The sequence below is a fragment of the Camelina sativa genome, chromosome 10 (assembly GCF_030686135.1).
Source record: "Camelina sativa cultivar CO46 ecotype springtype chromosome 10, ASM3068613v1".
NCBI lineage: Eukaryota > Viridiplantae > Streptophyta > Magnoliopsida > Brassicales > Brassicaceae > Camelina > Camelina sativa.
Genome location: NC_141889.1, coordinates 25,558,778 through 25,623,111, shown reverse-complemented (window position 1 = coordinate 25,623,111; position 64,334 = coordinate 25,558,778). Strand labels below are relative to the sequence as shown.

At 34.3% G+C, this 64,334-nt stretch overlaps 9 protein-coding genes, 2 long non-coding RNA genes, 1 other non-coding gene and 3 pseudogenes across 22 annotated transcripts; 6 read left to right on the top strand and 9 right to left on the bottom strand.

Annotated features, from left to right (window-relative positions):
* Positions 1–9,125: 9,125 nt before the first annotated feature.
* On the top strand, positions 9,126–11,372 carry LOC104719640 (transcription factor MYB115-like). Of its 2 annotated transcripts, XM_087470313.1 has the most exons (4): positions 9,126–9,605; positions 9,702–9,973; positions 10,104–10,230; positions 10,611–11,372. In XM_087470313.1, exons 1-4 carry the CDS (start codon positions 9,309–9,311, stop codon positions 11,181–11,183), a joined length of 1,269 nt encoding a protein of 422 aa, XP_087326439.1. In that variant the 5' UTR covers positions 9,126–9,308; the 3' UTR covers positions 11,184–11,372. The 2 variants fall into 2 exon arrangements, with proteins under 2 accessions (XP_087326439.1, XP_010435898.3); XM_010437596.3 differs by having other exon boundaries at positions 9,175–9,973.
* A 2,893-nt stretch (positions 11,373–14,265) lies between these two features.
* LOC104719641 (oleosin 21.2 kDa) lies at positions 14,266–15,681 on the top strand. Its single transcript, XM_010437597.3, has 2 exons — positions 14,266–14,572; positions 14,978–15,681. The coding sequence occupies exons 1-2, from the start codon at positions 14,411–14,413 to the stop codon at positions 15,416–15,418; spliced, it is 603 nt and encodes a 200-aa protein (XP_010435899.2). The 5' UTR covers positions 14,266–14,410; the 3' UTR covers positions 15,419–15,681.
* A 234-nt stretch (positions 15,682–15,915) lies between these two features.
* Positions 15,916–16,944, bottom strand: LOC104719642 (uncharacterized). Its single transcript, XR_756647.3, has 3 exons — positions 16,530–16,944; positions 16,333–16,397; positions 15,916–16,226 (listed from the first exon to the last, which is right to left on the bottom strand). It is a non-coding gene; the product is annotated as an uncharacterized LOC104719642 (long non-coding RNA).
* Positions 16,945–21,315: 4,371 nt separating this feature from the next.
* Positions 21,316–23,473, bottom strand: LOC104719643 (pentatricopeptide repeat-containing protein At5g40410, mitochondrial). Its single transcript, XM_010437598.3, has one exon. The coding sequence runs from the start codon at positions 23,471–23,473 to the stop codon at positions 21,620–21,622; it is 1,854 nt and encodes a 617-aa protein (XP_010435900.2). The 3' UTR covers positions 21,316–21,619.
* On the bottom strand, positions 21,524–25,440 carry LOC104720630 (putative pentatricopeptide repeat-containing protein At5g40405 pseudogene; annotated as a pseudogene). The gene has a single exon (XR_015568720.1). The product of XR_015568720.1 is annotated as a putative pentatricopeptide repeat-containing protein At5g40405 pseudogene (transcript).
* Positions 25,441–26,152: 712 nt separating this feature from the next.
* Positions 26,153–27,543, bottom strand: LOC147937358 (uncharacterized). Its single transcript, XM_087469562.1, has one exon. The coding sequence runs from the start codon at positions 27,453–27,455 to the stop codon at positions 26,382–26,384; it is 1,074 nt and encodes a 357-aa protein (XP_087325688.1). The 5' UTR covers positions 27,456–27,543; the 3' UTR covers positions 26,153–26,381.
* A 96-nt stretch (positions 27,544–27,639) lies between these two features.
* On the bottom strand, positions 27,640–33,687 carry LOC147937357 (uncharacterized). Of its 6 annotated transcripts, none has more exons than XM_087469564.1 (4): positions 32,605–33,687; positions 29,171–29,259; positions 29,026–29,065; positions 27,640–28,352 (listed from the first exon to the last, which is right to left on the bottom strand). In XM_087469564.1, exons 3-4 carry the CDS (start codon positions 29,035–29,037, stop codon positions 27,804–27,806), a joined length of 561 nt encoding a protein of 186 aa, XP_087325690.1. In that variant the 5' UTR covers positions 29,038–29,065; positions 29,171–29,259; positions 32,605–33,687; the 3' UTR covers positions 27,640–27,803. The 6 variants fall into 6 exon arrangements, with proteins under 6 accessions (XP_087325690.1, XP_087325689.1, XP_087325693.1 ...); XM_087469563.1 differs by having other exon boundaries at positions 29,171–29,378; positions 32,596–33,646; XM_087469567.1 differs by having other exon boundaries at positions 29,171–29,225; positions 33,227–33,365.
* On the bottom strand, positions 31,015–33,430 carry LOC104720632 (pentatricopeptide repeat-containing protein At5g40400 pseudogene; annotated as a pseudogene). The gene has a single exon (XR_015568721.1). The product of XR_015568721.1 is annotated as a pentatricopeptide repeat-containing protein At5g40400 pseudogene (transcript).
* LOC147937356 (U6atac minor spliceosomal RNA) lies at positions 33,579–33,701 on the top strand. Its single transcript, XR_015569829.1, has one exon. It is a non-coding gene; the product is annotated as a U6atac minor spliceosomal RNA (small nuclear RNA).
* Positions 33,702–34,164: 463 nt separating this feature from the next.
* Positions 34,165–37,707, bottom strand: LOC104719645 (putative galactinol--sucrose galactosyltransferase 5). 2 transcript variants are annotated; one of them, XR_015568719.1, is made up of 5 exons: positions 36,568–37,690; positions 35,898–36,273; positions 35,632–35,805; positions 35,166–35,533; positions 34,165–34,943 (listed from the first exon to the last, which is right to left on the bottom strand). XR_015568719.1 is itself a non-coding variant. In XM_010437603.3 (5 exons), the coding sequence occupies exons 1-5, from the start codon at positions 37,443–37,445 to the stop codon at positions 34,386–34,388; spliced, it is 2,358 nt and encodes a 785-aa protein (XP_010435905.2). In that variant the 5' UTR covers positions 37,446–37,707; the 3' UTR covers positions 34,165–34,385. The 2 variants fall into 2 exon arrangements, 1 of the variants encoding a protein (XP_010435905.2); XM_010437603.3 differs by having other exon boundaries at positions 35,628–35,805; positions 36,568–37,707.
* A 3,923-nt stretch (positions 37,708–41,630) lies between these two features.
* Positions 41,631–42,803, top strand: LOC104720633 (F-box protein At3g49450 pseudogene; annotated as a pseudogene).
* Positions 42,804–42,888: 85 nt separating this feature from the next.
* Positions 42,889–45,685, bottom strand: LOC104719646 (uncharacterized). Of its 2 annotated transcripts, none has more exons than XR_015567996.1 (6): positions 45,367–45,685; positions 45,053–45,194; positions 44,630–44,859; positions 44,151–44,250; positions 43,745–43,789; positions 42,889–43,150 (listed from the first exon to the last, which is right to left on the bottom strand). It is a non-coding gene; the product is annotated as an uncharacterized LOC104719646 (long non-coding RNA). The 2 variants fall into 2 exon arrangements; XR_015567995.1 differs by having other exon boundaries at positions 44,151–44,219.
* A 2,227-nt stretch (positions 45,686–47,912) lies between these two features.
* LOC147937355 (transcription factor MYB115-like) lies at positions 47,913–50,151 on the bottom strand. Its single transcript, XM_087470551.1, has 4 exons — positions 49,581–50,151; positions 49,210–49,484; positions 48,944–49,070; positions 47,913–48,610 (listed from the first exon to the last, which is right to left on the bottom strand). The coding sequence occupies exons 2-4, from the start codon at positions 49,278–49,280 to the stop codon at positions 48,038–48,040; spliced, it is 771 nt and encodes a 256-aa protein (XP_087326677.1). The 5' UTR covers positions 49,281–49,484; positions 49,581–50,151; the 3' UTR covers positions 47,913–48,037.
* Positions 50,152–56,324: 6,173 nt separating this feature from the next.
* On the top strand, positions 56,325–57,623 carry LOC147937354 (uncharacterized). Its single transcript, XM_087468762.1, has one exon. It carries the CDS (start codon positions 56,325–56,327, stop codon positions 57,621–57,623), a length of 1,299 nt encoding a protein of 432 aa, XP_087324888.1.
* Positions 57,624–60,977: 3,354 nt separating this feature from the next.
* On the top strand, positions 60,978–61,484 carry LOC147937353 (uncharacterized). The gene has a single exon (XM_087468760.1). The coding sequence runs from the start codon at positions 60,978–60,980 to the stop codon at positions 61,482–61,484; it is 507 nt and encodes a 168-aa protein (XP_087324886.1).
* The last annotated feature ends 2,850 nt before the right edge of the window (positions 61,485–64,334 follow it).

Below are 64,334 nucleotides of genomic sequence, written 5' to 3'. Positions count from 1 at the left end.
CTAAAACCATGGGCTGTCCAGTCCAAATTAATTTGGACTGGTTTTGGTCATTACCAAATTTAAAATGGTCAAATGGGTCTAAAACCAATTTAGCCCATTGATATATGGTCTAAACTAATTTGGACGTGGGCTGTCCAATAACCCTAAAAAATTAGGGTTTTTACAATTTGGGGGAAACTTTTTTTTCTGCATTTCGTCGCTTCTCTCTTTCTCCTCTTTCTCTCTCAGCCTCTCAGGCGATAATCGATTCTAAGTTTCTCTCTCAGGTGATAATCGATTTCAAATCATCATTCATCTCGTCAATCGTCATCAAGCATCTCCTCTGCGGCTCTGCTTCTCGTGATCTGAAGCTTGGAGCTTCAATCAGATCTAAAACTCTACTTTGCGAACTTTTGAAAAGGTAAATTTTGTGGGTTTACTCTAATTCGTAATTACTGGGTTTGTGGGTTTGTGGGTTTTACTCTAATTACTCTAATTACTGGGTTTGTGATGTTGATTTTTATGTCCACATATGGACAAATCACTAAGCTTGTGTGATGATAACTACATCGTGAGTGATACTGAATGGGATCGACATATGCTGGAAGAAGAAAACAATCTGGTGGAAGATGAAAACAATCCGGTGGAAGATGAATCTCTCATGGGTGAATCATCTCATGCTCAAGTGAAAAGAGGTAAACGTAGACATTCAAGGTGTTGGAAAAATTTCACTATAATTGTAGAGAGAGATAAAGATGATAAATATCATATTATATGCAACCACTGCAAGTATAATTATCACTTGAATCTGGATAGGAATGGAACAACTACTTTGCTTAGGCATATGAAAACTTGTTCCAAAACTCCTGGTAGTACTCCTAGTACTCATAGTCGAAAGATTGATATGATGGTGTTCCGTGAGTTGATTGTTGTTGCCATTATAGAGCATGATCTTCCTTACTCATTTGTTGAATGTAGAAGGATTAGGGAAGCTTTTGCATATGTCAATCCGAGTATTGAGTTTTGGAGTAGGAATACTGCAGTTGCTGATGTTCTGAAAATTTTTGAGAAGGAGAAAAACAAACTTAAGCAGATTTTGAGTGAAATTCCGGGTCGAGTTTGTTTTACAACTGATTTATGGAGAGCAATAACCGTGGAAGGTTATATGTGTTTAACTGCACATTACATTGATGCAAATTGGAACTTACAAGCCAAAATAATATCGTTTTGTGCTTTTCCTCCACCTCATTCTGGTGTTGCATTGGGTATGAAGTTGATTGAGTTGTTGAAAGCATGGGGTTTAGATAAGAAAGTATCTACTATTACTGTAGACAATGCTTCATCGAATGATAATATGCAAGGAGTTCTAAAAAGGCAACTTAGAAAGGATTTGATCTGTGGTGGAGAGTTTTTTCATGTAAGGTGTGTAGCTCATATTTTGAATTTGATAGTTCAAGATGGATTAGATGTGATAGAGAAAGCTTTAGATAAAATTAGGGAAAGTGTCAAGTTTGTGAGGATTTCAGAGTCTCGAGAACAGATGTTCCAAGGGTGTGTTGAAACTGTTGGGATTCATACTAAAGCTGGTCTTGTTATGGATGTGAGAACACGTTGGAACTCAACCCATCTAATGTTGTCTAGAGCGATCCAATTTAAAGATGTGCTGCGTAAACTTGCTGAAATGGAGCCGAGTTATAAGTGGTTTCCGTCTGAATTGGAGTGGTCTAGAGCAGAGCTTATATGCGAGTTCTTGAGGCCATTTGATGAAATAACAAAAATTGTTTCAGGCTCTAAATATCCTACTGCGAATCTGTACTTTATGCAAGTTTGAAAAATTGAAAGTTGGCTTGAAGTTCATGCAATATCTGAGGATGAGACCATTTGTGAAATGGTGGACACCATGAAGCGGAAGTTTGACAAATATTGGAAAGACTACATTGATATACTTGCGATTGCTGCTGTTTTGGATCCAAGGTTGAAGTTCACTTGTTTAGAATACTGCTTTAGCACTTTATATCCATCAACTAGCAAGTCTAAGTTGGATCACATCCGCAAGAAGATAGAAAAGCTGTATGGAGTTTATAAGAAGAATCCTGTGAACACCGCTGCAACTTCACAAGTTATGGAGGATAACCTACCATCTGGATATGGTGTAAGTAACTTATTCTGTTATGTTCTTTGTCATATTATCAGTTCTCTCTATTCTTATTCTGTTCTTTGTCATATTATGTAGGGATTTTATGCATTTGTTTCTCAAAAAGCTGGAACAGGAAAATCGGCTTTAGATATGTACTTGGATGAACCAGCTTTGGATATGGTTGCGTTTCAGAGTTTGGATGTCTTGAAGTATTGGAAAGATAATGCAGCACGTTTTAAAGAGTTATCTCGCATGGCATGTGATGTACTTTGTATTCCTATAAAAACAGTGTCTTCCGAGTCATCATTTAGTGTGGGAAGTCGAGTTCTAAACAAGTACAGGAACCGTCTACTTCCATCTAATGTGCAAGCACTTATCTGTGCAAGAAACTGGTTAAGAGGTTTTGAGGAAATTAGTAAGTATACTAACTCTTATAACTTGATTTTGTTTTGTTTTCTATGAATGAAGTGATGGTTCATTAATAGTTTTCATTTTGGTAGGTGGATCCGAGTTTTTTGAGGAAGATAAAGAAGAAGAAGAAGGAGAAGCACGAGAAGAAGAAGGGGAGGAAGGAGAAGGTGTAAGAAAGAAGATTAGAGTATGAATGAGAGTATGAGACCATTAATTTAAGTATGAGTATGAGACCATTAAGTATGAGTATGTATTGGATTTATAACTTATTTATGGATTTAGTATGGATTTATAATTTATTTATGGATTTAGTATGAACTTTTGAGTGTTAATGATGAATTTATAAGTTTAATCTTAAGAATAAGTATTTGATGAGTTTATGTATAATCTGGACCCCATGGACAATCCAATTGGTCATGGTCCTATTTAGTTTGGACATATTTGGACATGGTTTTATTTGGGGGTGTCCAATTGGACAGATCCATTTGGACATGGTCAGCCCAATTGACATCCCTAGTTCTCTCCATAAGGGAGGATGGTAGAACCGAGATTCTCTATATGGTTAGTCATACACTACTGTGATGTAATTTTTTTTAATTCAAAACATTTTTTGAGCCAACAATTTTAGTGATTAAAGAACTATGCAAAAGTAAAACTAAAGAGACATATAATAGTTGGCTTAATTTGTTCATATAGATATTTTCTAGATGATGGTAAATAATATATATGTAACATACAATATACACCTAGGTGTAAAAAATACACTTTGAATGGTAACATACATAAAAGATCTATATATGGATATAAATCAGTGTATTACAGTATAAAAAATAAATAATGTACAATATATTTTAATATATTTTTATTAAATTTTCTTTTATTTACAAAACTTAAAATCCGCACATTGGGCGGGTCCTTTTCTAGTTAGTTATAAAATTTAAACTTTCTACCATAATTTATAAACCAAAATCGACATATAACGTTGTAAAATCAAATTTCAATTTTACGTGGATAATTCAAATTTTTATTTTAAATACTTTTATTAGGTGGAATATTCTTATTGGCTAAAACAAAATAAAAAGTGAAATATATAAAAAAAAAATCTAAACCCACAAACTTTCTCTTTGATCACTAAAATTTTATGATTATTGTTTATTATAAGATGAAATATGTTACATTATAACCTACTCAATATTTGCAAACACTTTAGATTAAATTGTGCTAAAGAAATTACTATGTAGTTTTTTTTTAAATTTACTTTTCACATTGTGACACTCTGGTTTTCGGAGAGTTTTAAAATAATTGATTTGGTCACCTATATCATCAAAGTGCACTTATTTATCAGTTAAAGACCCTGAGACAAGTCTAAAATTAAGCGTGCTTGTCCTAGAGTAGTTTTAGGATGAGTTACTTTCCTAGAAGTGATTCTTGAAACTGTGAGAGTAAGGACAAAACACAGAGAAATATCATTTGCTGATTTGTAGGATCGGTAAATAAGTCTTTCAAGCCTCCCGGACGTGGCAAACTAGTCGTCGAATATGGGTGAGCCCATAGTTTTATATTTGATTACATGATAATATCTATTAAAAGCCCAAAACATCTATTTACAAAAAAAAAAACAGTTATGGCTTAATAACTTGACCATATATTTGAGAGCCATAATCCCATCCTATAGACAGTCACTAATCAATAATTTTTTTGCCTTTAAATTATTTTTCTTTCATGAAAATGTTGATTTTACATTTTCCATTTTTATTAATCATATCTAAAGACTTAACTCTTTTTGACCACTCATGTGTAATCTTCTTCTCCGAGTTTTGATAAATTCTTTTAATGAGATTTTATACTTTTCTAGTGGTTTTAAGTATCTGTTTTCAACTTTTGATCATAATATCTCTTTATTTCATATTCATATTCAATTATTTTTCAGTTTGATTCTCTCAAAATTGGTGTAAACATCGTTTTCAATGGTGTTAAGATGAAATTTTCATAGAATATCACCAATTATGAAAGTTTCATCTTTAATGAAGTCCACCGAAGTCTTGTTACTACTGATGCATCTTATACCGTTTTACAATTTTAAAACTGTTTCTCGGGTTGAATACCCTTTCTATATTCAATCCAAAAGGATAAACTTATGGTGGGAAAAAGGAACAATACTTGGGTGGTATCGTGGTAAACCCTTGTATTCAACACCCTTGCACCATCTCAAATTACATTTAAACAAAAGTTAAAATTATTAAAATAAAACATATTAAAAAGTAAAATTATTGACAAAATTATTAGTTTTATTAAATCCAAACCAGCACATAATCTCGTTTAACTGTTAAATCTAAACTCTAATTATCTTATATTAAGTCAAACTGATATATAACTTTGTTTAATTATAAAATTTAACCATAATCCTACTTTATAAACTCAAACCGACATATAATCTCATTTAATTGTAAAGTCTAAACCCTCCTTCTCCTCTATAAATTCAAACAGACATATATAATTTCTTTTAATTGTAAAATATAACCCCTAATCCATCTATATAAACCCAGACTCACATGTAACCTCGTTAGTGTAAAATCTAAGCTCTAATCCTCCATTGTAAATCCAAACCCACATATAATCTCATTTAATTATATATTTAAACTCTAAATCCTCATTTATTAACATAAACTGACATATAACATCATTTAGTCATAAAATTTAAACTTTCTACCATACTTTATAAACTCAAATCATCATATAACCTAGTAAAATTAAAACCCAATTTTATGTGGATAATTTCAAAATTTTATTTTATTACTTTTATTACGTGGCAGATTCTTATTGGCTAAAAAAAAAGTGAAATATATCAAAAATTTCTAAACACACAAACTTTCTCTTTGGTCACTAAATTTTTTTGATTATTGTTTATTATAAGATGAACTTTGTTACCTTATAACATATTCAATATTTGCAAGCATTTTAGATTAAATTATGCTAGAGCAATTACAATGTAGTTTTTTTTTTTGAAAAATTTTACTTTCACATTTTGACACCCTGGTTTACGGAGAGTTTTAAAAGAATTGATTTGGCCACCTAGGTCACCAAAGTACACATATATTTTGGTCAAAGGTCATGAGATAACTGCACAGTTAAGTGTGCTTGTGATAGAGTAGTTTCAGGATGGGTGACCTTGCGGCATGTGATTCTCGGAACTGTGTGAGTGAGAGAAAAAAACAGGGAAAGATCTTGTGGTTATTTGTAGGGAAGGTAACAAGTTTTGAAATCTTCAGGACGTAGCAAACTAGAACTTCAGAGTAAAATGTGCTTATGCTAGAACTTCATAGTGATTGTTGGAATTTTGCGAGTGAAGACAAAACACATGAAAATCTAACATGATGATTTGTAGGGTCGCTAAATAAATCTTCAAAGCCTCTCGGACATAGCGAACTGATCGTCGGATATGGATCGGTCCACGGCAGGGATTGGATGAGTGACCCATTAATAAATGTGGGCTTATGGACTGGGAATGGGCATGAACCCCACTAAGAGAGATGGTAATCGAGGCATTACAAGTACTATCAGAGTCGAATCTAGTGTAGGCACACACTATCGGGGTGATGGTCTTGGTGCACACCGAGGATGTTGTGATCTGTTAGTGGGGGTAAATTGTGACACCCCGGTTTAGGTACATGCAGAGATGTTTAAAAGAATTGGTTTGGCCACCTATCTCACCAAAGTGCCCTTATCTTTTCGGTCAAAGGTTATGAGAGAACTCTATAATTAACCGTGTTTAGGCTGGAGTAGGTTTAGGATTAATGATCCTTTGGGAAGTGATTATCAGAACTGTGCGAGTGAGAACAAAACACCGACAAAAATAGCACTTGGTAATTTGTATGATCGGTAAAAAAGTTTTAAAGCCTCTCTGACATAGCAAACCAGCAGTCATATATGGATGGATCCAAAGGCCGAGAGCGGATGTGGAGCCCACTAAGAAAAATGAGTCTGTGGGACAAAAATGGACATGAATTCCAATAAAAAGTGCCAGTTGGAACGTTACATACAAAGTTTTATATTTGACTACTTTATAATATCTATTAGAAGCTCAATACATATATTGACAAAAAACAATTATGGCTTAATTAATACATTAACCAAATATTTGACAGACATAATATCATCCTATAAACGATTACTCATTAATATTTTTGGCCTTTCAATTATTTTTCTTTGACAAAAAAAATGCTTTTTACATTTTGTAGTTAATCATATCTAAAGACTTTACTCTTTTTGACCACTCATGTGTAATCTTCTTCTCCGAGTTTTGATAAATTCTTTTAATGAGATTTTATACTTTTCTAGTGGTTTTCAGTATATGTTTTCAACTTTTGATCATAATATCTCTTTATTTCATACTCATATTCAATTATTTTTCAGTTTGATTCTCTCAAAATTGGTGTAAACATCTTTTTCAATGGTGTTAAGATGAAATTTTCATAGAATATCACCAATTATGAAAATTTCATCTTTAATGATGTCCACCGAAGTCTTGTTACTACTGATGCATCTTATACCGTTTTACAATTTTAATACTGTTTCTCGGGTTGAATACACTTTCTACATTCAATCCAAAAGGATAAACTTATGGTGGGAAAAAGGAACAATACTTGGGTGGTATCGTGGTAAACCCTTGTATTCAACACCCTTGCACCATGTCAAATTACATTTAAACAAAAGTTAAAATTATTAAAATAAAACATATTAAAAAGTAAAATTATTGACAAAATTATTAGTTTTGTTAAATCCAAACCAGCACATAATCTCGTTTTACTGTTAAATCTAAACTCTAATTATCATATATTAAGTTAAACTGATATATAACTTCGTTTAATTATAAAATTTAACCGTAATCCTATTTTATAAACTCAAACCGACATATAATATCATTTAATTGTAAAGTCTAAACCCTCCTTCTCCTCTATAAATTCAAACAGACATATATAATCTTTTTTAATTGTAAAATATAACCCCTAATCCATCTTTATAAACCTAGACTCACATGTAACCTCGTTACTGTAAAATCTAAACTCTAATCCTCCATTGTAAATCCAAACCCACATATAATCTCGTTTAACTATATATTTAAACTTTAAATCCTCATTTATTAACATAAACCAACGTATAACATCATTTAGTTATAAAATTTAAACTTTCTACCATACTTTATAAACTCAAACCATCATGTAACCTTGTAAAATTAAAACCCAATTTTATGTGGATAATTTCAAAATTTTATTTTATTACCTTTATTACGTGGCAGATTCTTATTGGCTAAAACAAAAAAAAAAGTGAAATATATCAAAAATTTCTAAACACACAAACTTTCTCTTTGGTCAATAAATATTTTTGATTATTGTTTATTATAAGATAAACTTTGTTACATTATAACATATTCAATATTTGCAAGGATTTTAGATTAAATTATGCTAGAGCAATTACAATGTAGTTTTTTTTTGAAAATTTTTACTTTCACATTGTGACTCCTTGGTTTGCGGAGAGTTTTAAAAGAATTGATTTGGCCACCTAGATCACCAAAGTGCACTTATATTTCGGTCAAAGGTCCTGAGATAACTCCACAGTTAAGTGTGCTTGTGCTAGAATAGTTTCAAGATGGGTGACCTTCCGGCATGTGATTCTCGGAACTGTGTGAGTGAGGAAAAAAAACAGGGAAAGATCATGTGGTTATTTGTAGGGACGGTAACAAGTTTTGAAATCTTCAGGACGTAACAAACTAGAACTTCAGAGTTAAATGTGCTTATGTTAGAACTTCAGAGTGACTGTTGGAATTTTGCGAGTGAAGACAAAACATAGGAAAATATAACATGATGATTTGTAGGGTCGCTAAACAAATCTTTAAAGCCTCTCGAACATAGCGAACTAATCGTCGGATATGGATCGGCCAACGAGAGGAATTGGATGTGGGGCCCATTCATAAATGTGGGCTTATGGACTGGGAATTGGCATGAACCCTACTAAGAGAGATGGTAATCGAGGCATTACAAGTACTATCAGAGTCGAATCTAGAGGAGTGTGGATTCGAGTAGGCACACACTATCGGGGTGATTGTTGTGACAACCCGTCCCGCGGACCCCACTAGCCCACTGCTAGCTGCCCCAACAGACCGTCTGTGGATCCCGCTAGCCGTCCAAACAGATTCAAAGCTGGCCCTGCAGGGCATCAATCATAACCCATCACTGTGGATATCCCAATCCACCAGTAGGTTATTGGTGCGCCAGATGTTCCTCGAACCCTGATCCTCACCCTTTATCAAATTTCCCACAGGACATGGATTCCAATAAAAGGTGCCAGTTGGAACGTTACACACAAAGTTTTATATTTGACTACTTTATAATATCTATTAAAAGTGCAATACATATATTGACAAAAACAATTATGGCTTAATTAATACATTGACCAGATATTTGACAGCCATAATCTCATCCTATAAACGGTTACTCATCAATACATTTTTGGCCTTTCAATTATTTTTCTTTGACAAAAAAATTGCTTTTTACATTTTGTAGTTAATCATATTTAAATACTTTACTCTTTTTGACCACTCATTTGTAATCTTCTTCTCCTAGTTTTGATAAATTCTTATAAGAAGATTGTATACGTTTCGAGTGGTTTCAGAATCTGTTTTCAACTTTCCGATCATAATACCTCTTTCATACTCATTTCAATCATTTTCAGTTTTTGTTTCTCAAAATTGGTGTAACTGTCGTTTGAATTCGGTGGTGTTCAGATGAAATTTTCACACAATATCACTAATGAAAATTTCATCTTTAATGAAGCCCACCAAAATCTTGTTACTAGTGATGCATCTTATATGCCGTTTTACAATAAAAATTTAGATCAATCTTCTCTTAACAAATGGTGTTTTCCACCAGATCTGACTGATATCTCTAGTCATCACCAGCTAAATCCTATACCATCGATCCCAAAACAAAGTCATGATTTCCTCAATCAAACTTTGGATAATAACCAAAATCATCTGGTTTACAACTCTCCCTCATATGAAGTTCCATCAAATTATCCATTCGTGAGTATCAAAACCTACTCAAGTATCGATACTTTCAAGGAACCTATGAATAGCATAACCAACAAGAAAACTATCCATTTGGTTTATGGTTTGCAGGGACATACTCTATTGGATGAAACAGTACACAATGCTGAGCTTACTAAGATGGTTTGTGTGCCAACTCTTGATCAAATGATGGGTGGACCTCGGTCATTTGATGTGCCAGTGCCAAAGAGTATAAAAAACACAACCAGAGAAATCATGAATCAACATGAAGGTCAGAAGATGGTAAAAACTTATCAAAAAGGGAAAAAAAAAATGGTGCGGACAAGCAAACATTCGAAGAAAGGTAACATCATCAAAGCGAAATGGACAAAATCTGAGGACACGTAAGTCTCCATATTTTTTTTATCATATAAAAGCTGAATATAATTCCATCACTGAAACTCTCATAACTATTTAACCGTATATATTTTTATATTATTTTCTGAAGATGTTATAATATTTTATAATATATAGAGAATTGAAAAAAATAGTGAAGGAAGTTGAGCCAAACAAATGGACAAAAATCGCAAAAAAGCTCAAAGGACGAACAGGAAAACAATGCAAAGAGAGGTGGGAGAACCATCTTCATCCTGATATTAAGGTGATCTTTTTTTCAATCTTCCAATTTTCTTAATTTCAAATATTAATATAAATATATAATAATAATAATTACAATTTATATGTGTGTATATATAAGGTTACAAATAAATCATGTTGCATCATCGTGATTATTTTTTTTGTTTACAAAAGTTCGTAATTTAGTGATACACATTATAATACTTACAAATGTTACAATTAATATGAAATTGAATGCAAAATGAATTAGCAACTTTTTATTTTTCACAGTTGTGCGTCCTTGTACCGTTTACTTTTACTTCCATCAATTAAAGAAGTCATTTAGATACATGACGGTAATTTAGATAAATACAAAAAATATGGGTGCGATTTATGTATATATAATTATGTAATATGTGATTTCAGGATACTCCTTGGACTAAAGAAGAAGATCAAATACTGATTGAACTACACAACGTAGTTGGTACGAAATGGGTAAATATCGCACAAAAACTCCCAGGAAGAAGTCCTAACTGTATTAAGAACCACTGGAACACTACAATGCGTCGGGTGCAAAAACAAATTGGTGAAAATTTCAACTTCGCTGATAATAACATCCTCGAAAACTACATAAGGTATGTCATAATCGATAACGATAATCTTTCCAAGACCACTGAAACCGATGGTGAAGCGACAAATACCGAAGACGATGATGAGTATAATAAAGATATGTTCTTTGAGGAGCCGGATCCGAACATGGGCGGTGGCACACATATAATTGACGTTCGCACACAGACAATTGACGTTGGCACACAGACCATGGATGCTGGCATGCAGACAATTGACACTAGCATGCAGACCAACCAACCATTAGTCACTGCGCCTACAACATCATATTATGTTCCAACGCCAGAAATGTGTCCATGGAACAATTATGCAACAGAGCTTTGTCAACCAGTGAATGACGGTCTAAAGGATTTGCTGCAATGGTGGGAGTAATATCCCATGAGGGTAATTTCTTTCCTCAAGATATATTCTAAGTATCATATGAGGAAATCTATGTATCTCTCTGTCTATCTATCATTTTTCTATTTTTAAGCAACTTCTAATTTACACCATTTCAGTATGTTTTCTATTTGTCTTTACAAGACATATATGTTATTATATATGATATGCGGCGTTCTCTCATCTTAAACTTGTTATATACTTCAAACTTATATTGAATGAGAATTGCATAACTTATGTCTGTAACAGAATGTGGTTTTTGGATAACTAATTTAATTTCTCTAACTATAACTACAGCTAATAACACCAAATTAAATTTGTGAAAGCCAGCCCAAAATTTTCTTAAAATCAGTTAATTGCATACAAAAAGTTGTAAATATGCTCTTGTAAAATTATGAATTTGGATGGAACAAATATATAAAATAATTGTTTAAATTCAAAACTAGCTCAGTACTAGTGTTATATCACGGGTTAAACTTTATTTTATACAGAAATTTTATATATTACTTTTATAATTGTAAAATATAATTTAATATTTTATATTAGTTTTAAAACCATTTTTGATATTTTATATTAGTTATAAACCATCTCATTATATAATTTTACATTTAACTTGTTAACTGCTAATATATCATAGCTTATTACATTTAACTTGTCTTCTGCTATAAATGCATTAAATATATTATTTAAAAACATCAAATTAGTGTATTTTTGTAATTTTATTTCATTGATATATTAAATAATTATTATATTCTATACAAAATAAAGTTAACTAATTTAAAATTTTCAACAGTTTATTTTATTATATAAAATTATTCTTTCAACAAAACAATGTATGATACTGAATATAAATATTCAAAGAATGACCCGCTACTCAGTCGGAATTTTTATTTTGTTACAATTTTTTCATACATTGAACAATTTTTATTTAATTTAAAAATTCAAATTATAGCATATGTGGAAAAAATATTTTTTAGTGTTATATGGACGATATGATGGTTTATTTATTTCACAAAAATAGAATCATATAAAGATAAGAGGTGAAATATAATAATTGATTGACAAATTAATATGGTAAGTTAGATATTAAATTTTATATGTTTATTTTGATTGTATATTGTGACACCCTGGTTTCAGAGACTTGTGGAGAGGTTTAAAATAATTGATTTGGCCACCTATGTCACCAAAGTGCACTTATCTTTTCGGCCAAGGTCCTGAGAGAACTCCACAGTTAAGCGTGCTAATACTGGAGTAGTATCACGATGGGTGACCTTCCTAGAAGTGACTGTCGAAACTGTGCGAGTGAGGACAAAACACAAAGAAAGATCATGTGGTGATTTGTAGGGACGGTAACAAATCTTTAAAGCCTCCCAAACGTAACAAACCGGCCATCGAATATTGATGGGCTCACGGGCTTAGTAAGAGGATGTGAGACCCGTTAAGAAAAGTTGGCCCATGAACTGAGATTTGATATGGGGCCTACTAAGAGGTGTCGGTTGGAGCGTTACATATATATATATATATATATATATATATATATATTGAAAGAATGTATTTTTTTCTAAAATAATTAAATTGGATAAATTAGTATTTGACATTTTTACTAATAATGATTATTATTAATTTTTTTAAAAATTATATTTGTAATGGAGTTGTGAAATAACTATGTACACTTTTTAAAATTAATTTTAAAAATGTACTTCCCAATTAACAAAGAGGGGATTTAGTAGGAAGGAAACATATAATTTAGACACAAAGATATTAAATTGTAACATGGATCAAAATTTTAAGTTGGCATCAAAATTATCACCGATTTTTCCTCCTTATGAAATTTAAAATTTAATATCATATTATTTAATTAAAAGCTATAGAAAAACCTAATATATTTTAAAGTTTTGTTTTGCAATTCGTTAGTGTTAAGGTATAGAGAAGCACAACACACTAATTCACACTTGGAACGCGTCAATCCAACGTTTTTCTATTCAATCTTATTAACAAAATTTATCTCTTACAATGATACAATTTTGTCTCGGCTCTTACTCAACCTATTCTACCCAATATGATTGAACCCGACTAAGAGTGAATCTAAGGCTCTCTCTTTTTATCTAACACAACACTCTGTGTAGATCTAAGAGAAAGAAAACCAACCCTCTCTCTTTTCTATCTAAACTCTCATCAGAGTAGATCTAAGAGAAAGAAAAACAATTCTCTGCACACTTAATCACCACCCTGATTAACGTCACAGAGAATTGGGAACACCTCTTCTAAGCCTTATCTTTGTGGCTTCGAAGTTTACAAACGTATCAATATTTTAGAGTGTTCAAATTGGCTTGTGGCCTACTCTTAGAATATATATACACGACTTGAGAAACCCTAGAAGGCGAATTTCCAATTACCAATGGATAAGGAAACTGTTTGCTATCATCCTTATCTTTTTGTTATTTGTTGTAGAGAATATTATTCATATCTCCAAGGATAAGAAAATTGCTTGCTGCTCAAGTTTATCATTTCCTTAATTTGTTGTGGAGAATATTCTTCATATCTCCAAGAACAATCTTGTCTCTATTTTTAATGCCAAGTCATCAACTTTCCTCGATACATTATTATATCCACGCAAGTCTTGCCACGTCAGTTCGCACATCTAATTCAACAATTCAGGCGTTTGTGATCTGATGTAGCTTCCTTATTGATACAACGCTTTGTTTGGCAAAACAACTTGTTTCTCACAGCGATTTGTTCTAGAATATGCATTTAACATCATTGTTTGAATGAAGTAATATTATTACATAGTTGGACCGTAACGTTAGTAACATAGTTGTGGATCCGTTAGGAACAAAATCTAAAAATGAAACTTCTAATCTCTTTTGTATTTCGAATTTGTGTTTTACAAGTTGAGATCTTTTTTAGATTTCGGACTGAAGTATACATGCATGCATAGGTTAGTTTTTGTCTTGCTTTAATTTCGTGTCAGCGGAGAAAGCGAAAACATCTTTTATATCTCGTGAAACGAAATAAAAATAAAAAATAATAAAAGAAGAACATAAGTTGAAACTTGGAAATCATGCAAAGCCACACCTCTACTACTCGAACATCTCACCGTCTTAGGTGTCCTCTTCTCATCACTCCTTCATCTATAAATAAAGCTTTCTCTAAACTTTTCTAAATTAATTACAAATTAAAAATAAGAGAAAGAGAAACATTTTTCTCATTACTATCTTAAAATGGCGGATACACATCGCGTCGACCGTACGGATAGGCACTTCCAATTTCAGTCGCCTTATGAAGGTGGCCGAGGTCATCAGCAGTATGAAGGTGGTGGCGGTGGCGGTTACGGCAGTGGTTACAAGAGCATGATGCCTGAAAGTGGCCCATCTAGCACCCAAGTAACGCCCTTTTCTAGTTCTATTATTTTTTGTTGAGAAATGCATTTTTTTTTAATCATCATGCTTACAAAGTTATGAAGCGAGTCTTGAGGAAACAACGGTCAACGGACACTTTCTTTTAAAAGTGGTAGATTTATGTAAAATGGTTTGTCAACGGTTAGATTCCTATGGTTATGTAGATATACCTTTTCTTGATCTCATGCTTATGGTGGTCCGGTCAATACGGTTACATGCATTTATACTTTTTCTATTTCTTGTTCTGATTATTGCTAACTGAATATAATTTTACAATGTCGGTCAAGATGGCCCAATCGATACACTTATATGCATACATATAGCATCTCTTAATTAATCTATATTTATATTAATGTTTTCTTTTCTTGAATTGTGTCCTTTGTTTTGAAGGTATTGTCCCTTTTGGTTGGAGTCCCTGTGGTGGGTTCGCTGCTTGCCTTAGCTGGTTTACTTCTAGCCGGTTCGGTGATTGGCTTAATGGTAGCTCTACCGTTATTCCTCCTCTTCAGCCCTGTTATAGTTCCAGCGTCTCTAACCATCGGGCTAGCCATGACAGGCTTTTTAGCCTCGGGAATGTTCGGTCTAACCGGGCTAAGCTCCATCTCATGGGTCATGAACTATCTTCGTGGGACAAGGAGGACTGTGCCTGAGCAATTGGAGTATGCAAAGAGGAGAATGGCTGACGCTGTTGGTTACGCTGGACAGAAGGGAAAAGAAATGGGCCAGCACGTGCAGAACAAGGCCCATGATGTTAAACAGTATGATATCTCGAAGTCCCACGATACTACTACTAAGGGTCATGAAACTCAGGGGAGGACGACGGTTGTATGATGAGTTCATTTCTGTATGAACGTAGGTAGTTATGTATTTTCACTATGATGTCCTCTTTCGCGTATTTTCAATATGATGTTCAGTGTTTTTTTGTTTGTTTGTTTTTTTTTTTTTGTGTCCATGTATGTGTTGTATCTTTGTAAGCATGAAAAGATCCCAAGTGTTGTGGTAATATTTAAATTTCTAATAATTTCTCCATCCTTGTATACAATATATGATACATTATATTATAGAAGGTTAATAAATCATGGATATTTGATATACATGTTTATTTTTTTGTTGTTGTAAATTATAGAGAACAATTGAATTATAGATAAAGAGATGAAACACTCAGATAAAAAGGTAGAAAGAATTCTAAGGGCATCTACAGCGGGGAGTTATATTTTTGGGCTCTTAAAATTTTTAATTAATATAGATTGTATTTTTGGTTGAATAAGAATTTTGGGATTTCTAATTAAAATATTCTCCTCCAATGGTAGGTTATATGATTGAGTCTCTTAATTTAAATTTTTTGTTTATGAAAATAAATAAATTAAAGTACAATATGAAAATTACAAGACGAGTCTGTTGAGCTTTCTTGTAGAATTAGCATGTTGTTGTAGAATTAGCATGTTGTTGCCTTGACAACCCCATTACCATTCTCTATATTCTCGGCTTCCACATGTGACAATGGAATCATCTGCTGCTGTGAGGAGCTTCTTCCCAGTAAACTTCTGCTTGAACTGTCCCAGCTAACACATCATATTTAGTTAAAGTTGTCCAAAAGAGGTCCTCTCAGGTCTCTTCCATCTCCTCCTGTAATGTAAACCTGAATGATGAATTGAAAAAGACTACATGAACAACGAGTTTTTATATACTTTGAAAAAGAGACACTTTAAAAGTATATGCAAGAGATTACAATCACAAAAACTTACATATATTCCCAGAATTCTCTTCACTCCATACATGTAAGATAGACTGCTCACTATCTCTCTGATCACTGTATTAAGGCCGGCGCAAAGACCCCCACAGGTAAATATGTAAGCATGAACATAATCAGATTCAAATCCCCAATCTAAAAAAACCATCTGAATCGGTACCAGCAAAAGAACAAGGTTAAAGAAAACAATACCCTGGTTATCTCCTCATTTTGAAGCTCTCCTTAGTAAAACCAATCGCAACTTGCCTGTTCCCGGCGGTTGTTGTATCGCCGCCGTTGGCGGAATTCGTCGGCAATGGTGAAGAGCTATGCAATTCCGATTTCCATTTGTAATCGTAGAGAAACCCTAATTAAATTTGGAGCTTGAAGGTTTTGGAGTCGTATCTCCTCTGATTGGCCTCCGCCGATTCAATACGACGCTTCGCATCTCCTCCGACCCCAATCTCCTTCCTTTCATTCAATCTCATTCCATCTCCTTCCTTACTTTTTTCTTTTATCTGAATTATTTTTTTCTTTCTATCTGAGTTAAAAAACCTCTCGTTGGAGAAGGCCTAAGATGCGCTATGGAAGCCATGATTTTTTTTTTTTTTTGGGGTCAAAGGCAAGTGTTGTGAATGGTACATAGTTGCGTTCTCATTAACTATTTTTTAATTACCAAATAATAAATGTAATTAATAAGTTCAACATTTCAAAGTTTAATGTTTCAAAGTTTAATGTCTCATATTTATTACTCCTTCCCGTTTTTTTATTTGTGGTTACATAGTTTTGCACACAAATTTAAAAAATAAATCAATGTTCTATTATACCAATTCTTTAATATTAAAATAGTTGGGATAAATAGTATTTTTATCAAATATATGCATTAGAGACCTAAAATGACAAGTATTAGAAAACAAAATTTTTACTCTATAATAACAACTAAAAAAAGTCAGAGAGAATATACTACTTCCTTACCTTCGAATTATAATTTATGTAAATGTAATTCTTGAAGTTTTATTGATTTGAGAGTAGAGTCAGTTTTTGCTGCAAAAACAGAAAAAAATAGAGGTAAAGTAGATGTTTTAATCAAAACTAGACCGGACCGAATTGAAATCCAATTAAACCGAAAACTGGCCAACTTGAACCAAAAAGGGAGAAATCAACCCTTCCTAATTCGTAATTTTATGGGCTACTAGTATATGTTAATTTTGCCTTTGAATTTAACCAACTCTGTTTTTAAAACGTCAATCACTGCTTCTACAGGAAACGAGTAATTTTTTTTTGTTTTTTTTTTTGTTTTTCTACTATGCATATCAAAACTAATGATGACAATTTCTTCTTGGGTGTTTTTGAGTAATGCTAAATAGTAAATAGTAAATCCTTCCCTCTAACTCTCTAAAAAAGTATATGAAATTACTATCACTGGCAAACCAATATATATTATGACTGTTTTAATATTTTAGATTCTTATATTTCGTAGGGATATACATCGTCTATTGGTTTGATGATATTCATATAAATTTCACTGATTATATTTGTTTAATTGGTTTCTAGTGTCTATATTTTAAAGCATCACTCAATAATTTCATATGTGAGGCGCATGTTTTGTACAGCAAGTTTATTTTATTTTAATTGTTAAAGATACTTTGTATCCTTTTTTCTATACAAATCGAGTAATTGTGTATCATATGTATTAAGAAGATAAAAATCATAATAAGAATAAAATATATACAACACTTAGATAAGACATCTACATACTCCTACAGATCATTTATGCTTTTCCATTTTTCATCTCATTGCAATAATAAAAAGAAAAGATTAGATCCAATGGCAAGAAGAATTAATAGAGAAGAAGAACAATTGTGGTAGTAAGAACAAAAATGAAAAGAGATAGGAATTACGTTTACGTCGATTCTCATGACTATACATGTTGTTCCACGGCAAAATGTAACTGTTGTTCGATGACAGTATCTAATTTGATGTGGCAAAAGAGTTAGGATTTGATGAAATAGTTTAAAGATGATTGATTTAGAATCAGATAGAGTTCTTAAAAGTCAAATCTATGGAATATACAATATCATAATCATTAGAGAAAAAAACCCGAAAAATAAGCCATCTAATTTTTTTTGGCTATTTGATTCCTCTAGTTATTAAATTTCCCAAAAAAATACATGGTTTAATTTTCGTTGTCTTTAAAAATCTTTATTTTATTAATAACGGTAAATTCATACTTATGAAATAACGATGGTTAGCTCTAATGACAGAAATGTTAACCAGGGTTAAACTACAACCTCACATGATTAATTAGAGGGAACTAAAGACATTGTTACCCTCTTTTTCTTCCCCCAAATCGATTTCGAGTTTTAGGACCCTAGAACCCTAAAAAAATCAGAAATTCAAATTTGGTTTGAGAGAATGGTGAGCCAAAGGAGTCAGTCAATTCTTGCAACGAACACACCACACAATCAACCAGAACTGCAACTACTCAGACGACGACTATCATCCCAATCAAAGGAATTTGGGATTTGAAGTTTGAGAAGAAAAATCGCTTTTAGGGTTCCAGAGTTCTAAAACTTGAAATCGATTTGGGGAAAAAAGAAGAGGGTAACAATGTCTTTAGTTCCCTCTAATTAACCACGTGGGGTTGTAGTTTAATCCTGGTTAATATTTTCGTCATTAGAGTTAAAGTCGTTATGTCGTAAGTATGAATCTACCGTTATTAATAAAATAAATGTTTTTAAAGACAACGGAAACTAAACCAGGTATTTTTTGAGAAATTTAATAAATAGAGAAATTAAACGGCCAAAAAAAAAATTAGATGGTGTATTTTTCGGGTTTTTTTCCCAATATATACCTAGTTGGAACTGTTTATGCTAGGTGTGTGGTAGTTATTCTCTTCAAATAGTAGACCAGGTCTGCCAAGCCAACTTTAAATTCAATAACAAATACATTAAAAATGTCTACCAGCCACAATTTTTTAGAGCTTCTTTCTTTGAAACTTAGACTTTTAGAGCTTCTTTCTTTGAAGTTTAGACTTGTTTTTGTAGTAGAAGAGACCCAATATCACAGCCAACGCCAAAAAAGTCGACACAATGAATTCTAGTTTTGTTAATGTTTCTTAGTTAGTATGTCCTTTAGGCTTTGATGAAATGATTTGGAGGTGAATAGTTTAGAATTTAAAATTTTTTATTTAAAAAAATCTAAAAACCCAAATCTGTCCGATAATCAGATTAGAGTTTTTAACAGTTACCTATATTTCTAAAGCTTCTTAACCTTAAATTTGAAAAACTTAATACTTTAATTTTTTTTCTATATCCAAGTAATAATTAAAATCTTTATACAAATCTATATTTTATTTTATTAATTAATTATAAACAGTTTATACAAATCTATATGTATTCACTAATTATATTTGTTTGATTGGTTACTTTCTAGTGTCTACCCAATATAATTTAAAGCATCACTCAATAATTTCATCTGTGATGAGAGTAATCTTTTTGTTTTTTCTTCTACTACTCTACTAAACAAGTAGAGTATTAGGAAGAAAAAAAATCATTTTAAGAAAATATATACAACACTTAGATAAGACATCTACGGACTCCTATAGATCATTTGTGTTTTTTTCCACTTCTCATCTCATTGCAATCATATACATAATTAATAATTTGCTTTATGTTTAGAGTTTGATGTTTTTATCTTTATTTTATAATATCTTCCAAATAAAAAATTGTTAGTTTTTTAAATTCTTGTTTTTATCGACAATATATAAATTTTTGAAAATGCCCCAATTTTATTAGAAAAGGATAATTATTGTTTGATTATGAGAAATGATATTTAATAATGGTATATTAAAGAGAATTTTAGGTTCGACCCATAACCTCATATATCATGAATGTGTTAAAAATAATTAATGACTGATATACTCTTAGTGATTTGATTTGATTTTGTATATATTAAATAGATTATAATGACATTTAATTACTACTAGTCTTACTAACGTTATTTGTTAATTGTACTACAGAATTAATAATAGGGGATTCTCCCATTGGGTACTGTGTCTATAGTACATTCTAAAATTATTTTCATATCTTTAGATTCTTAATTATGTATGATATATAGAAAATTAAAAGTCAAGAATCATGACAATAAAAATAATTAAGTCGAGTAAGTTTAAGTTTAATACCTTATAAGTATACATTAATAACACAAGAATTTTAAATGTAATATCACTAATTAGTTTATATATTTCGATGCTGAGATATATAAAATGCTTAAAACCGTCTGAGCTCTAAGGGTAAAAGAGCTCTTCCAAGGGCTTGCTTTTCCTAGTAAATCCGGTGAAATAATTGAGTTTTACCAGATTTTGTATATGCTTCTTACAAGTTTCATTCTCCTCATAATTTTTACAGTTATTAAAATTGAAAAGAATAATCTCATACATATTTTATGGTTTCAAACTGTACAATTCCACTTTTCATACATATTTTAATTTATCGCTTTCAGGAATAAACTAAATATAGAACTTTTGTCATAACATCTATATTATTATTTTTGAAGTACATTTTAGTTTATGCCCTTCAAGTTTTGCTTATTTAATATGTTTTATTTACAATATTAACCTCTAATAATTTTCTTAAAATAACATTTCATAGAAACTCAATTAATGTAACTATTTAAATCTACCTAATTTGATACATTTATTGCCATAAATAGCTGGACAACATCTATACATTTCGATTTTTCCACAAATAACTCTACACATTAAATTTTTAATCCTATAAAAATCTTCAAGCTTATTTTAATAGATCTTTAGAGAAAAAATCTGTTAGTTTCCTTAAATTATCTCGGCTTTATTAATAGTTTCCATTTAATATTTTCTACATTTATTGAAGAAATATACATAATATTAGCTTAAAATCGATAATAAAAATAAACAATATCTCCAATTTCCTAAACAAGGATAACAAAGAGAACGAGTAAATGCTAACAATAAAGCATACAATCAAAATCAAATCTTTGTGTTAAAAACTTAAAATAGTTATATCAAAAATAATTGTTCGACCAATGATTCTACAAATATTACAAATTACATTTGAATTAAGTAAACAGGTTTAGCTATTGATACCCACAATTCTTCTGAATCTTATGTTTTTTAATTTTTCTATATATAGATAAAATGAAAAAGTGCAATAGTTCTACTAGAGGTGTATGTAATGCAATTTTTCATATTCGCGCGCACCCACACACACACACACACTTGAAAGGAGTAATATATTACAATGGGAGGATTAAAAACTATGACACTACCAATAATCTTTGCAAGAACATGATCCTTCTGAGAAATGATGAAACCTCTTAGAATCTCTTATAATGATTCTCCTTTTTTCAATCAAAGATATTGCTTTTCCTGTTTCATGACAATCCCCACAAATTCTAAGATTCTTCCTTATGATAATTGGCTCATTTGGACTAATCACCAAAAGCCCAAACGCCATTGCAATCTTCTCACTATGTTGATTAATCATTTCCACTTTCACATCTTCATCAACATCATGTAATACAAACTCTGTTCTTGATTTAAATCCCAATTCACTTGTCATCTTCTTCCTAATCTTCTCTAGCTTCTTCTGTATCTTCTCTGATTCAGGATGAGACCAATCTCCCACAACAAACTTATGAATCTTATTACCATGTTCAATGTAGCTACACCCTGAAGCTCTTACGAGACCTTTCTGTTTCATCAGATTCCTTATTCTTGAAGCATCTTTCCATAGACCAGAAGCGGAATAGATGTTTGAGAGCATTACATAGTTTCTACCATCACAGGGCTCTAATTCAAACAGTCTCTCTGCAGCTTCTGTTCCAAGTTGGGTATCTTTGTAAACCCTACAAGCACCAAGCAAAGCTCCCCAAACACCAGAACTTGCCTCCATTGGCATCTCTTTGATCAATCCATAAGCATCTTGAAGAAGCCCTGATCGACCCATGAGATCAACCATGCATGAGTAGTGATCTAACCTCGGCTCAATTCTGTATCTTTTCGACATTGTTTCGAAATAATGCTTCCCTTCTTCTACAAGACCCGCGTGACTACAAGCATTTAACAAGTGAGTGAAGGTTACATGGTCAGGACTAATACCATAGTGAACCATGAGCTCAAAATGCTTAATCGCGTCTCTACCAAACCCATGGGTGGCATAAGCAGCAAGCATTGCTGTCCACGCCATACTATCTGGAGAAGTAATCTCATGAAAAACCGTAGACGAATCCTCCAGCCTCCCAAGTTTTGCATACAAGTCTAACAACGCTGTAGTTATACACTTGTTTGCATTGAACCCACAAAACATGATAATCCCGTGAATTCCTTGCGCCAATCTCACTACCCCTACGTCTTCACAGACACGGAGAACAGCCAGAAAAGTGGCTTGATCAGGCTTATGACCAACCCTTCTGCTCATGTTGAAGTAAACCAAACCTTCTAAGGCTAAACCATCTTGCAAGTGAATCACAATCATAGTATTCCACGAAACCAAATTCTTTACACTCAAATCCTCAAACAATCTACAGGACGAACTCAAATCTCCAGTCTTTCCATACCAATTGATAAGAGCATTCACAACTTTCACTTCCTCAAGTACACCAGATTTCATTACCAACCCATGAATGCAACGTCCTTCTTCTTTACTTCCCCCATGAACACAAGCCGAGATCATTGACAAAAACGTAACTTCATTGGGTCTAAAACCCACCTCCGATATCATCATCATCCTAGACAACACCTCAAAACATTTCCTTAAATATCCTTTCACTGAATACCCAGACAACAACGAGTTCCAAGAGACTAAATCTCTCTCAGGCATTTCATCGAACAGCTTCTCTGCACAAACATCACGACCCAATCTCAAGTAACATCCAACAAGCTGGTCCCCAATAAAACCATGGCGAAAACTCACATTCTTCTTCACTACTTTACAATGAAGCAAACGACACTGTTCAATCGAGACACAAGAGTTTATAGAAGCTATAAGTGATGAAACATACGCATCTACTAAACTCCAAGAATCTCGTTCTTGAACAAAACTAGGTCGGCTCAAAAAGCTCCGATGATATAAAAATCTGATCTTCGAACATGAATACACATTTGCTTTGATCATCATCTCTCATCAAATCAAACATTGACACTTCCAACTTGAAGCCTTCTCCGTACAACAGCAGTTACTGTATTTAGTATTCTTTTGATTGTTACTTAATATATATATATATAGTTAACCAAGCTAGGGTAGGTTTACCAAAAGCCATTACAAGAACAGTGACCATCTTTGAAATGGTGGAACCTGTTTCTGTCTCTCACAATGATCTCTCTGTCAAAAATCTTGGAGATCATCATAGAAACCTGATGACAATCCCCACAAACCCGAAGGTTCTTCACTATCCTAATCGGAACGTCTTCTTTCAAACTCATTATACCAAACGCAATCGCGGCCTTTTCGCTATGCAAACACAACGCATCTTCTTTCTCTTCTTCATCTATGTCGAACATGACAGGTGTCGTGTCGGCCTTATACCCAGCAAGTCTCAGCCTTCTTGAGATGTCCTTCCAAACCGCCTCAATTTCGGAATATCTCGGGTGAGATTTGTCTCCGACAAAGAATTCATGGACCTCTCCATTGACCTCCATTACACTGCACCCTGGTTGTTTTCTGACTCCTTTAGATTTCATCGACAGTCTAACGTGACTAACATTGTCCCAATCGTCTGAATCTGCATATATGTTTGATAAGAGGACGTAAGCTCCGTGATTTGCAGTCTCTAGCTCAAGCATTTTTTTAGATGCAAGAACGCCAAGTTCAAGGTTCTTGTACAATCTAGACGCGTGGAGCACAGAACTCCAAACAGCAGCATGAGGCTTCATGGGCATTTGCTCGATGATACTCACTGCATCTTCTAGACGGCCTGCACGAGCATACAAATCAACTAAGCAACCATAGTGATCAAGCTGAGGCTCTATCCCGAACTCATTCCTCATCGAATCAAAATGTCTTTGCCCTTCATCTACAAAACCAACCACACTGCAACCTCTAAGAACAGAGACGAATGTGACGGCGTTTGGAGTAACACCATCTTCTTTCATAAGAGAGAAAAGCTCGAGACATTTCTCCGCGTGCCCATTCATTGCTAACCCATTCAAGGCGCTACTCCATGTATACACATTCTTCTCTTCCAGACCCCAGAGAACTTCCATAGCCTTGTCCATGTCACCGCATTTTGCATACAAGTCGACCAACGTAGTACCAAGCCTCACAGTGATTTTGATTTTGTTTCTCTCTATGTAAGCATGAGCCCATCTCCCTTGGTCTAAAGCTCCCAATTGAGTGCAAGCCGATAAAACCGAAATCATAGAAACCCCATTGACTTTCACACCTTCCATCTGCATCAAATGGAATAGGTTAAGAGCTTCCCTTGATTCACCAATCTGAGCATAGCTAGAGATCATCGCATTCCAGGCAATCGGGTCTCTATCTGGCATCCCCTCAAACAACTTCCGCGCAAAAACGACATCCCCACATCTCGCACAGGCTGTGACCATAGCTGTCCGACACACAAAATCCGGGCAAGAAACCGAATTAAAAACCTTATGACAAGAATCCAGACAGCCAAGCTCACCATACAAAGAAATCAACCCGGTCTGAACATGCGGATCATTGTCAAAACCACGCCTGATAGTCATACCATGAACTTGAAGCCCTGTCTCACGCATCCCTAAGCCCGTGCACGCCTGAACCAAGAAGTTGACAGTGTAATTATCCGGTTTACTGTCGTTTCCAGAATGAAGTATCGTCTTATAGTAATCAAAGCTTTTCTCTGGAACAGGGCTTTTGCAATGTGCTCTAATCATTGAATTGAGTGCAAACAATGTAGGGTTATCAGACCTGTCAAGAATCTGATTCGCGTAATCTAAGTACTTTTGGTCACTCAAAGCCACCGCCTTTACAAACTGACCAACGAGATGGTCATCGTTGAGTGTCCCATCAACTAAGAGCTTGGCATGGATTTGCCGGACTTCCTTAAACGTAGTGCCGGAATCCAAAAGAGCAATAACCGGATGTTTCAGAATTCTTCTCATGACTATAACATCATTATCCTATACACCTGCAGCCATTTTAACGAAAGAAAGATCACAAACTGTATAACTAGCTAAGCTGATTGATCTAAAACTTCATCTGATTCAATGAAATCCTAAAAGAGCTCAGTTGGACATTTTAGCAAGCACCTGGTGTGCAACCTTAAATTAGTAAAATTACAAACCCAGCCATCAGAAATTGATAAAGGGACTGTTCGTTTTGCCGTCGCAGGTGGCAGCGGCAGCGGCAGTGACAGCGACAGCGTCAAACATTACCGCAGGTTGTTGTTCGTTTCGTCGACGCTATCTCTACGGCTGACGTTGCCGCAGCCGCAAGTATTTTGTTCGTTTTATTAACGTTGCCGCTGTCGCTGCCGCTGCCGCAACCGCTGGTTTTGTGTTCGTTTTGCTGACGCTGCGGCAATTTTACACTCAATTCTTATTTTATATTTATAAATTTGTATCATTATATTTTAAATCAAAAAATTGTAATTTAAATCTTTTACAACCAGAAAATATTTTTAATTTTAGCTGGTAATAATTTTAGCTGGTAATATAGTTATAACAACATATTTTTGTGATAAATCATGAGCTAAATTAAAACAAAAATAATAAACCAAAACATTGGACGAAAAGTAATACACAAAGTTATAAAAAAAAAAGTAGTCGAAGTCTTTATAACTAAAATAATAAACGAAGTCATAAACAAAAAGAATAGCCGAAGTCGTAAAAATTTCTAATAAGGTAAATGGCCTTGACCATATTTATTCGTGATGTTTTGACGCAGAGCTTCCATTGCTCTATCACCGGTCGGCTCATATGCAATATCTTCTTTGGACGAAAAGTAATACACAAAGTTATAAAAAAAAAGTAGTCGAAGTCTTTATAACTAAAATAATAAACGAAGTCATAAACAAAAAGAATAGCCGAAGTCGTAAAAATTTCTAATAAGGTAAACGGCCTTGACCATATTCATTCGTGATGTTTTGACGCAGAGCTTCCATTGCTCTATCACCGGTCGGCTCATATGCAATATCTTCTTCTTCTTCTCCTTCTTCCTCTTCTCTTTCTTCTCCTTCTCCTTCTTCTTCTCCTTCATCACCATGATATCCTTCTGTACTTTGCCAATGTACAAAATCATGATCTTCCCTATGTGAATCCCGTATGAAGTTGTGTAGTGTCATCGTTGCCGTTACGAGTTTAATCCACTTAATGAGACCATATTTTGGATGCTTACGATCCAAAATCCTCCATTTTGCTTTCCACACTCCAAATGTCCTTTCAATCACAGATCGTAGACCTGAATGCTTTCTGTTGAACAACTCTTTTGCACTTACTGGTGGTCCTCCTCTAGCAAATTGACCAAGATGATATCGCAAACCACGATGTGGACCAAGATACCCTATCCTTGTGGGATACCCAGAGTCAACAAGATAGTACTTCCCACTAGGCGGATGTGGGAAAAAAGGTTCATACCTCGCACAATGAGTCAAAACCTTTGTATCATGTGCTCTACCAGGTACACCAACATATGCGTATATGAACTTCATATCAAAGTTACATATAGCAAGAACATTTATTGTAGGTTCTTGCTTTCTACCTTTATATGTTTCTACAGATCGACTTGGAGGACGAACCGGGATATGAGTTCCATCAAGTGCTCCAACACAATCTTTAAAGAATGGCCAATATCGATCATCATTCCTCAAAACAGGGTTTACTCTGGTAAATTCACCTTCTTGTGGCTTTAGTGTATCTGCTGCAAACTTAATGAGAGCACTCAAAACATCATCAACCTTCCTTTTCACTGTATCCAATGACCGCTGATATCTTGCAGCTATATCTCGGATAGTTTTATCCTGACCAACGACCTCAAGAAACATGGCAACAGATTCCTCAATGTAGACATTTTCAGACTCTAGTAATCCATATGGTGTAGCTAGCATCTTACATAAAGCCTCAAAAGTTCTTTGGTTCATTCGGAGAATGTCATAACATTGTGTATCTGATCCATGCATAAGTTGTTGGACATGACGCCATCCTGCTCCTCGATCTGTTCTATGACTTAACCTCTATGCAGTAAGTGAATCAATCAAACCAAGTTCATCATCATCATCACCATCATCATCACCATCATCATCACCCAACATCCATCTTCTAATCATCTACAAAACCATAGAATAGTTGCCATAAATAAACTAATTGCCAAACACAACCGAAACTCGTTAATCGTTCATAACACAACAATGTTCATAACACAACCAAAACCAAAACTCGTTCATAACACAACCAAAACCAAAACTCGTTCATAACACAACAAAACCAAAACTATAACACATGCAATGTCATGATCTGATTCATAAACACTACAAATCATCAAGTTTCCTTCTAGTCATAAGCTCCAAAAAACTAATCTTATCTTCAGCACTAGTAAAAGCTATAAAACCCTGCCTGGTTGCTTCATCTGCTATAAGATGTTGAACTGCTGCTTTGTAAAATGAAGACCACTTCATAATTCCAGGCAATCCATTAAGTGTCTCTAATACACTCTCAACACTTGATGCATACTCACGCTCCAACATCTGTTCCGCTATTTTATTCTTCTTCTCAAGAGCTTCGGTCCGTTTTATAACAGCTTCAACAGCCATATCTTTCTCCCTACGCCTTTTTTTTGCTCTTGAACTTCCAACTTGGGTTTGTGTTTGAGTCTGTTTCTCTACCGGTGTTGGCATATCTTTGTCAACAGAATCAACTTCATCATCATCATCTCCATCCACTGTAGAATTTAAACTAGCTTCTCCAGTTTGAGCGCTCCATCCTTCAGCTCCAGTAACTACTACCAAACAGAATTCTTCTTCAAACACATCCATATTAGCAATCATTTTGCTTCTAAATTTTCTTGCTGCAGGCAATTCCTATAACGCATAAACAAAGGAGTGTTAGATACTAGCTAGTAATATGTAAATCTCGTAAGACCACCTTAAAACGATTCATGGAAAACAGTTAGAAACGAAACAGTACTGTAGCCTAGAGTGCTCGAACTTGGCCAACACAAACAACACAAGACAGCTAATTAAATCTCTAACACGACAATAACTCATGAAGCCAGACTCACTGAATAAGTTATGTACAGTGGAAAGCTAAAGAAAGAGAATAATATTACAAGGAACAAAAAAAAAAAGAGCAAGCATATATAGCATAAAAAAGTACCTCTATCCGTTGCTTCCACTAATCATCTGACATCTCCAACCTTCCCATATCATCATACCGAGCCTCAAGCCTATTATGAGTTAACGTTCTAAAGGTGGCGTACTTTTTCTTACACGAATCATACTTATTCTTAAAATGAAGGATCCATTTATTAAATCCCCTCTTAAATTTCTCTTCAAAATTCTTCATGATGGTATCTTTTCCAGTTTGATTCATTCCTACACTTGTTCTATTTCCTTTTTTTCTCTCATCCGCATAAAGTTGAAAGAATAATCGAGTTTCATCATCCGTCCAACTCTAAAATGATGCATAAGAAAATATGAAACCACAACCACTAAGATCAAAACCAAACACTAAGATAAAAGCCAAAACACTTACATCTTTAGACATCTCTTTCTCAAAACACTTGAGTTTTAACCTGAGAAATCATCAAAAGCCAAACAAACAAGTGTTAAACATAAGTAGTTGCATCTTTGATCAGATCTTATGATATAAGCCGATGAGAAATCTGAAAGAGTAAAACCTTTTTGTCTACTTCTCTGATGAGTTGGGTCCTCTCTTCTTGGCAAAACCAACAACTGTTAAACAAGTGTTAATCATAAGTAGTTGCATCTAACTAAAGTATCATCACATGACTTTAAATCTAACCAAAAAATAACAACATACAACTACTTAGTCAGAAGCTGCAAAATTAGATAAAGGAAACTTACAACACAGTGTTTGTCAACGGGCTCACAATGTGGTAGTACGATGCGTTCAGTTTCTCACCTTTTTCATTTCTGCAAAAGAAAGTTTCAAGAAAAAACTCTGTTTAAAAACCAGCACAACATTGAAAGCTCAATTCAATGAATCAATGAACCCATCATCATCATCACATATGGTGGAAGCACTTACAGAGTGAGGGAAGCAATCAAATCGTATGATGATGGGTTCATTGATGAAATTATAACAGACATGAAATGAAACCAACAGACAACACAAAAGAATAAAGAGTCAAGTTAATGATGAAATTATAAACCACATGAAACTAAATTACACAGAAACTTCTAAATATCCTGAGCTTCAATCACAATTGCTGCTAAAAGAACTAAAACCCTGAAGAGACTTAAATCAGAAACTTATTCTGAGCAACACTTAAACCCATCTCATCAACAAATATAGGGCAACAAACAGAGTATATAAAGAAGAGATTCATGAATCAATAAAAGGAAACTTACAACACCGGTAGAAGAGTAAGTGGTGACACTGAATTTCTGGTCTCCTTGGTAGTCCTTGTACAGCAAATCTACACATAACATTCAACAAAACTCATTACTCATCTCTATAAAACAAAAAAACGAAAACAATCTCACGAGTTCACCAAACACTTTTCACAAATAGTAACGAGTAAAAAAGAGTGATCAAGACAAAATTTAAATTTAAACTAAAGCTATGGAGTGAAATGAAACCATAAAGCTACTAAATTTGATAACCTTTCATCTGAATAATTCAAGAGTTAAAGAACCCAGAATTTATTCAAATGAGCCGAGAACCCAGAACTAAGAATTCAAAAAAAAAACAAGTGAGCCGAGAATTATTCAAATGTTTAAGAACCCAGAATTATTCAAATGTTCAAATATTCAAAAACCCAGAATTATTCAAATGTTCAAATGTTCAAAAACCATTTTTGTAACTGAGTGAGCCGAGAGATAGATAGATGGGGAGATAGAGAGAGAGAGAGAGTGAAGATAGAAATTGTACCTTTGCAGATTGAACAGGGCCACGAAGAGAGAGGATGATGAAATAGAGAAGTTGTTCACCGAGTTTTGGATTGAAATGGCAATTACCTAGAGAGAGATAGAGATGACGAAGCTTTCGCTTAGAGAAGAAGAAGTCTAACCATGGAGGCGACGAAGAAAGAAGATGAGAATGTTTTGTAATTTTAGGGTTAGTTGTTTTGTAATTTTTTGAAGATAACAAGGGTGTTTCTGTCATTTAACACACATATTGCAACTTTTAAGTCGCTGACGTTGAATTTATTCGGCGTCCAAAATTTTTAACCGCAGGACGTTGCGTCTGCCGCTGCGTTATGCCGCATCTATCGGGGGCGACCAAACGAACAGCTTAACTTGCGTGCTGCCGCAGCCGCACCTACTTGCGGCGACCAAACGAACAGCCCGAAAGAGAGAATTTTTAACCTGATTTGACAGCCTATAAACTCCACGCAAGTGAGATCTTAAAAGGCAGCAGAAATTTTCCTGGGTTGGGAACCCGAGCATATCAATTAGTTTATAGACTCTTTCTGGAACTTAAATTTTATTTGCCAATGTGTGTAACATTTTTTTGGAACTATGTATATAGTTTTGGTTAAATACCGATCCTACCCTCTTTTGGTAAGAGCCAGAGCACAGTCATTTCATTTGCTTGGAGAAGTTAATAGAGTTACAAAGAAATTGCTGCAACAACACAAAGTTTTGTACTTTACTTTCAAACACAAGGAAAGGACAAAACCATAAGACACACAGTACAAGGATCAAAAGTTAATCTTGTTGAAGCTCTTGGAATAACTACAGACTATACACAAATTGGAGGCAATCTGTAACCGTTTCAGGAGCATCCTTCAGTTCCAACTACTCAACATTACTGTTATCTGGATGATCATGGTTTCATGAGAACACACCGATCAGAATTGAGCGGCTCTTATTTGATCAACATAGAAGACTTAAATGTTGGAGTCGAGGTAGTCCTTTGACAGCTGAGAATGCAGCAGAAGCTGATGCAAATGCTCTGCTTTATGCCGTAAAGCACCTCTCGGCACTGAATCACAAGGACATAATTTTCCTCATGGATGCACGAGATCCTACATGCTTCACCACCACTTAAAACGATCCAAAAGTAGTCATCCTCTAACTTCATTTTCTTAAAGTTATGCATCTGGCCAAGAATAAGGAATACAAGTTTCATCGCATCAACCATCACTTCAATCCTCAGGCGGATGACCTGGCAAAGAAGGCTGTTCCAAGACTTGGATCAAGTACTTACAAGATAAGCTGTTTGGAACAAACCCAAGTCTCTGCATTCTTTCTTGAAGCTCTAACACTTTATTATAACCACTTCCTGTATCACAAATCGCTTTAACAAGCGAATTGTAACTCTCTGTGTCAAAGATTCTAAACTGTATAGCAAATAAACCCAACAGACTCTCGGCTTTAACAAAATCCAATTCCTTGCAGTATCCATTCACCAAAGCCCTGCATATAAAAGAATCTGGTTTCACTTCAGAATCAAGCATTTCCGCCATCAAAGACTCAGCTTCACGGTTCCTACCAATTCCACACAAGCAGCCAATAAGAGCTCGGTATGTCTTGACATCAAGTACTTGATTCTGATTTCTATATTTCCCTTTTAGAAGCAATGCCTCTTCAATAGCATCACAACGGGATAAAGACTCGATTAAGGTATTATAAGTCTCTGGTTTAGCCTCATGACCTTCCTCTTCACTGATTCTTTCTAACAGATGCTTTGCTGCAAATGGTTTACCTTCCCGGCATAAACTTTCTATCACAAAGTCGCAAACTTCAAATGGGACATTAACCCTTAACTTTCTAAGCTCAACAACAAAATTAACAGCAGCATGTAATCTTCCTTCTCTCACAAACCCTTCAACTATAATCTTACAAGTAAACCTATCCGGAACAATGCTATTCCCAAGCATTTCGTGTAACAGCTTCTTGGATTGCTGCATCATTCCTTCTTTGCAATAAGCATATATAAGAGTATTGTAACAGATACAATCAGGCTTAATACCTCTGTCTATCATTCTGTGAAACGTCTGATGAGCTTCTCTAACTCTCCCGTCTTTACAAAGACCTTTGATAAGCGATGTATAGGTAACTAAATCAGGCACAACACGACGCCGATACATAATCTTGTACAAATAAAACGCTTCTTTCAACTTTCCTCTTCTACAGTAACTACTCACTAACGTGTTATAAGTAACCAAATCAGGCTCAAACCCTTCTTCTTCCATCTTCTCCAAAAAGTCATCAACTTCACGAAAATTCGAGTCGTTGCAGAACACATTCGTAAGGATATTGAACGTATACGTGTTGGGATGGATTCCAACTCTACACATCACATTATAAACTTGCCAACAACCATCCATCGATTCCAGTTTCAGCAACCCATTCAAGAGATGATTACAAGTGACAACACTAACACTAAAACCGGAACTAATCACTTTCCTAAAAACCTTAAACCCTTGTTCAACCAAACCCAATTTCAGATAACCCTTGACAAGCATATCGAAAACAACAGGATCCCAATTGCATTCATCAGTAGCAGAAACCAAAACACTGAACACATCATCTTCCTTAGATGTCAAATCAATCAATTCACAGAGAAACTGCATAGCTAAAGGAAACTTCTTAGAGGAAGCAAGAATGTGAAGCAACAAACAGTAGTTACCAACATTAGGTATCTTCCCCAAATCGAGTTTAACCCATTTAAAGAACGCAAGAGCCCGAGAAGCATCTGATTGAAACCTAAGCAAAACCCTGGAGATTTCAGGATAACCCAAATGAGGAATCAGCGAATTAACCTCGTCACGAAGGCTGGGTAGTAAGACGGGATGGTCACGGTGGTTGAGAGCTGAACAGATAACATCTACGATTTTATTAGGGTTTTGAGTCTGGGGAAGTAGATTATAAAAAGGGTTGTATATGGGTTTAGGTATGTTACTACATCGCGGAATTATCGAAGAAGAAGAGGAGAAAAATCGAAGCTTTGGAACTAGCTTCTTCATAGAACGAGCGAGAACAGAGGGACTCAGAGAGAGTACAGAGGAGAGACAGTTTTGAAGAAAAACAAAACTAAAGTTATCTTTTGTCCCACATCGGGTAGAAAAGGAGTTTTGGTCAGGTATATATAATGAGAGATGTGGTTGTTAGAATGTGTTCGTAGAAAGGAGAGATGGTTGGCATCTCCTCTGACAGAGACGGGATTTGACCTTCGGGTCTTTGAACACATCCGGTTAAGGCTCCCCACCCTCGCGGTGGATCTAACCCAATTTTTTTCTTGTTTCTTTTTGTAATATAAATGACTCATTTTGTTTTTAAAATAATAATAATACACTGGATACTATTTTAAATTTTGGTGACAATTGCATTTAAATTTGAGCTTTTGTTGTATAATATTTTGAAGAAATTGAAATTGATTTTTTTTTTTTTGTAAATCAAGCTAAGTAAAAATTCAAATAATTTTTTTTTTAGAAATTTTAAATAAATGTTTTTAAAACCGATAGAGTCAGTTAACCGGACTATCTTCCAAGTTAGTGCCAAATTTTAGCACTAAACCCAAACCAGAGAAACGTTCAGATCGCTGTTTAACCGATCGGATCGGGCGTGAAAACAAAAAAACAATAAAAATGCTAACAACTTTGTAATTTAAATTCACAGCCAAACAAGATATTAACTGCCTAAATCTACAATTCTACCACTAATGACGTTGAAAATGAAGCAAAACTTTATTAAAAAAAAATTAAAACCAAACATTATATTTCATAAATAAATATGAGAATATTAGTGGCAATACAAAATCAACCACTAAAAAAAATAATCCTCACTTAATTAAAAAGCCAACATAAAATTGTTCATACTCTCAGAAACCATGAAAAAAAAAAGGCTCGGAGTTGTTTTCAAAACTCAACGAACGGTACTACGGAGTTTAGAAGGAAAACAAATAAGGACCTTCAAAATTCTCTAAAACAGATACTCAATAGAAGACAAACCCTCTGGACCAGCCCAAGGCACTTGCACCATCACCATTGAGTCTTCATACGCAAACTCAACAACTCTACCATCAATCAAGCAGCTCACAGGTTTTCTCGATGCATAAACCCTAAACTCTCCAGCACCAAAAACACCGATCTCAACAGATTCATCGTGGTACACCAGAGAACTGATCGCACCGCTTGTGTTTAGCATGTTAACCAGTCCAATCGGAGCAAACCGGACTGATTTACCCTCAATGGTTACAACAGGAGAGACAGTAATCAGCTCAAACTTGAAAGGCTCTAAAGTGAGCTCCAGCTCGTCGTTTAGTCCAGACAACACAAGCTTCTTGGATTGAGACAAGAACAAAGCAAACTCTTCAACGTTTGCAATGGAGATTGGGTTATTGCCACTGTTCCATTCAACGTCATTAGGTCTTGTAGTGGCGGTTAGCGTGTTAACACATTCAGAGAAACACTGGTTACGTCTGGTTTCTCTGCACCATCCTCCTCCTTGACAGTTGAATGCTCCAATAACTCCAGTGAACTGTTGTGGACGAAAAAAGACAGATCAAGAAACAAGATTGTAATGAACAACAGGAGCTTCTGAATCAAGAACAGTCAAATCAGATGGACTCAGTAGCACCATTTCAAATCAATATGGAGGTTCTAATGGATCCTACTTGCTTAAACCTTAATCATGCTACTTATGTTTTCAAAAGGGCCCAATAACGGTCAATTAAGCTCATGAAAAGAAAGAATTGTTTACCTTGTTCAAGTTCCAAATCTTGAGCATTGTTTTGCCATCATGAAGAGGGTCTTCAAAGAGACGGTCACGAGTTGGGAGAGCATAGTACTCACACCTCAAAATCGAACCGTTGGGCAAAACGAGGCGTTTCAAGAGATCGAAATCGTGCTTGCCCACACAGTCACTGACGTAAATAGGGCCGCCCGAAATGGCACGAGAAGCAGCATGGAACTCAGCACAAGGGTGTGTGGACTGAAACATGTCCCAATCAGGCTGGATGAAGTTTCCCATCCAGAGACTGTTGTATGCACAATGGACCATGTGACATCCTTGTAGCCAAAACGTACCGTTTGGATCGCCAGATGGATCAGTGCACCAAAAGTCATCACCTAATTCCCATAATAATATCTCTTCAAACAAATCAATATGAAAATAGTCAAGTTTTTATAAATTAAAAAATAAAAGTAGATAAAAAAGAGTTACCGACACGACCAAGAGCGATGGCTTCAGTCCCAAGGAACATGAAGTCATTACAATGCTCCATGCTTGCAATAACGCCGTTACCGTTAAAGTGCTTATTCACTGACGACGTCAACCCCTTGAAGTAAGCTTTCGCCATGTCAACTCTCCCGCCATATTTCTCACACAACATCTCCAAAATCTGTAATTAAAAAAGCAAAGCCACGTGTTAAAATATCAACAAAGAAACGGAAAACAACAAAACAATCCGTTAACTCAGACGGAAAAACTTACGTGGATGACATCAACTTTAACGCCGTCAATACCGGAGTTTTGAAGATGAGAGTGAAGACCTTCGTAGAACTCTTTCGCTAAGTCCGGCGACACAAGTCCGATTCCGGTCTCGATGATCTTGTCGACGGCGAGATCTTCCATCGTGAGTTTAAGTCCCGGCGAAAGCTCTGGCCGGATGATAGTTGACGGAGGTAGGGTCGGAGCATCGGGACGGAGACCTCCCCAGTACCCACAAAGCGCGTGCCAGACGTAGATGTAATCGACGGTGGAAAATTCTTCTTTCAGATCTCTGACGAAAGCTTTCATCCCCACGTCGTTTTGATCTTTCGGAGACACGTAGTCTTTGAATTTGTGGTTCTCTTCAAACTTCAGTAGCCTGTCAAACCAAATTAAACCGGTGTGAGGATTATAACAAACAAACCGAAATCTCGGTTATAACTAATTATTAGCTAGTATTCAATCCAATTCGGTTTAAAAGAAGGTTAATATAAACCGGTATATGAGTATTTCAACACTAATCTAATCTAACATTAGAGACCAGTTTAATTGAACCAACAAAAAATCATAGTGATTATATAGGATTAATCATAAGACCGAGTAAACCAAACTTATACCGTTTAAAATAACAAACAATTGAAAAACTTGAGAGGGTAAACCGAATTAAACCAACCTGCAGGGCATTTGTTCACCGGCGACGGTAATATTCATCCCTTCGACATCAATACCATCGGCATCATGTCCAATCGATTGCCAACCGTCGTCGATAAGCACCAAACCCGGCGGACAACCACCGTCGACTAGACACTTCACACCTTTATGAACTCCTTCAGGGTTCACGGTCAAGTAAAAAGCGTCCCAAGTGCACCACCCGAACTTGTCGACGATCCCCGGCGGCGATTTCTCATCAAGAAGCTTGAAGGTGTTCATATGAACCCTAATCACTTTCATCGCGTCTTTCACGAGCTTGAACGGGTCGTCCCCGGCGTGGACGTACACGATCTGACGAAACTCCGACCCGGTTACTTGGGTCGACCCGGATTCCACACATACCGCCACGTCATCGTTTTCACCGGATTGGAAAGACGAACGGAAGGGGCCTTCAAGAAGTGGTAACAAGAGAACGTAAGGACGACCCGACCCGGATCCGGATCCAGAATCCGGACCGGAGTTTTCAAGAATGATGATTTGGGTCTCGTTCTCGATGTCGCGCCCGTTTGACCCGACCCAATGAGTCGTCCACCAAACCTTGAAACGGAATATGCTCATGAAACGAATGTTCTTGAGTTTTCCGATGGATGCCACGTGGTGGCTCTTGGGCTCACCGTCGAGGTTAAACCCGACGAATGAACCGGCGGAGACGTCAAGAGGGACGCCGTCTTTGTCGGTTAAGTAGGGTGAAGGGGTGAGGGTGACGTTGGTGGGGACATCGGTTAAGACGACGTGACCATTGGCTAAGAGATTGGAATCTTCTAACCGGAAAAGAGGCTTCCCGGTAAAGTCAACGCTGTTGATACCGGAATCGGACTTGGTCAAACTCGGTGGAGCCATGTTTCCGGTGAAGTTGTAAGGCTTTTTAGACAAAAGGTTGAAGTTGTGTATTTAGGTTAGGATGGATGATGAGGTGAAGGAAGTAGAGAATTTATAGAGATTATGAATCTTTAATACTTTCCCAAATTTGATTATACGATAAGATTATGGTTTGAGAGAAAGATTAGAAATGTTCATTACTTTATATCATAGATATATTGTATGTCGACAACATGTATGGAATGTAGTGAGAAAATGAAACGTTCGTCTTCCATTTTCTTGTATTTTATTAGTTTATTGACCTTTACATAATTTGATATCATTATTTTGTTTCTTTCTAAATCTTTTACGTGGGGCTGGATTGATTTGCGACCATTAGATTTGGTCGTTGGTGATTAATAAGAATAGAAATAAAATATTATATAGATGGTTCTAGTCACATGGGCTCTTAACAAAAAATTTAAACTTTATATAGTGCATATAATTGCGACTTTAATCGACCTACCGACAAATGTAAACTTTCGTGGATCAACCAATGAAAATAGCCTAATATTTAGTTTTTAAATATTCACTCAATTTGTTTCGTTCGTTACAATTTTGATATGGAAACAAACTAGAGGAAGAAAATGTTACAATTCCTAAATTGTCAAAATATTTAATCGATTCGGATGATTAATGTTTTTAAACGCTTATAGGAATTAGTTAGATTGAGTGATATCGTTACATTCCTATTGTATACCAGAAAACCCAAATTATTTATGAGCTTTCCGGATTTAATTCGGGTCTTTCTTTTTTTCTTCATCTTTTAAACCACAATGGACCGGTCTATAATTTAACTCAAATAATTTTATCATAGAAGACAGGATCCGATTTTTTGATGCCAAAATAACATGGTCGTTTCTCGTATTATATTTGTTTAGGGCTTTTTTTCAATTGCATTATGTACAAATCTCCTACGCAAGTAAATAAATGTGTGATAGTAAAAACAAAAACACTAATTGACGCTTAAGTCAGTTACCAAACCACAAAACTTGGTTTACCATCGATTGTGAGTCTGACGACATATAGGTAAGAGACTAGATGAGGAAGAATAATTCAAGGATTAAAACTAATTAGTTTCTGGTTTTTGACATTTCATTTTAGAAAAACACTACTTTCTATATATATGTGATATATTAGTTAATTACTTAATTTATATATTTGAATATGCATGTCCTGATCTTATTTTAGAATATATTAGAGACCCAACAATTGTAAAGAATATTTAGGTGGAACTTGTAAGAATTTGTTGAAATAAGATGTGACAAAAAGGTTCGTGAGGTGACTTGTAAAGGAAATGATTTTGTCACTCGAGAGCTTAAGCAAGAACATTCAAAAGTCCTTGTCCTAATTAATGGGATTATGCCACGCACTATTATCTAATTCCTTAGTTCCTGTCCCTTTTACAAACCGACCAAGAAGATTAGGTCGTAATTTGCGTATGGATAACCGTTTTGTTTATTAGAGAGTTGCACGTGGAGTTGCTAAATAAAAGCCAACGCTTCATTTGGAACTTGTGACGAAAGTAATCCAACGGTCGTGTGACGCAGTTAAATTTCTGTTTCTTGCACCGACTAAACAGATAGTAGTATACTGTATTAGTCTACACTTTTATATTAGTATATCGTATAAGAAACGAGTAAGAATAATAAAAAGAATAACTGGAAAAATTTAATTTTTAATGTAAAAAGAAAACTATATATTCTTTAAAATTTGTGGTTAAAAATTTATGTTTTAGGGATTAAAAATTCCACATACGAATACGATTCGTGTATATTTGCTAGGATTTAGGATTCAGTTTTTCAATTTCATAGTTTAAAATATAATTCTTTACCACTCGAAAGTAAAGTTACAGTGTTTCCTAGAAAATACATGTGTTTCATAGCAACGTGATTGTATTCCTTGAAAATAGCATTTAAATATATATTTAAAATTATTTTATACTACTAACTATAGTGTATAGTGACATGGTCTCATACATTGCTAAGTCCTTAACACCCCTGCTAAATGCTAACTATGCAAAAACTTGTATACCAAAACTCAACAAAAATAAATGCGTGGCTTCATATAACTTGAAAATTCATTTGACTAATAAGTTTAATAGCATTAGACACATGTTAATAAATTAGATACTTTTATTTTACACTTCTCCACATTTCCTATATATTAATAGAGAAGCACTCTTGAAAAAATGCTGATATGGCGTCGCCAGAAAACTCGAAACACATTTTAGTAAATAAATCCTATTAATTAATTCTAATTACATCTATGCCATTACAGACTTAAATAAATATTCATTAAATAAATCAAACTACAGTATTTGTAGTCATTTAATTTGAAACTATATTATACTTCTTTAAAAAACAAAAAAAATATATTTTTTTAAAATTTTAATAATTATTCATGTTTTACTAAAATAAATTTCATACAAATTTTTTCACCGCGTTAAAATTATTATTTATTTTCAAATATTTCACGGGTGAAACATATTTTTATATAAAATAAACGTAAATTTGAATAAAACAAAAAAAAAAAGAATTATTTACATATTTTATTTTACACAAAAAATCTCAAATCTCAAATAATAATTTTATTTGAATTGATTTATCTGCACTATGTGCGGGTTGTTACCTAGTGTAAGATTAATTCAGTTGCGTTTCAGGACAACAATGTTTATAAAACTGTTTTGACCGGTTTGATTTTGTTTAAATTCTTTTAGCTTCAACACCTACATTATCACTTAAATTTGCATCTTACTTTATTTTTTAAAACGAAAAAAATGCAAACGGAGTTTTGGATACATTGATATATATATATATATAATAAAATTAAAATTAATTTCTTGAACTATAAATTTTGAATCCTAGCTACGCTATCCATAAGAGTATAGGCAAAACAAACATATTTTCCAATTTTTTAAACTTAAATTTATTTTAAATTATTTAATAAAATTGGATTGAATCTATTCGAATAGAGAATTTTTGTTTGTTCGTCGGCTTAGCCCTATTTTGGGATTTAGACTCCGGAAATATCTTTATTTTCTACCGGTTAAGTTGTAATTAACCTTGTATCCTTTTAAGTTCTATAATACCAGTTGACAAAAAAAACTATTCGGATAGGTATTTTGACAACCTACCACTTTAACTTGTCCGGCTGAAACTATAAACTTACTTGTCTAGCTGTCCAGTAAGACGTCCAATTCCAAAAGAACCACCAGCTCCAAAAGACACAAACACCCGACGTGGACATTGCTCTCGTTACTAGCATCACACTTGTCATGTAACAATTGGATTTAGAGTGTCTTCTTCGCTGGGCCGTGTCACCGTGAGAGATATTTTAAAATTTGGATATTACATACCTTTCTTGTTTCTCAACTTTTGATTATTTTTTTTTTGACAATCAAACTCTATATATTAAGTTATTTTTTATAAAATCGGTTAGGTACCAACGAGTTTATTTGGAAAAAACAAAAATTTCGTACTCTTATATATTTCACAAGTTTATCAGTATAAATATTATATTGTTGAGAAATATATCTAATATTAAAATTAGTATATCTTTATTTGAGTAAAATCCTTCAATTCTGATAAAAAAGTCGGCCAATTTTCAATATTAAACATTATCTTTAAAAGTTCTGAACAATTTGTGGCAAAAAAAAGTTTTATCCCAATCCAACACTAATAAACATTACATAGGCCAAATAAGGGTGTCTTCTTGGCTGGGCGGTGTCACCGTGAGAGATATTTCAAAATTTGGATATTTCATCCCTTTCTTCTTTCTCAAATTTTGATTATTCTCTATTCCATTTATTTTCCCTTTTTTTCTAAGGTTCGTTAGAAAGATTAAAGCGACAGATTCACACGTCTTTGGTGGCTTGCTTTAGTCTCATCATATACGTCCAACTCACGTAGGTAGCTAAAAAATGTAAATTGAATTGACCGACTCTGAGAAAAAAGGAACAAAAAAAAACACAACAGATTTTTGATCATAAAAATTAAAATCGTCGTCCACTTGTCTCTCATCCCTCGGGCCCATATGTACAAATCACAATACTTCATTAAGTCTGATCCGGCCAATATAAAAATGAAGCCTCGGCACTTGATGTACTAAAAAACGAAGGGTACATTTGATTAGACTAGGGTTTTTTTAACACATAGTGTTTCCGCCATGAGACTGCGGCAGAAGCACGTCTCCAAGGAGGAGAATGGCCATACTCTACCATTTGATCTCTTTGATGAAATATTCTCGAGACTATCGGCGAAAACTATAGCGAGGTGTCGTTGCGTGTCGAAGCTCTGGTCTTCCATTCTCCACCGTCCACATTTCACTGACCGGTTCCTGAAAATATCTTCGGCTCGTCCGCAACTCTTGTTCACCTTCAAACTCAACGGTAAGTGTCTCTTCTTCTCTTCACCTCAGCCTCTAAATCCAGACGAGAACTTGTCTCTTATAGCCACCAATCACCACATGTGTTTCCGCACTAGAACTGGTTCATGTGGGATCAATGCTCCTATTCGTGGCTTGCTATGTACTGAAAATGTATGGCTCAAAGATGGATACAATGGTTTAAAGGCGATGGTTTATAACCCTAGCACAGGACAGTCCATAACATTACCCAAAGTGAGAACAAGGAGGGATGAAGCGATAACCTATTTAGGGTATGATCCCATCAACAAACAAGTCAAAGTATTGTGGATGTCACTTTGTAGTCGGCTTCGGAATGCGAAAGAGCATCAAGTTCTGACAGTAGGAGTTAGAAATCTGTCGTGGAGAAAGATTGAATGTTCCCTACCCCATTACCCGTTAAGTGCTGGAATTTGTATCAATGGAGTCTTGTATTATATAGCCGATCGTAACAAGACGACTCCGAAACCTAGGTTTCCAAAACCTTATACCGTCGTTTGCTTTGATGCTCTGTCCGAGAAGTTCACATTTATTAACCAAGCTCTAGACAATAAAGTTGAACGGTGCTCAACTCTCATAAATTACACTGGTAAATTAGGTGTACTTCGTCATGATAATTATTTCGACAGGAATACTACAAATCTTGAATTGTGGGTTCTAGATGATATTGAGAAACATAAATGGTTGATAAAAATCCACGTGTTTCCGCCTCTGTGGAGAAATCTAGTACCATATACAAGGTTGAACATTGTGGGGATGACGGATAATGGTGAATTTGTGTTTTCTGCGGCTGTTCTACGTGATGCTTTCTACATTATCTACTACAATGTGGAGAAGAATACTATCGTAAGAGTTGAAATCCAAGGAATTGGACCTGTTAGTCGTCAAGAAATTTACACTTTTATAGACCATGTAGAAGATATTAAACGTATGTGAGTGCTACGGATGTCATATTACTCTTACAAGAGCGCTAAATAGTTTGGCTTTCTCTTGCTCACTTGCTTTACGAATTGTGTCATTGCATATTGCTTTACTTTATTTTCTCCAATTTTTTTCTTAAATCTCTATTATAGTATAAGAGAAGTACAACTTACACAATAGACAAAAATGCCCCTCACGCCAACACGCCAACAACTAGCAACATCAGCCAGAAGGACAAAAGTGACTTTAGTGTTAGTTCAATCGGGTTTTATTAAAAAACATACCCGAAATTTCAAAATTGGATATACTTGACAAAGGGTGGGCTTTATCTGGTTCCATAGACCTTTATGGGCTCCAAACATCTATAAAGAACATAAAAACATGTAAAAACGACATTAGTTGGGTTTCCATATAATAATTTACCTCTATATCACGAATAATAACCCCGAAATTTGGCAAAAAATCTCATATAAAAGATAGCAATCATAACAGTTTCGTAGATTCCCTAATTCGAATTATGTAAGTAATCTACAATTAATTGCAATAATCTTTACAATATCAATCTCATTATAATTTATAATTACCCTTAAAATCGCAAAAACAAAGTCATTCATTACGTGAAACAATCTCTTCAATATACTAAAAATATTACCCTTAAAAGGTATCACAAAAACAAAGCCACTCATTACGCTAAACAATCTCTTCAATATACTAAAAATATATCAATCTCGGTTGCAAATTTGCAAGCTATCCATAACTGCTTTTTATATTCCCTAATTTGAATAATAGAGAGAAACCTATAATTAATTACACTTATAAACAATAGCTTGACTCTCGGTAATTGGATATTTGATGAATATCCCCTAAACTATAGGAACAATATTTTACCTAATTGTTTATAAGTAATTCTTTCCTATAAATATAACGTTAGTATCAAAAGGTCCAATACACCATACCTTTAAGCTTCCTTCCTCTCTCTCCTAGCAGACCTTCTCCAATGGCTGCCAAAATCACTCTTATCACAAATTTACTAACAATCAAACCATTCAAAACAGAACTCAAGTGAAAATCATTCATTCTTGGTAGCAATATACTCTCTTCTCCGGAGAGACTATCGAAATGATTTTAGCAGATATTTCTGTAAGTTTTCTCTACTCTACTGTCATTGTTTCATTTGAACAATATTTAGCTGTTTATTGTTTTGAAATTTACTATTATTTTTTAAAAAACTAGGGTACCCTCATTCATGCAACGGTAAAGAAGTCACAGTTTGGAAAATTCCAGAATCGGAACGGGGTAATCATTGAAACTTTTTAATTGACTAAATCAGTTGGAAAATTCAGAGTGATGAACCATGTTTACCGTATGACTCTAATCAACACGACCTCCATCGCGCCATGTCCGTCGTTGTTTGATGACATCTTCCTGAAACTGGTAGATTTTGCAAACGTTGGTGACGAAGCTGGTTTGAATGAGAACATTTTAGTTGGTAAGTCTGTTTTTTATTCAAATACTTATATAGGGATTTCATTGTAATACTATAATATGAATTTTTATGAACATTGTGGTTTTACAGATATAGTTGGTCAAGTTGTCAATGTCGGCTAGCTGAAGATCTACCAAGTCGATAACAAGGACAAACAAAAGTTGTTTTCGAACTTAGGGACATACTGTAATTTAACTTAGTACTATTATTTTGTGAGATATATTATATAATGTTCCTCAAATACATATTTATTTTTCTATATGTAGCTATGACCTTCTATCATGTACACTTAAGGGTGTTCTTGCTGAGAGAATCTTAGCAGCTTGCGCAAATAATAGACAGATTATAAACTAACCTTCCTGTTTCTCCCTTCCAAACATAGACTCTATTGTAATATACTGGACTGCAAGAAAGTACATCTCATTTGATTTCCTGCAGTTTTGTGTAAACCAAATTAAGAAACTCGTTTAGATTCTACCAAATAAAACAATGAAACATGTTTTAGGAAAACCACTACTTATCTGCAGGATACTATGATGTCTTCATATATATCCTTCGGTTTGATTGTATATTCTTCAACATATACTGCATAAAATGTATAATATGTCAAGTAATCATATACAAAATACTATAAATATATACAATACACGTTGTTTTGGCTACACAATTATGTTTTTCAAATATAAGATCAAATTTTTTGGATACATAGGGTAAGAGTATAGTCCTATGTAATCGAAACAATATAAAGAAAAGCAGCTGAGAATATAAAAAAACTTACCAATCCAGTTGAATTGATTAATTGATTTGGGAAAGTATGTGGGCGAAACTGAATCAATCCGATTGACACTTTTATCAACCCCATAAATCCACTGAATTGCTTTAGAGTAATTGGTTGTGTAAACATGTTGGATTTAACAGCTCTATGAAAAAGATTTAGAAGACTGTTAGATTTGGGATCTTTTGTTGATCGAATGGAAGATAAAGAGGAAACGATGAAAGATGTTTACTTTGATCGAAGAAACTGATTAATCGGTTTCCCTAAACAATATCCCTATAAACAAAAGCAATTCAAAATCAAAATAACTTACCAACCTAATTGAATTGATTAATCGGTTCGAAAAACTCATGGGTCAAAATTGAATTGATTGAGAATTTTATCAACCCCATAAGCACACCGAATTGCTTCGACTAATTGCAATTTCTCCCCTTTTCGAATTTAACAGTTTTCTCAAATAGATTTTGTGGAAAGAAGTAGTGAATTTAATTTCCTCAAAAAGATTTTCTGGAAAGAAGAAGTAGTGAATTTAATCAAAAAGAGTCAAAACTCACGAAGTAACTTACAGCTCTAAGGTTGATCGAATAAAAGATGGAGATGAGACGATGGTTTGTTTTCTTGGGTAGAAGAAATGAAAAAAAAATAATCCATTTTTCAGATATCAAGACATAGGTTTTTGTTCAGAAAAAAAAAAGACAGAGGTTAAAAAAAAACTTACAAACAAGTCAACCAAGCCCAAAACGGAAATCTCCAAAAAAATAACCCAGACTCAATTGTTTTAAGTGTAGCAATTAAAAATATAACCCAATTTCTGTTACTCAAAAATTATAATACATTTTGCAAAACCACAATTAAAAGTCATAAACTACAAATTAATTATATATACTATGATAGGCACATTGGGTGAATACATTACCCATGTATATATGATGCATAGAAAGATAAATATATATTACTATTATGTACATATTAGTATTAATAAACACAAACTTTTAAAATAATATTCAACTACTCATGTTTTGACAACCCTTTAAGTAAATTATTATTTCATTACATTTATATCATGTCTCATTATATATTTCACTTACCTTTGTTCCTTTTAATAAAATCAAATCTTTTTAAGAAAATACTGTTGAAAATCTCAAATATTGACAAAGAAAATATAGCTCAATTTTAATCGGTTTTTAACAACAATAGCAAATATGACGTACAAAAACAGTATAATAATTAGTTACTATAACATCTTATTTATTCTGCTTTAACAACATTAAAATATTACCCGCTGTAGCGCGGATCCGGTCCTAGTTAAGATGTATTATTGATGGATATTCCTTGGTTTTGTATGGGTTATCTTCTTCTTCCTCATTGGTTTGAACTCTTTCTTTACATGTGAATCTCATTTTCTTCCCTAACGTACGGTCCAACTATGTCATAATATTACTTCATTCATATGTCGATGATGACACTAACGAACTGCAAAAACAAAACTTTAAAATATATTAGGTCTATCTATAGCTTTTAATTAAATAATATGATATTAAATTTTAAATTTCATAAGGAGGAAAAATCTCTGATAATTTTGATGCCAACTTAAAATCTTTGACTCTAAATTATATGTTTTCTTCCTATTAAAATCCTCTCTTTGTTAATTGGGAAGTACATTTTTAAAATTAACTTTAAAAAGTGTGCATAGTTATTTCACAACTCCATTACAAATATAAGTTTAAAAAAAAAAATAATAGTCATTATTGGTGAAAATGTCAATTAAATACTAATTTATTCAATTTAAATATTTTAGAAAAAAATACATTATTAATTTTAATATATATCCAATCAAAATAAACATATAAGATTTGATATCTAACTTACCATATTGATATGTCATTAATTATTACATTTCACCTCTTATCTTCATATGATTCTATTTTTGTGAAATAAATAAACCATCATATCATCCATATAACACTAAAAAATATTTTTTCCACATGCTATATTGTGAATTTTTTAAATGAATAAAAATTGTTCAATATATGAAAAAAATGTAACAAAATAAAAATTCTGACTGAGTAGCGGGTCTTTGAATATTTATATTCAGTTTCATACATTATTTTGTTGAAAGTACAATTTTATATAATAAAATAAATTGTTAAAAATTTTAAATTAGTTAACTTGATTTTGTATAGAATATAATCAATATTTAATATATCAACGAAATAAAATTACAAAAATACTCTAATTTGATTTTTTTAATAATTTATTTAATGCATTTATAGCAAACGACAGGTTAAATGAAATGAGCTATGATCAATTACCAGTCGATGAATTAAATGTAAAATTATATAATGAGATGGTTTCTAACTAATATGAAATATCAAAAATCGTTTTAAAACTAATATAAAATATTAAATATATATTTTACAATTATAAAAGTAATACATATAATTTCTGTATAAAATAAAGTTTAACCCTTGCTAAAGCACTAGTACTGAGCTAGTTTTGAATTTAAACAACTATTTTATTTATTTGTTCCTTTCAATTCATAATTATACAAGAGCATATTTACAACTTTTTGTGTGCAATTAACTGTTTTTTAGAAATTTTTGGGCTGGCTTTCACAAATTTAATTTGCTGCTATTAGCTGTCGTGTTAGAGATATTAAATTAGTAATCCAAAAACCCCATTCTCTTACAGACATAAGTTATGTAATTCTCATTCAATATAAGTTTGAAGTATATAACAAGTTTAAGATGAGAAATGCTTGATGAGATAACTATATGAAGAAAATACTTAAGTCGCTCAGTCAAAGGAGAACACCACATATCATAATAACATATATGTCTTGTAAAGACAAATAGAAAGCATACTGAAATGGTGTAAATTAGAAGTTGCTTAGAAATAGAAAAATGATAGATAGATAGAGAGATACATAGATTTCCTCATATGATACTTAGAATATATCTTGAGGAAAGAAATTACCCTCATGGGATATTACTCCCACCATTGCAGCAAATCCTTTAGACCGTCATTCACTGGTTGACAAAGCTCTGTTGCATAATTGTTCCATGGACACATTTCTGGCGTTGGAACATAATATGATGTTGTAGGCGCAGTGACTAATGGTTGGTTGGTCTGCATGCTAGCGTCAATTGTCTGCATGCCAGCATCCATGGTCTGTGTGCCAACGTCAATTGTCTGTGTGCGAACGTCAGTTATATGTGTGCCACCGTTCATGTTCGGATCCGGCTCCTCAAAGAACATATCTTTATTATACTCATCATCGTCTTCGGTATTTGTCGCTTCACCATCGGTTTCAGTGGTCTTGGAAAGATTATCGTTATCGATTATGACATACCTTATGTAGTTTTCGAGGATGTTATTATCAGCGAAGTTGAAATTTTCACCACTTTGTTTTTGCACCCGACGCATTGTAGTGTTCCAGTGGTTCTTAATACAGTTAGGACTTCTTCCTGGGAGTTTTTGTGCGATATTTACCCATTTCGTACCAACTACCTTGTGTAGTTCAATCAGTATTTGATCTTCTTCTTTACTCCAAGCAGCATCCTGAAATCACATATTACAAATTTATATATACATACCCATATTTTTTTTGTGTGTATATATCTGAATGACTTCTTTTTTTTAGTGATGGAAGTAAAAGTAAATATTAGGACACACAACTGTGAGAAATAAATAATTGCAAATATATTTTGCATTCAATTTCATATTAATTGTAATTTGTAAGTATTATAATGTAAAAAAAAAATCAAGATGATGCAACATGATTTATTCGTAGCCTTATATATATACACACATATAAGTTGTAATTATGATTATTATATATATTTATATTAATATTTGAAATTTAGAAAATTGGAAGATTGAAAAAAAGATTACCTTAATATCAGGATGAAGATGGTTCTCCCACCTCTCTTTGCATTGTTTTCCTGTTCGTCCTTTCAGCTTTTTTGCGATTTTTGTCCATTTGTTTGGCTCAACTTCCTTCACTATTTTTTTCAATTCTCTATATATTACAAAATAATATTACATCCTCAGAAAATAATATAAAAAATATATACGGTTAAATAATTATGAGAGTTTCAGTGATGGAATTGTATATTACTTTCAGTTTTTATATGATAAAGAAAAATATGGAGACTTACGTGTCCTCAGAGTTTGTCCATTTTGCTTTGATGGTGTTACCTTTCTTCGAGTGTTTGCTTGTCCGCACCATTTTTTTTCACTCTTTTTGATAAGTTTTTACCATCTTCTGATTTTCATGTTGATTCATGATCATTTCTCTGGTTGTGTTTTTGATACTCTCTGGCACTGGCACATCAAATAACCGAGGTCCACCCATCATTTGATCAAGAGCTTGCACACAAACCCTCTTACTAAGCTCAGCATTGTGTACAGTTTCATCCCATAGAGTATGTCCCTGCAAATCATAAACCAAATGGATATTGTTCTTGTTGGTTATGCTATTCATAGGTTCCTTGAAAGTATCGATACTTGAGTAGGTTTGGATACTCACAAATGGATAATTTGATGGAACTTCATATGAGGGAGAGTTGTAAACCAGATGATTTTGGATATTATCCAAATTTTGATTGAGGAAATCTTGACTTTGTTTTGGGATCGATGGTATAGGATTTAGTTGGTGATGACTAGAAATATCAGTCAGATTTGGTGGAAGAAACCAATTGTTAAGAGAAGATTGATCTAAATTTTTATTGTAAAACGGCATATAAGATGCCTCTCTAGGAACAAGACTTTGGTGGGCTTCATTAAAGATGAAATTTTCATTGGTGATATTGTGTGAAAATTTCATCTTAACACCATCGAATTCAAAGGATGGTTACACCAATTTTGAGAAACTAAAACTGAAAAAGATTGAATATGAGTTTGAAATAAAGAGGTATTATGATCAGAAAGTTGAAAACAGATACTGAAAACCACTAGAAAAGTATACAATCTCCTTATATTTATCAAAAACACGAAGAAGAAGATTACAAATGAGTGGTCAAAAAGAGTAAAGTCATATGATTAACTACAAAATGTAAAAAGCAATTTTTTTCGTCAAAGAAAAATAATTGAAACGCCAAAAATGTATTGATGAGTAACCATTTATAGGGCCAAAAATGTATTGATGAGTAACGTTTATAGGATGAGATTATGGCTGTCAAATATCTGGTCAATGTATTAATTAAGCCATAATTGTTTTTTGTCGGTAGATGTATTGCACTTTTAATAGATATTATAAAGTAATCAAATATAAAATTTTATGTGTAACGTTCCAACTGGCACTTTTTAGTGGAATCCATATTTATTTCCGTCCCACAGACCCATTTTTTTAAGTGGGCTCCATGTCCACTATCAGCCTTTGGATCCATCCATATATGACTGCTGGTTTGCTATGTGTGGAGGCTTTAAAACTTTTACGATCATACAAATTACCAAGTGGTATTTTTTACCGGTGTTTTGTTCTCATTTGCACAGTTCTGATAATTATTTCCCTGAGGGTCATCTATCTTGAACCTACTCCAGCATAAACACACTTAATTATGGAGTTTTCTCAGAACCTTTGACCGAAAAGATAACTGCACTTTGGTGACATAGGTGGTCAATTCAATTCTTTAAACCTCTCAGCATGTACCTGAAATCGGGATGTCACAATTTACCCCACTAACATATCATAACATCCTTGCTGTGCACCAAGACCATCACCCTAATGGTGTGTGCCTACTCGAATCCACACTCCTCTAGGTTCGACTCTGATACCACTTGTAATGCTGCAATTACCATCTCTCTTAGTGGTGTCCATGCCCACTTCCACTCCATAGGCTCACATTTATTAATGGGCCCCACATCCACTCCTTGACCTGGGCCCAACGATATCCGACGGTCAGTTCGCTATGTCTGAAAGGCTTAAAAGATTTGTTTAGCGACCCTACAAATCATCATGTTAGATTTCGCTGTGTTTTGTCCTTACTCGCAAAATTCCAACAATCACTCTGAACTTCTAGCATAAGCACATTTAACACTGAAGTTCTAGTTTGCTACGTCTAGAAGATTTCAAGACTTGTTTACCGTCCCTACAAATAAGCACATGATCTTTCCCTGTTTTTTTCCTCACTCACACAGTTCCGAGAATCACTTTCCAGAAGGTCACTCATCCGGAAACTACTCTAGCACAAGCACACTTAACTGTGGAGTTATCTCAGGACCTTTGACCGAAAAGATAATTGCACTTTGGTGACCGAAAAGATAAGTGCACTTTGGTAACCTAGGTGGTCAAATCAATTTTCTTAAAACTCTCGGCGAACCAGGGTGTCACAATGTGAAAGTAAATTTTTTCAAAAAAAGAAAAAATACATTGTAATTGCTCTAGCACAATTTAATCTAAATTGCTTGCAAATATTGAATATGTTATAATGTAAGAAAGTTCATCTTATAATAAACAATAATCATAAAATTTTAGTGACCAAAGAGAAAGTTTGTGTGTTTAGAAATGTTTGATATATTTCACTTTTTTGTTTTGTTTTATCCAATAAGAATCTGCCACATAATAAAATAAATTTTGAAATTATCCACATAAAATTGGGTTTTTGATTTTACAAGGTTATATGTCGGTTTGAGTTTATAAAGTATGGTAGAAGGTTTAAATTTTATAACTAAATAATGTTATATGTTGGTTTGAGTTAATTAAATATATAATTAAACGAGATTATATATGGGTTTGGATTTATAATGGAGGATTAGAGTTTAGATTTTACAGTTAAACAAGGTTATATGTGAGTCTAGGTTTATAAAAATGGATTAGGGTTTATATTTTACAATTTAAAAAGATTATATATGTCTGTTTGAATTTATAGAGGAGAATTAGGGTTTAGACTTTACAATTAAACGTGATTATATGTCGGTTTGAGTTTATAAAATAGGATTATAGTTAAATTTTATAATTAAACGAAGTTATATATCAGTTTGACTTAATATAGGGTAATTAGAGTTAACATTTTACAGTTAAACAAGATTATATGCTGATTTTGATTTAACAAAACTAATATTTTTGTCAATAATTTTACTTTTTAATATGTTTTATTTTAATAATTTTAACTTTTGTTTAAATGTAATTTGACATGGTGTAAGGGTGTTGAATATAAGGGTGTACCACAATAAGTTTATCCTTTTGGATTGAATGTAGAATGTGTATTCAACCCAAGAAACAGTTTTAAAATTGTAAAACGGTATAAGATGCATAACTAGTAACAAGACTTCGATGGACTTCATTAAATATGAAATCTTCATAATTGGTGATATTCTGTGAAAGTTTCATCTTAACACCACTGAAAACGATGTTTACACTAATTTTGAGAAAAACAAACTGAAATAGTGGAATATGAGTATGAAATAAAGAGATATTATGATCAGAAAGTTGAAAACAGATACTGAAAACCACTGGGAAAGTATAAAATCTCATTAAAAGAATTTATCAAAACTTAGAGAAGAAGATTACACATGAGTGGTTAAAAAGTGTAAAGTCTTTAGATATGATTAACTAAAAATGGAGAATGTAAAAGCAACTTTTTCATGAAAGAAAAATAATTGAAAGGCCAAAAATATATTGATTAGTGACCTGTCTATAGGATGGGATTATAGCTCTCAAATATATGGTCAAGTTATTAAGCCATAATTGTTTTTAGTAAATAGATGTTTTGGGCTTTTAATAGATATTATCCAGTAGTCAAATATAAAACTATGTGTGAAACGCCTCACGTCACTTTTTAGTGTGTCTTATGTCCATTCCCGATCTATGGACCCATCTTTTTAGTGGGTCTCACATCCACTCTTGCTCTATGGGGCCACCCATATTTGATGGCTGGTTTGTTACGTCCGGAAGGCTTTAAAGACTTGTTAGCAGACCTTACAAATCACCACATCATCTTCTCTTGTTTTTTGTTCCTACTCGCACACTTTCGACAATCACTTCCTAGAATGTCACCCGTTCCGAAACTACTCGAGCATAAGCATGCTTTACTGTGAAGTTCTCTCAATACCTTTGACTGAAAAGTTAAGTGCATGTTGGTGAAAATAGGTGGTCAAATCAATTAATTTAAACTCTCCGCAAACCAGGGTGTCATAATTCACCCCCACTAATAGACCTCAACGTCCGTGTTACGCACCAAGACCGTCACCCTCGATAGTGTGAACCCCCGCCTTTTTGTGGGCCCATGTCTGTTCTTGTCCCATGGAACCACCTTTCTTAGTGGGCATTTCACTCGCGGCCCGTGGGTTCACCCATATTCGATGACTAGTTTGCACATCCGAGAGGGTTTAAAGACTTATTTACTGATCCTACAAATCACCACATGATATTTTCCTGTGTTTTGTCCTTACTCTCACAGTTTCGAGAATCACTTCTCAGAAGGTAACCCATCCTAAAACTACTCTAGTACAAGCACGCTTAATTTCAGAGTTCTCTAGGATCTTTAACCGATAAATAAGTGCAATTTAATGACATATGTGGCCAAATGAATTATTTTAAAACTCTCCGAAAATTGGGGTGTCACACTGTGAAAGGTAATTAAGAAAACAAACTACATAGTAATTGCTCTAGCATAATTTAATCTAAAGTGCTTGCAAATAATAGGTTATAATGTAGTTCATCTTATAATAAACAATAATCATAAAATTTTAGTAACCAAAGAGAAAGTTTGTGTGTTTAGAAATTTTTTATATATTTCATCTTTTATTTTGTTTTAGCCAATAAGAATCTGCCAGAATGTGGAGATGAATACTATCGTAAGAGTTGAACTCCAAGGAATTGGACCTGTTAGTCGTCAAGACATTTACACTTTTATTGACCACGCAGAAGATATTAAACGTATGTGAGTGCTTCGGATGTCATATTACTCTTACAAGAACACTAAAGAAAAATACTTAGGTTCACCCCATTCACCCCTCCCCTCTCAACCAATCAAAATGTTTTATTTAATATTTTATTTAAAAAATAAATCAAAATTAAATTAAAAAGCAAAACAAACTAAGGAAACAAATTCTGTATACTTTTATTTAAAGAAAGTTGAATATTGGCTTGGTTTAGATTTTACAATTCAACGAGTTTATATCTCGGTTTGGGTTTATAAATGAGAATTAGGGTTTCGATTTTATAATTAAAACGAAATTATATGTCGGTTTGGGTTTATGAATAAAGTGGTTAGGGTTATTATTTCATAATTAGAACAAAATTATATGTCGGTTTGGACTTACAAATGAGATGGTTAGGGTTTAGGTTTACAATTAGAACAAAATTATATGTCGGTTTAGATTTACAAATGAGATGGTTAGGGTTTAGACTTTACAATTAGACCGAAATTATATGTCGGTTTGGGTTTACAAATGAGATAGTTAGGATTTAGATTTTACAATTAGAACGAAATTATATGTCGGTTTGAGTTTACAAATGAAATTATTAGGATTTAGATTTTACAACTAGAACAAAATTATATATCGGTTTGGGTATATAAAACAGCGGTATAAATTTCTAATTTTACATTAATGTATATAGATTTTATTTCGTTATTTTATAAGGGGGTAAATGAAGAGGTTCAGCCCTAGGGGTGAATCCATCAATAATACAACTTAATTTAAGGAAAAAATTGCAGAAAATAAAGTAAACCAATATGCAATGACACAAGTTACAGTCCATGCCCAACTTTCGCCGATGACAGTACCAAAACAGAGAAACTCCCACTAAGCCCAACTCAACAAACACCAAATTAGACCCAAAACACTAAATTAGCCCAGTTCAATCCATTGCTACTATCCCAAACAATGTGCGTAAGTATCCCAAATGAAGGTAAATACTTGTATGGATTAGTAATTTGAGACAAATCTAAAGTTTCTATGATCTCACGTAAATACTTGAAGATTACCATCTCCGTTTGGTCAAGAAGACAGTTCGAGTTTGACAACTATACATCTAGTAGAGACGTAGAGATATGGCAAGAAATATGAACAGAAGCTACACATAATTAATTATTCTGGATTACATAATCACCAAATTTTCATTGTAGCAAAATATATAAGATCAGCCATCATGAAGTGTCATCGTAAAAAAAAGGGCTGGGCATTCGGATAACCCGTTCGGGTTTGGGTATTACCTATTCGGGTTCGGGTAAACGGGTTAAGAAAAATAGAACACATTGGATATTTTTATATATATGAGTTTGGTTCGGTTTGGGTACTATCGGGTTTGGGTCAGTTTGGGTTACAAATTTTAGAACCCGATTGGTACCCGAACTACCGGGTATCCAAAAAATATAATTAAAATTAATTAAATTTAAATAAATTTAGTTAAATTTTGACTTATGTGACAAAATATTTTTGATATTTTGATTATTTTTGGTATTTAGGTATAAAACTAAATGAAATATTCAAAATTATAACCATAATTTTGGGGTAATTGCATTAGATTAATGATAAATATTATAAATATGTTTATATGCTCGGGTTTAATGGGTACCCAAACGGGTACCGGGTATTATCCGATCCTAACCCGAACCCACATGTATTAGAAAATAGAACCCAATAGAATTTTATAGGCAAACTCGTACCCAACCTGAACCCGGTTTTTCAGGTCGGTTCCGGGTTGGGTATTCGGTACGGTTTTTATGTTCAGGCCTAGTAAAAAACACAGTACAATGACGCTTAAGTCAGTAAGAGCATCAGCAACGGTAGAAAGCGTGTATGTTTCTCAAAATATAATAATATAATAATTAAATTATTTATTTAATTTTAAAATTATGAAAAACAAATTTCACCATTCACAAAGAACCAAGTGGCAGACCATGGAAACGCTTCTGACCCGTTTTCCAACTTTTTAAATATTTTTAATGTTTTTTTTTTGGTCAAATATTTTTAATAATTCAACTTTTAATAAAAAAAACCTTCATTAGAGGTGATCTAACAAAAACACAGAGGTTCCCTTGTTTTGGGCTTAAGACTCTTTAATTATAAAAGAGGTTATGTTCTTTTAGAGTTTAGAGCTCCAGCGTGGAAAAACACTTTCCATTTCAGAAATTATTACCTGTTTAAGACGTTTTTGTCTATATTTTACTCTCTTTCTTCCTCAAAACTAGGTTTTGCTGTTCTTCACTGAGGAATAGTAGATCGGGTTCTTGTTTGGTCGGAAGTGATTAAAAATAGGAGATTTCAAAGAACAAGAAGCAGCTTGAGTAAGGTATTGGTTTTCCAGTTTAAAATTCGGTGAATGACGATGTCGGCAGCAATGGACAAAGCGTTGATGGCTATGTCCCTCGAGGAAGAGGAAGTTCCGTTTTTTCTCCCAAACCTGCCAGAGTTCAGCTCCTGCGAACGTAACGTGATGAGTTTGGTAGGTAGAATCCTAAACCCAGATTGTCAAACAGTGTCTAGAGCGATTCATGAGTTACCAAGGAAATGGCAGAAATATGATAAGGTTAGAGGAATTGCTCTGTCTAAAGAAAAGTTTCAGTTTATCTTCTCAAGTGAACATGATCTGGAGGATGTCTTACAGAAGGGTTTTCATAATGTAAACGAATGGGGGGTCGTGGTTGAAAGATGGTCTAAAATCCCACCGGAAAACTCCCTCCAGTTTGTAACACTATGGATGCAAATCCGAAACATCCCCATAAATCATTCTATAGCTCCAGCGATTACTTCAATCGGTGAAATCATTGGTCAAGTTCTCCAAGTGGCTTTTGACCCAGACCTGACCCAAGCTAAACCATATGTCAGAGCTCAAATCAAATTTAATGTATCAAAGCCTCTAAGGAAATCAAAGGTCATAGGTCTCCCTCACAACCAGTCTGCAGAGATCTTATTCCATTATGAACGAGTCCAAAAGCGATGCTACTCTTGTCAACGACTTTCCCATGAGATGTCAGTTTTCCAAATTGTAGTAAAGGCTGCCCAAGAGTCTCAGAAAACTAGAAGAAGAGGGGAACCTGTTAAAAAGCTGATTAACGAACCTGTTTTGAAGGAGTCGGATCCTCTCTTTGGGGTGCTAGCTGAACATCAGGTTGGACTTAACCCAATGTCAGGCCGTCCCCGGATTGCTACTGGAGTGCTTGAAGGGATGAGGCAATATCTTCTGACGGCCAATGGTGATGATCTGTCAGTTAAGGAAGAGAGAGTTAAGAAATCAGTTGTTGAGGCTGAAAAGTCCCCTTTTACTCAAAAATCTGCTCTCAGCTTGGAACCAGCTCCCATAATCTCTCATGAAGTGGATATTGGGAAGGGTCTAGTGTTTGGTTACGACTCTGAAGTCTCATCTCCAATGCATCAAAAGGTTCAACAGAGGCAACATAGGGGTCAAATAAGGTATGGAGGTACTCCTAATCTTTCGGATGAGTATGCTACGTCTAGTGGGAGATTCTTTGCAAATCCAGGCAATGAGCTATCAGGCTCTGCCTCTGAAGCTTTTCATTCTAGTTCTTCGGGTTACAGGATAGGGTTCTCCGAAGCCGGTCCTTCCGGTTCTAGTATGAAAACGAAACTGCCTAGGAAAAGGAATCAAAAGAAAGCAAGAATGTAAAAAGGTAGGAGTAAGGAACTCAATGCAGAAGAGGTGGTTAAATGCCCGGGTTAACAAAAGGAGTAGTGGAAAAGAGGAAGGCAGAAAAGGATCTGGAAGGTGTTCCCAGGGCTGGAAGAGAAAAAGCACCATTGATAGTCCCAAATGAGGGACTGTCGAACATCTGATGAGACTTCTGAGTTGGAACTGCCAAGGATTGGGGCGGCCTCAAGATTTGACAGTTCCTCGTCTTATGGAGATGCGAAAAGAGCATTTCCCTGAGATTCTGTTCCTCATGGAGACTATGAACTGCAAAAATGTCATTGTAGATATACAAGTATGGCTGGGTTATGATAATGTCTATACGGTGGATCAAGTTAATACATGTGGTGGGCTAGCCATTTTTTGGAAGAAGAATGTAGATATATCGATAATATATGAGGATAAAAATATTCTAGACCTATCTGTGCAGTGTGGAGGATATAGCTTTTTTCTCACTGGTGTCTATGGAAATCCAAATGCCTCTTTTAGACATCAGGTTTGGGAACATTTAACAAGGATTGGTATTGCAAGAAAAGGGTTATGGTGCATGTTGGGGGACTTCAATGAGATACTAAACGATGCGGAGAAACAAGGTGGGGCAAGGAGAAGTGAATCCTCTTTTTTGCCTTTCGCTACCATACTAAATGTATGTGGCATGTGGGAGCTAAGTTGCACGGTAATAGTTTTACGTGGGGAGGTCGCAGGGGTACTCACTGGATTCAATGTAAGCTTGACAGTTGCTTCGCTAATAAAGAGTGGCTATCTACTTTTCCTGGGGCAAGTCAAGCTTTCCTACCCAAAAGAGGATCTGATCATCGCCCTGTCTTGGTCAGCTTGCTAGCTTCTCAAGATTCCTATAGGGGATCCTTCAAGTTTGATAAACGGATGCCTCACAAGCCTATGGTGAAGGAAGCAGTTAGTATAGCCTGGAATCAATTCGTACCGCGACATGAAGCTTTGGTGTCTGAACGAATTAGAAACTGTCGAAGAGCACTCAGCAGCTGGAAAATGGTTAACAATTTAAACTCCAAAGAAAAAATCATTTCTCTTCAAAATGAGTTGGAGGTGGTCTAGTCTTCTTCTTCCCCCTCTTCAGAGAAGATGAGAATTTTGAAAAATAAGCTTGTTGAAGCAAATAGGGAGGAGGAATCACACTGGCAACAGAAAAGTAGAGCAAACTGGGTGCTTGAAGGAGACAAAAATACCAAATATTTCCATGCCTCAGTTAAACAAACCAGTTCAAAGAATGGATTGGATAAGCTTCAAGATAAAAATGGGGTTCTGCATAGTGCTGAAGCGTCGAAAGGAGAAGTCGCTGCTAGCTATTTCCAGGATCTTTTCACATCATCTCAACCAATGGATATCAACTCGATGCTGGAAGGAATACCTCCCAAAGTCACGAATGGGATGAATCAAAGATTGCTAGAAACAGTCACGAAAGAAGAGATCAAACTTGCGTTTTTTTCTATTAATCCAGCTCGTGCGCCGGGGGCTGATGGGATGACAAGTCTATTCTTTCAGCAATACTGGGATGTGATAGGGCCTCAAGTTACTGTGGAGGTGTTAGGCTTTTTCGAAACCGGAGTTTTCCCTAAAGAGTGGAATTATACCCAGTTATGCCTCCTACCAAAAAAAGGAAAGTCTACGCTTATGAGTGATCTTAGACCAATCAGTCTCTGCTCCGTTCTCTACAAGGTGATAGCAAAGATCATCATGTCTAGACTGTAACCTATGCTGGCTGATATAGTTTCCCCCAACCAATCTGCATTCGTTCCAGATAGACTCATTTCAGACAATATCCTTATCGCTCACGAGGCAGTTCACGCTTTGAGAACACATAAGGATATATCTAAAGAGTCGATGGCTGTGAAAACATATATGTCAAAAGCTTACGATAGGATGGAATGGGACTATCTTGAAGCTCTACTAGCAGCTTTGGGGTTTGATGGGAGATGGATTCAAAAGGTAATGTTCTGTGTAAGAACTGTCACGTACACATTGCTCATTAATGGCCAAGCCTTTGGTCTCATCAATCCAAACAGAGGGCTCCGTCAAGGGGACCCTCTATCACCAGCACTATTTGTGTTATGTGAAGAAGGTATCACTCACTTACTAAACAAAGCTGAGATGGCTGGTACAATCTCGGGCCTCCAGTTCTCTCCTGAGGGTCCAGCGATTCACCATTTATTTTTTGCGGATGATAGCCTCTTATTGATAAAAGCATCAATGTATGAGGGTTGTGTCCTAAAACAGATATTACATTCCTATGCTGAGGCAACTGGTCAACTCATTAATTTGGACAAGTCTTCAATCACATTTGGAGAAAAGGTCGATCCGATATTAAAAGGTACAATCACTGAAAAACTTGGTATCACTAAAGAAGGAGGAGCTGGTACATATTTAGGCCTGCCTGAATGTTTCAATTGATCAAAGGTGGATATGCTAAGCTACATTTCAGAGAGATTAAAATCAAGAATGTCCGGTTGGTTCACAAAAAATCTGTCACAGGGAGGAAAAGAGATCCTTCTCAAATCTGTAGCAATGGCGATGCCAGTTCACGCCATGTCTTGCTTCAAGCTACCGAAGAAGACATGTGAGAATATAAAATCAGCTATGTCGGCTTTTTGGTGGAATTCCACAGAAGACAAGAAAAAGATGCATTGGATTGGGTGGGATAAACTGTGCATCCCAAAACACCTTGGTGGCCTTGGTTTTAAAGATATTCAAATTTTCAACCAGGCTCTTCTTGCAAAACAGACTTGGAGGATCATGAATGATCAAGAGTGTTTGTTTGCCAGATTCTTTAAGAGCAGATATTTCCCAGAAAATGACTTCTTAGGTGCAGGTTTGGGAGACAGACCCTCCTTCGCCTGGAGGAGTATCAAGGAATTGTTGATGAGAGGACTTAGGCAGATGGTTGGGACGACCAGATGGATTCTAGAAGGAGTGATGAGAGCTCCCCTAATGAAAAACATCATATTTGACTTAGATCTCATGGTTATAGACTTACTAGACCCCATTACAAAAAAGTGGGACTTGGTGAAACTGCAGTATCACTTTTTCCAAAGAGATGTGGAGCTCATTCTCAAGATAAAACCAATTATGTCTTCAGAGGACTATATGATCTGGGAGCACACTAAGGGTGGAGCTTATTCAGTCAAATCAGGTTAATGGTCTGAATACCAGAAGGAAAAGCTAGTCTTGCTTAGAGAAACCTTGATGCAACCGTCAATACTTCCTATCAAGGAGAAGATTTGGAAATGCAATACTGCTACAAAGATAAAAAATTTCATGTGGAAAGCAGTAAGTGGAGCAATCCCAGTGGCCGATAAAATGATAACGAGAGGACTCAAGGTAGATTCAAGATGTCAACGATGCGGGCTGGAGGGTGAATCGGTTAATCATGTCCTGTTCTCTTTCACGATTGCTAAACAGGTTTGGGCTCTTTACAATTACCCTTTACCGCAAAATGGCTTTGATACGGGTTCTGTGTTTCAGAATATCTATCATCTTTTCGTCATGAACACAAATACTAATGTCCCAAATGATATTAGGAAAGCTTTTCCTTGGATCCTTTGGCAACTGTGGAAAAACCGCAATCTCTATTGTATAGAAGGCAAATGGTTCTGTTCTTCGGCTACGGTGCTGAAAATCAGAGACAATGTTAACCAATGGTTCCATGCACACTCTGAGGCTGAAATTACATCAGGGCCTTCAAGGCTAAACAGGGTGGTAGCAAAAAAGAAGGGGTCCCCTCCACCTTCTGAATGGCTCAAATGCAACATTGCATCATCGTGGGACAAAGAGACTAAAGTGGGGGGATCGCAGCATGGGTCCTAAGAAACGAAAGAGGAGAAACGTTACTGCATAGTAGAAGATCCTTTGCCACAGTTTCAGGTAAAATGGATGCTAGTCTACAATTCTGGTTATGGGCGATTTCTAGTTTAAAAAGCCATAATCTCTCAAAGATTATGTTTGCTTCGGAGGACAGTGTGTTGGTAGGAGCAGTTCTAAGGCCTCCGGCTTGGCCATCTTTCAAGGGACAGTCCTCTCAAATCTCAGAAGCTTTGAGTGAAATCTTTGATTGGAAACTCTTTTTGGAAGATAGAAGCTCAAACCTCGTGGCACACTTGATCGCAAAAAGTGTCACGCGTGAGGATCAGCGCCAATCGTACGTAGCTAGGGACTCCCCTCCTTGGCTTGCTCAGCTTTTTGATTCTGATCAATCAAACGTGCTTTGAGAAGTCGTTGGTAGGCTATATTGATTGTTTTTGCTCCTTGTTTTGGCTCGGGTTTTGTATCATCTGTTTATGATCGGAACGTGTTTCTGTATGATTCATATTGTAACTCTTTTCAAAAAGTGAAAAAAAAAGTGACCTAACAAAACCATAAAATTAATGCAATTAAAATTAATCAAATTTAGAGATATTGCTAAGAAATACCTCATAATCAAGAGGTATAAGTGCCCAAAGAGGCAATGACGTGTTCGATATTTGTTGGATGAGGAAAAAAATTGTCGTTTTTCTTCTTTCTCTTCCTTGTCTCTCTCTTTTGCGACGAGCTATTCTCTCTGTGGCGACTATTTTTTTGTTGAGAATCTGATTAGTATCAAGCCGCTTTAGCCATTCACATGTCATGGCTTCTAATTCCGGATTGGGATGGTAGTGTTGTAATGGTGATGCTCAAACTTTATTGTTAGGAGTTAGATGCGTTAGACGTAGTCTTTCCCCAGCATGGAGAATATCCTTGCTGTCGGCGCCGTTTGTTAGAGATTCGAGTCGGATTATGCAGAATTAATCGCGATGATTTAGGCTCCTGAAGACTGACCTGCGTTCACTAATCTTCTATATGATTTCCACCTTCTTCAGACTTCTTTCCCCTGTTCTCCCTGTCAAAGATTTCACACTCATCGAATCTAAGGGCAGATTGTTTTTTCTACTATGTTTTTTATAAATTCTTTTCCTTTGGTTTGGCCTACCAAACTTGGAGTTACATTCTAATTATTGTTTGGTTGAAAAAAACATTACATATATATTAAGTACAAAAACAAATCAAAACAAATTATATTGTATATAAAACTAGAAGAAGACCCGCCCGATGTGCGCGTTTAAAGTTTTATAAATTAGATTAAATTTAACAAAAATATATTAAAATTTGTTGTACGTTATTTATAATTTTTTTTTTATAATAAACTGATTTATATCGATTTACAAATCTTTTATGTATGTTACTATTAAAAGTGTATTTTTTTTACACCTAAATATACTCTATGTTACAAATATATTCTTTAACCCCACCTAGAAAATGTCTATATGAACACATTAAGCCAACTATTTTACTTTCACTTCTGCATAGTTTTTTAATTACTAAAATTGTTGGCTCTAAAGACATTTTGAATAAAAAAAAAAATATTACATAATATACTAATCAATGATGTATCATCACAATAATGTATGACCACCATGGAAAAAACCTCGGGCTTCGCGCTCATCTCTTATGAAGAGAACCTTGGCTCCACCTTCCTCCTTTAGGGAAATAACCTTGGGTCCAACCTCCTCCACCTTCCTCCCTTGGGGAGATGACCTTGTGTCCAACCTTCTCCAACATAGAAAGAACCTCAGCTCTCTGTCCTCCTCCTCTTTGGAGAGAACATGTTCACGTCATTTTGTTACCTCAAAATGGTTCCCTCCGAGCCTCCGACAACCAATGAAAAATTGCTTGATGAGCTTCTACTCGTTATCTTTCTTTCGGATTGAATGAATAATGATAACAATTATGTTTGCAAAAAAGAAGAAGAGTTTATGACCAACCAACCAAGGTTGAGAAATTAGAAAAAAATTAATTTAACATAATTAAAGAAACAATAGAAAATTATAAGCACAGTAATATATGAATCCCAAATCGTTCAAAGATGAAATATAAATTAGATAAAAATAATCTAATAATACTACACTAAATTTTAATATATAGTATTAGGAAAAGAAGACGCATATATTAATCTTATTTTGGGTCAACATATTAATCTTACCTATTCCCAACTGAAAAAAGAGAAAGTATGATAAAATTTTGGTTTAAAAAATAAGAAAATTTTACCTTCCCATTAAAGAAAATTGCCCAATTAAACAAAGTTGAATGCATTTTTTTGAATAAACTATTTTAATATGAGACGATCTATGTTTATATAGAAGTGTGTATTTACAAATTTTAGAATTAATAATTTACTGTATATTTTCCTTAATCCTCTTTTCTATTTTTTTATAGAATTAATAACTTAAAATTAAAAATAAGTAAATAATATTAAAATTTCAAGTTTTATGAAATATATATATATATATATATATATAATCTCCTTATCATTATTTTTAAAAACTTTGTATTTTTTTTTTAAATTCTGTAATTTTTGATAATTATCTTTTCACATTATTAGTATTTTTTTAAAACAAAATATTTTATTTTTGTTGTAATCAAATTTCTCCTATTAAATATTAACTTTTACACATGTCAAAATCAGAGATTGATAACTTGACACATGTAAAAATCTTGTTAATGACTAACTTTCAAAACCCAACTTTATAATAATAAGATTAGCCATCAGATTCATGTTTATTTCTTAAGTTTTAGAATTTAGCTTTTGGAGTGTCATGATTTTAAAAAGTTATAAGTTCTATGATTTAATTTTTCGATTTGAGG

What these genes read in the sequence shown, in the direction of transcription:
- LOC104719645 (XM_010437603.3), bottom strand. Translation starts at nt 37,445, where the DNA reads ATGGCTCCACCGAGTTTGACCAAGTCCGATTCCGGTATCAACAGCGTT. An exon ending in CATCGCTCTTGGTCGTGTCG is followed by an intron (nt 35,534 to 35,627) that starts GTAACTCTTTTT and finishes TATGGGAATTAG; the next exon opens with GTGATGACTTTTGGTGCACT. An exon ending in AGATTTGGAACTTGAACAAG is followed by an intron (nt 34,944 to 35,165) that starts GTAAACAATTCT and finishes CGTCCACAACAG; the next exon opens with TTCACTGGAGTTATTGGAGC.
- LOC104719643 (XM_010437598.3), bottom strand. Translation starts at nt 23,473, where the DNA reads ATGATGATCAAAGCAAATGTGTATTCATGTTCGAAGATCAGATTTTTA.
- LOC104719640 (XM_010437596.3), top strand. Translation starts at nt 9,309, where the DNA reads ATGAAATTTTCACACAATATCACTAATGAAAATTTCATCTTTAATGAA. An exon ending in TGGACAAAATCTGAGGACAC is followed by an intron (nt 9,974 to 10,103) that starts GTAAGTCTCCAT and finishes TATAATATATAG; the next exon opens with AGAATTGAAAAAAATAGTGA. An exon ending in ATCTTCATCCTGATATTAAG is followed by an intron (nt 10,231 to 10,610) that starts GTGATCTTTTTT and finishes ATGTGATTTCAG; the next exon opens with GATACTCCTTGGACTAAAGA.
- LOC147937353 (XM_087468760.1), top strand. Translation starts at nt 60,978, where the DNA reads ATGATAACGAGAGGACTCAAGGTAGATTCAAGATGTCAACGATGCGGG.
- LOC147937355 (XM_087470551.1), bottom strand. Translation starts at nt 49,280, where the DNA reads ATGGTGCGGACAAGCAAACACTCGAAGAAAGGTAACACCATCAAAGCA. An exon ending in TGGACAAACTCTGAGGACAC is followed by an intron (nt 49,071 to 49,209) that starts GTAAGTCTCCAT and finishes TGTAATATATAG; the next exon opens with AGAATTGAAAAAAATAGTGA. An exon ending in ATCTTCATCCTGATATTAAG is followed by an intron (nt 48,611 to 48,943) that starts GTAATCTTTTTT and finishes ATGTGATTTCAG; the next exon opens with GATGCTGCTTGGAGTAAAGA.
- LOC147937358 (XM_087469562.1), bottom strand. Translation starts at nt 27,455, where the DNA reads ATGCATGGATCAGATACACAATGTTATGACATTCTCCGAATGAACCAA.
- LOC147937354 (XM_087468762.1), top strand. Translation starts at nt 56,325, where the DNA reads ATGTCGGCAGCAATGGACAAAGCGTTGATGGCTATGTCCCTCGAGGAA.
- LOC104719641 (XM_010437597.3), top strand. Translation starts at nt 14,411, where the DNA reads ATGGCGGATACACATCGCGTCGACCGTACGGATAGGCACTTCCAATTT. An exon ending in GTGGCCCATCTAGCACCCAA is followed by an intron (nt 14,573 to 14,977) that starts GTAACGCCCTTT and finishes TTTGTTTTGAAG; the next exon opens with GTATTGTCCCTTTTGGTTGG.